The sequence below is a fragment of the Lycium ferocissimum genome, chromosome 4 (genome assembly GCF_029784015.1).
Source record: "Lycium ferocissimum isolate CSIRO_LF1 chromosome 4, AGI_CSIRO_Lferr_CH_V1, whole genome shotgun sequence".
Classification (NCBI taxonomy): Eukaryota; Viridiplantae; Streptophyta; class Magnoliopsida; order Solanales; family Solanaceae; genus Lycium; species Lycium ferocissimum.
In genome coordinates this window covers 14,607,335-14,678,621 of record NC_081345.1, presented here as the reverse complement: position 1 = coordinate 14,678,621, position 71,287 = coordinate 14,607,335, and the positions used below count along the sequence as shown (strand labels likewise).

Genomic DNA, 71,287 nt, shown 5'->3' with positions numbered 1-71,287 from the left:
ATGAAATCTTAATTTCTTGTCTATCGGGATGCGTTCGATTTACGAAATTTCGGTAAAAACATTTGAGGAGGTGTTGCTCCTTCAATGACCCCTCTTTGGGAAATTTATTTCATCCCACTTGATAGGTCTTCAGTCATAATTTTGGATTTACCAAAATTAGTTTCTATTAAAATAGTTTCATTTTTAAAATCCATGATCTTACACATAGGATTCATGGTATATAATGGTTTATAATAAATTCTATAACAGATGCATATTACCTCGGTACCTGGCATATAATCATAACCATGTAATTTGATACTTAATATTAAAGCATCTAGAGAATTATCATCTTGCAAGGATACCTGCAAGTTAGGATAAGCATTAAAATAAACTGGTCCATAAGCTAAACTTGTTTGGACTGTCCCTATGAGGGATTTCTTCCAGTTTCTGTTTCTTCCATCTCGTAGAGCTGCTATAAAGCTCTCGGTAAACCTCTTAAAGTTAAAGGTTTAAAAGCAACTTGAATTAACCCAATATGCATAAATCTATGGGTTACCTATAAGGGCAAGATCAACATCCAGATAATAGTCTAAATGTAGCATGATCATTATCTACAGTCATTGTTTCTTCAGTAGTTTTTACTACTTGCTTGAGACCTATTTTCTCAAAAGTACCCATTTGGTAAATTGTTCTGGGTTCAATTTTAGGAATCGTCCATTTATTAAGGAGATCCAGTTCTTGAGGAGTATCATATTCCTCCTTCTTACTGTTTTTAACAGTTCTTTTCCGATTTATAAAATTCATTTTATGAAATCGTTGAATTACATCACCTATTACTACTAAAACACCATGGCTCTGATACCATAATACATACATGCTTCTCAGTTGAGAAGCAAGTCTTGGATCCCCCAAGCACGAGCTCTCTACCACTCTCCTCTGTAAAAAACTTTCTCTAATAAATAAAAAGTTTGTTCAAATAAATCTTCTCCTGCTGAGCACAACCTCCATCTTTAAGGTATAAATTTTATTTTTTCTTTTATTTACTTTATTTTATAATTTAAGTTCATGTTTAGCCTTATAAAGCAAATCTTGATCGAATTACGTCACACTAGACTACTAAGATCATGGTAACAATGCTCTAATGCATCATGATCATGCCAAAACATGATGTTCAAGGTTAGGTGAGATTGACCTGTGCGGATTGTTCAAAACCAAAGCGGTGGTCCGTTTTAAAACTTAGCCGAGGGATGGCGTTTAAGGGCATGTTTGGACTTGTTCGGCAAGAACAACCCCAATGGTCAATAGCCTAGTAATGCAACATGCTTTTACCTAGATGGCATCATGTGGCGGCGCGATCCTTCGGGCCGGGACCACTACCTTCTCCTTCTTCCGTGTAACAACGGTGCCGGTAGTTCTTCTATAGAGTTATAGAGAGAGGGTGTCCCCCCAACGCCGGGTCAATAGCCTAGTAAAGCAACATGCTACCTAGATATATATGTGGCGGCGCGATATATATATATATATATATATATATATATATATGGTGTTTTATAGTAATAGGTGATGTAATTCAACGATTTCATAAAATGAATTTTATAAATCGGAAAAGAATCGTTAAAAACAGTAAAAAGGGGAATATGATACTCCTCAAGAACTGGATCTCCTTAATAAATGGACGATTCCTAAAATTGAACCCGAACAATATTTGCAAATGGGTACTTTTGAGAAAATAGGTCTCAAACAAGTAGTTAAAAACTACCGAAGAAACAATGACCGTAGATAATGATCATGCTACATTTAGACTATTATCCGACAAAGGATCTTGCCCTTCTTTATAGGGTAACCCATAGATTTATGCATATTGGGTTAATACAAGTTGCTTTTAAACCTTTAACTTTAAGAGGTTTACCGTAGAGAGCTTTATACGGCTCTAAGAGATGGAAGAAACGAACCGGAAAAATCCTCATAGGATTTGTCCAAACAAGTTTAGCTTATGGACCAGCTTTTATTTTAATGCTTATCCTAACTTGCAAGTATCCTTTCAAGATGATAATTCTCTAGATGCTTTAATATTAAGTATCAAATTACATGGTTATGATTATATGCCAGGTACAGAGGTAATATGCATCTGTTATAGAATTTATTATAAACCATTATATACCATGAATCCTATGTGTAAGATCATGGATTTTAAAAATGAAACTATTTTAATAGAAACTAATTTTGGTAAATCCAAAATTATGACTAGAAGACCTATCAAGTGGGATGAAATAAATTTCCCTAAAGAGTGGGTCATTGAAGGAGCAACACCTCCTCAAAATGTTTTTACTGAAATTTCAGAAATCGAACAGATCCCAGATGGGACAGTAAAATTAAGATTTCATGAACCGACACTTGCATTAGAAGAGGATGAACATAATAGCGTTCGTTCTAGTATACCTAGATCTTTATCTTCTAACAGATCTTATATATCTCCTGTGGATTATATTGTACAGACCCCATCAAGGGCATCTACATCACATGTAAGAGATGATGATTCTAATAGAATTGATAGATTAACTATTAACCGTGATAATATTGTAACTGGTATCAAAGACCCAGAATTAACTGAGTCAGACATGGATTTTCCTATATTTAATGGATCCAAGTCAGAAAATTGATTTTAGTCGGGGATCACCCGCAAGACTAGAAATCAGTAAAGAGTTTTATACTCCTAAATGGATAACATTTAGAAAATGGTTTTTTGATAATTTTAAACCAGAAGAAACAACTGTTTTCCAGGAAGAATTTTATAAAGATCTTTCTGCAGCAAATCAGATTATATCTTTTGTTCCTTGGTTTATGGCCAAATATTTTGCTAATTATATTTCTGTTATAGAAAGAGATTTTACTTTAACAAGTGGAGAAAAGGTCCAAAGTATTTATCCTCCACAGGCAAATTTTCGTATGGGAAAAGATTTACATTTCTACCTTTTCAAAATTAATTGAAAATGGTGCCTTGACTGTCATGACTAGTCATATTAATAATATGATAAGGCAACAAAATTATACTAATGTTTATATGAATATTTTGGGTGAACAAATATTTTCACTTCATGAAAAAGTTGATAAACTTTTAAGTAATTTTAATAAAGCCTCTACTTCTGATAAAGGGAAGCAGAAGGAAGTTGTTGCTACTCCAAGTATACAGCCTCCTCCTGAAATTCATGATTTCAAATTAAAATCTTTATCCGATTTAGAAAATCTTTTAGACGAAAAATTTAAAGGTTTAAAACTTACTCCTTTAATAGCAGAGGATGATAAATATTTATCTGATATTGATTATAAGGCTCGCATAGCATCTAATCTTAATAAAATTGATGAACATTATGCTGTCAAGCCTACCCAGAGGATGTACTACTATCCTCGACCAACTCCTCAAGATGTTTTATTAGAGGAACATGAACATGTTATTTCCAACAGTTATAGTGGTAAAGAAATATATGAATGGAATATTGACGGTTATAGTGAACGTCAAATTTATTGCACTATTCATAGAATGTTAATGTACAGCACTATCTAAGGTTCATAAAAATAGTGAAAGAGTTATTGCGGATATGATCATAGCCGGTTTCACCGGCCAATTAAAAGGTTGGTGGGATAATTATTTGACTAATGTGCGGCGACATGCAATTCTAAAGCGTTAAGCAAGAAGGTGAAGATGAAGCACCTGTTGCTAATATAGTTTATACACTTGTTATTAATATTGTCGAACATTTTTCAGGAAGATGGACGGATAACAATGAGTCTATTCGCACCATGCTTCAAAACCTTAGATGCAAGACCTAACCTCATTTAGGTGGTATAAAGATGTTTTTCTTTGCGGGGTCATGGAATTACCCGAGAGTAATGACTGACTCTGGAAGTCCAAATTCATAGATGGACTCCCTCCTCTTTTTGCAGAAAGGGTTAGAAAGGCCCTTAGGAAAGGGGAAAGAAGTATAGATTATAATAATTATACTTATGGTAAACTAATTGGTACTTGTATGCAGGAAGGATTAGCTTTATGTAATGAAATTCAGCTAAACCAGCAAATCAAGCGCCATGGTCTTAATGAAAGACAACAATTAGGAGAATTTTGTGGACAATTTGGTATGGATATTCCACAATCTTCTAAGAAGCCTCATAGGCATAAAAAGAAGCATAAGAGACTTCAACCAACAATGGAAGGAAAAGCGTCTACAAAAAGAATAGGCGCAAAAAGACCTTTAAGGAAAGAAAGGATTTTATCAAATCCAAAACCCAAAAGCTTGTTATAAGTGTGGCGAGTAGGTCATTTTTACAAAATTGTAAGGTTAAGGAAAAGATTAAAGCCCTTAACATAGACGATGACCTTAGAGAGTCTTTATATAAGATTTTATTAAATTCAGATCCAGAACCCGATGATGATTCTGGTAAAGAAAGTGATAGTTCTTCCAACCCCTCTTCTGATGAAGATATTAGGGTGTTAGACGAAGAGAGTTATATCTCAACCAGTTCAGATGATGAATGTCAACCATGCCGAATAGGGCAACCTTGTATCAAAACCAAGGAAGACGATGAGTTTTATAAACTTGTTTCCGGTTTAGTGAAAACAAAATTCGTGTCTTAGATGGAAATAACCTCGTTGACCTCCTTAAATATATTAAGGATCCAAATCTCGGGTCCCGTTATTATAGACCAAATAAGTTCAAAAAAGAAATGACCAAGAAGAACCAACTGCTGTAGAAATTAGAGAACCTACAGGACCTTACACGATGGCTGGAGTCAAAAAACTCCTCCAAGAACGCCGGAATATTATAAGTACCCCGGCCACCACCCAAGATTTAGAAAGAGAGGTTCATAACCTTAAGCAAGAAATTTCCACCCTTAGAAGACACCAGGTGACATTAGATCATAGGGTCTCGCAATTAGAAGGAAAAGGAAAACAAATCATAGAGACACCAGTTTATAACACTATAGAAGAACTACCAGTTAATAGCACCGTAGAGGCTGTTACTACGGAAGAAGGAGAAGGTAGTGGTCCCAGTTCCAATTTTTTAATAAAATTAGAAGCCATTACTTCTTTTAAATTTTTTATAAAAGTTACTCTTTTAATTGATTATAATTTCAAAAAAGAGTTCGATCGCTCTAGTTGATAGCGGGCTTGATTTAAGTTGTATCCAAGAAGGATTAATACCTTCAAAATATTTTGAAAAAACTACTCATAGTTTAAGGTCTGCTAGTGGTCAAAAAATGGGTATTACTTATAAACTACCCAAAGCTTATATTTGCCAATACAAGGTTTGTATTCCTGAAACATTTGTGTTGGTAAAAAATATTTCAAACCAAGTTATTTTGGGTACTCCATTTATCCATAAATTATTTCCTATTCAGTGGATGGATGATAAAGGTTTTATAGGAACCTATGATAATAAACCTATCAAATTCGAGTTTATAACTGAACCTTTTTCAAGGATTTTAAATGAAATCAAAGATAAGTCGATGAATAAACATCGAAGAAATCAATTCTTAAACAAGAAATCTATACACTTCAAATTGAAGATATTTTGCAAAATCCTAAATTACAGGATAAAATTGAGTTGATAAAAAATCAATTTTCTCTACAAATATGTAGTGATCATCCTAATGCTTTTTGGGATAGGAAAAGACATATTGTTACTCTTCCATATGAAGAATCTTTTTCTGAAAATAATATTCCTACCAAAGCAAAGTATATATAGTTATACACATATTTAGTATATATATTAAGTTTATATAGTATATATAGTATATATGTATATATATTAAGTTATACATATATTTAGTATATATATTAAGTTATACATATATATATATATATATATTAAGTTATACATATATATAAGTATATATAGTATATAAGTATATATATATTAAGTTATACATATATATAAGTATATATAAGTTATACATATATATGTATAACTTAATATATATACTATATATATATATATTAAGTTATACATATATTTAGTATATATATTAAGTATATATAGTATATATAGTATATATGTATATATAGTATATATATTAAGTTATACCTATATATAAGTATATATAGTATATATAGTACATATATATACATATATATAGTATATATATTAAGTTATCCACATATTTAGTATATATATTAAGTATATATAGTATATATGTATATATATTAAGTTATACATATATTTAGTATATATATTAAGTTATACATATATATAGTATATATATTAAGTTATACATATATATAAGTATATGTAGTATATAAGTATATATACTATATATATTAAGTTATACATATATATAAGTATATGTAAGTTATATATATATATGTATACGAAAACACTATTCTTTATATTCTTGACTTCTTTGTTAAAGGGGGTTATTAGTCGATAAATATTTAAACTTTAATTATAAAGTTGTATAACATATGTAAATATACCTACAATATACAAATAAATACTATAATATATATATATAATACAAAAAAAAAAAAAAAAAACATATTTTAAACACTCCAAACGGACCGTTCCGGTTTGGAGTTTCCTTGTAAACCGCAAACAAGTTAAACCGGAACCGGTTAAGCGGTTCGAGTTTTTAACCGGAACCGGCCGGTTCCTTAACCGGTTCCATAACCGGTTCCGGTTGGAACCGGTTGACACCTTTAGCCTTAGCCACTGTTTGTGAATTTCCACGTCTTTCCACTCAACGGGATCTAAATTTGAATTGTTTAGAACTAGCTAGGTCTATTAAGTGCATTTTTTCTTTTATGATTTACTTACTTGTTTAGAATAAATAAGTCCCAATTAATTAGATTTACGAAGATGAACTTTTCCACCACTCACAACAACTATCATTAGCTTTCACAATTATTATTTCCAGTTACTACTGTCATTCATTATCACCATTAACCTACATTGCACAACTACCACCACTAGTTACCACGATTAACGTCCTCTAATACCATTCATTATCACCATCAACCTACACTGCACAACTACCACCACTAGTTATCACCATTAGCGTCCTCTAATACCAGTCATGATCACCACTCGTCACCATAGCACAACAAACACGACACAATCGTTACAACTCTAGTCATCTTCTGAAACCACCACCACTGAACATTCACTACCATCGTAGCTTAGCACCACCAATCACCACCATAAACTGCTACTACACAACCGTCATTACTACACTAACTACCATCATTGTGGGGTAACCATCGCCGATAATTTTTGGAACAAACTTCATCAAATCAACAAACAACACCATATAATAAGATAGTTCTAGTATTTTACGGATGTAGTAAGTATTATTTATTTAAGTATGAAAGTTCACATATTCAGATATTGAAAATATAAATAATTTTAGTTATCTTAATCTTGAAAATATAAATGGAGTCTTATAATTATCCTTGTTAGGTTAATCTACCCTTAAGCCTGTTCGGTCAGTTTGTGACTGAAATTCGATGCCACTGAATTTTTTTGTTATCTAGTGCTTTTAGTTTTAAAAAATGATATTTTAATAATAATAATAATAATAATAATTAATATTTAATATTTAAATATTTTAATCCCGAAAAAGATAAAGTGGGCCGTAAAACTATAGTACCCACAGGCCACAGAAGACGAATATGAAGAAAAGGTCCCTCCATGTTATACTTCCGTTTTCAATCCTAGTCATTCCTAGTTTTGTGTGGCCAAGTGGTCCAACACGTTCAAATGAGAATTGAGAAGGACCTATCTATTTGTTAAAAGCACACATTGTTGTTGTGCTCGTTACACCACTCTTCTTCATTTTAATTTAAAAATAATTGAAGTGTTAGAAATCACTTTCTACCATGGAAGAGGCATTTGCATATATCAGAGTCGTACGTATTTTTTATTAAATAAGACATACTATGATTGTTCGTCATTTGTGCGGTGAGCTGTCCTCGCAATTTAGTACAGATATTTATGAAATAATATCCTTGCCCACCCACCAAGACATCAAATCGCACGTTATAACAATAGCGTGTGTTAGTTAATTAACTCATGATATATATCACGTTCTCCTTACGTCCATTACTCCATTTCACTACACAACAGCCAAACCCCCACTTTTCTTAGTAGTAATATAAGTTACGAGGCCTATTCTAGACCACTATATATATATATTCCTTTGCCCCACTCCTTTCTCCACTTGTTCTATACTTTTTCCGTTCCTAAAAATGTTTGGCTGAGCACGAAATATAAAAATAAAGGAGTTTTTTTTTTTTAAACTTGTGGTCTTAAGTAAGTCATAGAATATTGTATGGATGTGCTTTCCCTTTATGAAGTCTATCCCTGCCCCTTAGAAGATCTCAGGGCTTCCGTCCGTTTTTGGATCTTCAGAGCATAATGCGCTCGAAGGAGCCATCTTCATGAGACTATAAATCATCTTATTAAGGGTAAAATGAGAAGTTCAAAGCCAAATTTTTTACTCCCATTGTTTCAGTTTGTTTATCTTACTTTCTTTTCTATTTTGTTTAAAAAAATATCATTTTTCATATTTAGTAACTCGTTACGCTTAACATCCTGCATGACATATTTATTAAGACAGCAAAATTTAAAGGACAATTTGATACATTATACACATTTTTGGTCTAAAATCACAAGATTCAAAAGTCTTTGTGATTTTCTTAAACACCGTATTGAATCAAACTAAGACAAATAAATTAAAACTGAAGTAGTACTAAATATAGAAATATGTCGTTCTTATTGGGTCGGGACTGACTAAAAAATAAAAAGTGTCACATAAATTTGGATGGAGGGACTATATCTTTGTTAAGAATTCAGTGGCAAGTTGCCGACTCCCTCAATTTCGTATTCCCGTCGCTTTCGATATTCCTTTTTAGTATGTAGACCTATGTGTGTGCAGAGATTTGTTTAATTTTTTGTGGGGTGGGGGGCCGCGGATATTGTGTATCATGTATTTCTATTTCTACTATAGAAGAGTGAGTTAGATCATCGTCCACCCACTCTTCTAATATAGTTAAAATTAAAAAAAAAATAAGGTGAGGTTCACGTAAATAATTAGAAGACAATTGTAAAAAATTATAAAAAATAAGGTGGGGTTCACGTGAAGAAGTAGGAGACAATTGCAAAAAAATAATAATTAAGGTGTGATCCACGTGAAGAAGTAGGAGACAATCGTAAAAAAAAAAAGGGAAAAAAAAGACATTTTAATGATAATAAGTTTAGAAAATGGTAAAGGTACGCTTAGAGAAAATTTAAAGAAGAGAAATTCAAGAAAAAAAAATAACAAAAACCGCTAAAGAAGTCATAAAACCAAAAGATTTAAAACTTATACCTTTGGGTATCGGTTTAGACACATACGTCTCACACAAATAATGAGGAATAACATCAAGAAGACGAAATATAAACGGTCAAGAAGCGTATACACATATTTTCTTAAAATGATGAAGATGATCTATACTTAAAAATTTAAGACTACAGCATATGTTAACACATGAAAGCGCTTTTCAGTGTTGTTGAGTAGAAAGAGATGATGGCATGAAATTCGGTAGGAGATGGTATATTTCAATTCTTTCAATTGCAGAACCAAACCAGGAAAGTCATATATGGAGAAACGGACTAAGTAAAATAATTTATTGATATTTTCAATTAATTGAATTATAATACTTTCCATAATAAAAATTCCATAATTATATTACCAAAAGTTACTCTCTCTGTCCTAATTTATGTGACATAGTTTGACTAGGCACGAAGTTTAAAAAAGAAAGAAAAGATCTTTAAAACTTGTGGTCTAAAACAAGTCATAGATATTTGCGTGGATTTAAATCATTTTATTAAAGGTAAAAGGGGAAGTTTCAAGTTAAATGATTTCTAAACATAAAAATATATCATTCTTTTTAAGACAAACTAAAAACAAATGTGCTACTATTTTTTGTGTAGCACTGACTTTCATCATCTAGTGTGTATATATATTACTACTATATAGAAGCATGGGTTTAAACCCATGCTTCGTCGTCCGTAGTCCCAAAAAAAAAAAAAAAAAAAAAGTGGACCCCATACTAAACAACACCAAACAATAAAAAAAATAATAAAAAAAGTGGAACCCACCACCTTCAAACTCACGGGAAAAAAAAAGTGAACCCCATATTAACAAAATCAAGTAATATATATAAAAAAAAAAAAAGTGAATCCCATATTAAAAAAATAAATAATGTCAAAAAAAAAAAAGTGCAGACTTTGTATTCATAGCAAATACTAATATAATAAAGTTTTAGATACGGAGCACAAACTACAATGTTATATTAATCGTGTTTAGAACATAGTATATATATATATATATATATATATATATATATATGCAAAAAAAAAACGGTAAAACTAATAATGTCAACAAAAAAAAAAAGTGCACCCCATATTAAAAAATCAAACAATATTCATGTAATTTCCAAAGTATCTCATTAAGTCAATAATGATGGATTCATTACCACATGCGTATCAATCCATTAGTGGGAGCAAATGAAATTATTGTACAACAAAAATCATGGATCCCGTATTATTGCTTTTCTTCAAAAGGTTAAGTAGCCAAACCATACAATTTTTTTTTTTTTTATATATATTAGCCTGAGATCTAATCTAGATCCGACCGTTGTATTTCTTTATTCCGCCATGTCATTTATTTGTTATGTTTACTAAAATAAATATACTTAAAACATTTATATTTTAAAATAAGATAGAATGTAATTACTTTTTCATTTTTATTCTTACTCTAATAAATGTGAAAAGAGATTAATGTCGTAAAAAAAAAAAATCAAATGGAGATCAAATAATGAATAAGGTAAATTAGTCAAATTATAATTCTAATCGACGTTTTCTTAAAAAATCATGCAAAAGATAACATGACAAGTAAAATGAGCTAAACCGAGAATATTTACCAAAAATAAAAAAATAGTATTTCTTCGTTTAAATAGAAAATCAATTTCTACTTTGTTTCGTTTTAAACATGTAAAATTAATTTAATAATTTGAATTAGAATTATCCAAATGAAAATTTGATAAAAAATAATAAGTATTTTACATCTTTAAATTAATCGAATTAAAATTGAAAGTATCAACTGACGCTTAAATATTGCCATTGTTTTATCTCAAAGAGAGGAAAATAGTTTCCTTTTAAACAAGTCTTCTCTTTTAAAAAATATTAATAAATATTTGCACATTTTGTATTCGTAGCAAACACTAATATAATAAAGTTTTATATACGGAGCACAAACTACAATGTTATATTAATCGTGTTTTGAACATATATATATATATATATATATATATATATATATTATCACTATTCAAACACAACTACATACACATAGATACACTATAATCTAAAGTGTTGGGCCCGTGCGCAGTACGGGCATAGGCCGTCTAGCGTATAATATAAGCTAAGCTAGGGTCTTTCTTAGTTGCAATTTGTTTCATCATCGTACTCCCCATATTGGAATAGTCAGAAATCTTGAAATAAACAGTAAAGTGAATAAGCAGCAACATCATGAAATCTCCACAAGATTGGCCAGAACCTATAGTCCGCGTCCAATCTTTATCTGATAGTGGCATCTCTACAATTCCCAACAAATATATCAAGCCGCCAATAGAGAGACCATCGTTGAGTAATTCCTTCAACAACGATATTAACATCCCCACCATTGATTTCCTGGGACTTTTTACTAGTGATGGAAACAATTATGCAAATAAATCTATTATTTATGAACAAATTTCAGAGGCTTGTAGAAACTGGGGATTCTTTCAGGTTGTGAATCATGGTGTTCCTCCGGAGCTAATGGATGAAGCTCGAGAAGTTTGGAGGGAATTCTTTCACCATCCCATGGATGTTAAGCAAACATATGCTAATACGCCTAAGACTTATGAGGGCTATGGGAGCCGTCTTGGAGTTGAGAAAGGTGCCATTCTTGATTGGAGTGATTATTATTTTCTTCACTATCTTCCTTGTTCTTTGAAGGTCCATAACAAGTGGCCTGCCCTCCCGCTTTCCCTCAGGTACGTACAAGTTACAACTAATTATATACACTGATACTGTAATGATTTTAATGAATATTGGCTGGCAAGTGTATGTTAGTTACCGTTTAGATAGGTTACCAATTGATGTTTATTGTTTGATATTTACATGTAGTTATCTTATAAGACTTACTTTATAATTTTACTACTATATATAAGGGAGGATCTCAAGTTTTTGTACTCCTCACACTATTCTTTGAGTAATGAAGTTACTACATGTGGTTGTTGCTTTTTGTTTACATATTTTCATTTTTCTTATGATCATTTCCACTTGGGACTTTGTAATTGGACTAGATTGACACCAAATATAGTAACTTTTTGTGGATATCTTCTTGTTCCTTATTGGATTACTCCCTTTGTTTCTTTTCACTTGTTCCTTATACTAAAAATAATTTTTTTATTTATCTATTTTAGCAAATCACAAAAGATTTATTAATTTCTTCCTATACTACTCTTATCATTAAGTAACTACATAAGTATTATTACTTCGGTGTCAAATTATCTGTCGGGGTTACTAAAAATAGTTATCTCAAATTATTTATCGTTTTAGAAGTTCAAGGCACAATTAATTATTTTTCCTCATTTTACACTTAGTAGAATTTTATCATTAATAAAGATGACACATTAATAGATAAACATTCAATGGAGAGAGATTATAACTTAGACATAGCTAAGGGTAAAGTAGTCAAATACCCCTCCTACTTATAATTTCTTAAGGGGCTTGTAAAGCAAAAAAAAGACAGATAATTTAAGACAGAGGGAGTATATAACTTAGACATAACTAAGGGTAAAGTAGTTAAATACCTCTCCTAATTATAATTTCTTAAGGGTCTTGTACAACAAAAAAGCGACAGATAATTTGAAAGAGAGGGAGTAGTAGTCAAACTTAATTACCTCAACTTATCTGAATAATTGAGGTAGAAAAATTGAACAACTGATAGCTGACGTGTGTTTTGTTAAATAGTTGGTGATAGTTCAGGTAGGAAACTCGCACACCTCATAGTTCATGTAGAAAGCTCACAAAAACAGTGATAGTTCAGGTGTGTTTTTTTACCATTATATCTAATTATTATACATTTCGATAAAATTCATGTAAAGTTGGAGTCACAATTTCATTTCCAATTAGAACATTTATTAGGTCCTACTAATTAGTACCCCCAATTATTCTCTTTGGGTGTGTTCGTATGAAGGAAATATTTTTCACGAAAATTATTGTTTTAAAAATATTTTTCAGGAAAACAAGTGTGTTGCTTACTTAATTTCTTATCTTCGGTATGTAAGCAAAAATATTGTGCTAAAATTATTTGTCTATAGCCTAGACAAGTACAATGGGAGGTGGGGTTGGGGTTGGGGATGTGGGGTGGTGGTTGGTGCGGATGGGAACTACAATGGTGGGAGTGAACATAAGTTGTATTGGAAGGACGTCGGGAGGGAACAATGAATGTGAAAACCAATTGTGGAACTTGATTTTCCTACTTCTACTAGCGAAGTCATTTTCCTCATTTTAAGAAACTTATTTTGCTAGAGGAAATGTTTTTAAAAAAATTTGACCAACCAAACATGAAAAATTGAAAAACATTTTTTGAAAAATATTTCCCTTCATACCGAACAAACCCTTTATTTATTTAAACCTCCAATGTTTTGCTTCTTTAGTGAATATTGAATCTTGTGTCCCTTTGTATTTGCTAATTGTCCTTCCAAACGTCCTTCATCATAAATAATTTATTCTTTAAAATTATTCAATTATGTGACTAATTTTTTTGATAATTATGAAGACTTACCAACAAAACATGATTAACGTGTTGCTAGATTAAATTAATTAGGCAATAAAAAAATATGACATAAATTGGAGTATTTTTAAATGTAATTTATTACGTTCGTAGCATGAGTTTAGCTGATTTCAAGAGTGCACGCAACTAGTATCAATGTATAGACCCTAAACTCCTTTTTTAATACCTCACACCATCATAGAAGCTTATGACGCTGTTTTTTCTCCATTGGAATAGCGTACCTACATTTTTTACTATAGTATGATATATAATCTTTTTTTGAATAATGAAGTTGTACTCTAGTAATGTTCCATTGCAATACTTTTTTCTCGCCCTTTTTTGTTTCATTTTGCTTTGTGAGGGAGATGGGCTAGCTAGTTGGTTATTTGCTGTCATTATAAGATATGGTTGTTAGACTTTGATGGAAATTAAGACATAACAAATGCAGGAAAGTGATTGAAGAATATTCAAAACAAGTGGTGAAGTTTTGTGGGCGTTTAATGAAGATATTATCATCAAATCTTGGATTAAAAGAGGATGTTTTGCAGAATGCATTTGGAGGAGACAAAGATATAGGAGCATGTCTAAGGGTGAACTTTTATCCAAAATGTCCACAGCCAGACTTGACCTTAGGCCTTTCACCACATTCTGATCCTGGTGGCATGACCATTCTCCTCCCTGACCAGCACGTTGCTGGCCTTCAGGTCCGGCGAGACAGCCATTGGATCACTGTAAAGCCAGCTTCACATGCTTTCATTGTCAATATAGGTGATCAGATTCAGGTGAATACATATTACTCCCTCCGTCTCAAAATGTTTGTCTCTTTCCTTTTTTGGCAACATACTCTTTAATTTCAAGAGTCCACATGGCATGTTTAATGCCACAAGACTAAAGAACGTTTTGGTACATCATATATATCTTTAATTTAAGACCACAAGATTCAAAAATCTTCTCTACTTTCTTAAACGTCGTGTCAAGAAAACCCCGACAACATCTTGAAACGGAGAGAGTATCTTACTTCTCGTCTTTCACTGTTTTTGTTTAGTAGTAGGTATAGTTTGTTCATCTTTAAATGTGTTTTAGTACGATGGCAAATATTTTTCTGGAAAATATATTTTGTGTTCAATTAAAATATTAACAAATCAAATACTGGGAGTGGTATTTTATGAAAGTTTCTTAATAGGAGTAGTAAAGATTGATATAATGTCTAAGTGTTAATTAGATTAAATAATATGAAGTTAAAGTTAAAAGTTAACAGAATTATAAGTAAACTGACTTCTACCTATAAGTGATTGGTAGTCACTTTATCCCCCTTAATTTAATGAAAAACGCGAGAAAATTATAACTTCTCATACAAAATATCTTTTCTAAAAATGACTCCTCATAGAAAAAAAAAATCTTTTCTAAAAATGGCTTCTAGCTATTATACTACCAAACACAACTTGATGTTTATTTTTTGTTTAGTAGTAGCAGTAGTAGTTCGTATTTGTAAATTATCTTTAAAGAGAGTGTTTGGCTGGAAATTGACCAAAAATAGTCACATGGGAGGGAGTGAAAACAGCGTCCCCGCGTCCGCTTTGCTTTGTTTAAACACAACGAAAGTTTAAGAAGCAAAATTATAAAGAATTATACGTCAATTTGGTTTTCTATAGACTATCAAGTTTTTGCCTAGTACATGCATTATTCTGCATATAGAAATGTTTTGGAAAATTATAACTTCTACAAAGTTAGAATTAGCAAGTTACCACCTTCTAAAGAAAAGGGCTTTAGCACATGCTACACTATACCAAAACCAAATTGACTTACAATCTCTAATCATTCCTTTATAATGACATAAATGTTTAATGTTTTCACAATTTTACTTAACTTTTTCAGAGAAATATTGTGACTTTGACACGTATACTTTTCTAAAGACTCTTGATTTACGCATATTGTTTGAGAATGTCTCTGAAAACAATTAACACCGTAGTTGTTACAACCTGTTCAGTACTACTACTCCTATCATTAATAGTTTAATACCAATGTTCCAAAAAGGCGAACGTGTAATAAAACATGTGGTATTTAATGGTATGTTTGGTACGATGGAAATTGGCTTTCGGGAAGATATTTTTCATGAGGTAGTCATCTTCTTGTGTTTGGTATAATGAAGTCATTTTCCATGAAAATTATTATTCATTAAAAGGAGAAGAATGGCTTCCCTAACTTATGAACGGAAGTTATTTTTTATATTACTTGCTTCAACTAACATTTAGACATTATTATTAATTTTTAGTTCTCAAAATTTTCTCCAATTTATTAATATTATTATCTTTAATATATAATTTTAAAAAAAATACTTTTCACACACCATCGAATGTCAGAAAAATATTTTTTAAAAAAATTATTTTTCGTAGAAAATAACTTCCTCCGTCGTACCAAACACACCCAAATCTTTTTCATTTGGCAAAATGAAATGAAATGTATCAACCTAATATTTCTTTACTACATTTGTCCTTTTAATCACTCATTTCGCAGACCCCATATTTGGTAAATATAAACACCTTATCCTATTACATGAACCTCACATCTGAAGATAAAGTACGACATGAAATGTTACGTTGGACCAACCTACCAAAATTGTACCTGAATTTCAAATCAAAAGTTACAACCCAGTATCGTTCTTGCTTTTCATTTTCTCTCTTTTTTTTTCTTTTTTTTTTTCCCGATTGCGATGGTATCTCACCTATTGAATATTCTATAACAAAAAAATTGAATATTTCAGATGACTGAGATGCTTTTATTTTCTTATTTCATTTTGAAAATGATAGAATCAATGTTTTCTATCATACTGTTTTATTTTGTAAATTGCTTTTTAGGGGTAAGGGTGCTTCAAATTAAATATTGGATGCCTCAAATGACTGAGATCTAATTACTTCAGTTTATTATTAATCGATTTTCCAAAATATAGCCTTTGATCATTGAAAGAAGAACAAGTGCGTTACCACGTAAGACTTGAAGATTGAAAATTGCATAATTAGTACATTGAACTCAACAATTAATTAACTTGTCTGTTATTTATGTAGGTATTAAGCAATGCCATATACAAGAGTGTTGAGCATAGAGTGATCGTGAATTCAGCAGAAGAGCGTGTTTCCCTTGCATTTTTCTACAATCCTAAAAGTGATTTGCTGATAGAACCAGTAAAGGAGCTAGTTACCAAGCAAAATCCTCCATTGTATCCACCAAGGACCTTTGATGAGTATAGACTCTACATGAGGACTAAAGGACCTCAGGGAAAGTCTCAGTTAGGAGAATCAGACAAATCCCAAGATGAAAAATAAATTAATGTCTTTTTTCTTTTAAAAACATATGATAATAGTACCATCAGGTTAGCTCGCATGAATTCGATTATTTTACTGAATTCTTGCTATCAAAGGTTAGGTAGATAAAGATAAATCACCTGCTATTTTTGTCCTAGTTAATAAATGAACCTTAATCTCCGATGATTTTTTCCCTATGACCCCATGCTTATATCTGCAGGGCTGGCTTTGGTTCAAAATTTTGTCCAGTTCAATTTGATTTGGGTTTGACTGGGTCACCTAGACTCTATATATGAATAGAAGATCATTCATATATATATATATATGCCCCATTTATAATTATATTAAAATCATTTGTTTTCACTGCAAATTTAATTTTACAAGTGACACGAAAAATATGACTTGTTTTCTTTTATTTTGTATTTTGCTACAAAACTAAAAGTGATGGTGGAACCATTTTACTCAATATAATAAAATGAGCATTTAAATCTTGCACGCTGAAGTGTAAAAGAATTTCTACACTGTTATATCACCTGAAAGATAAGTAAAGGTTATCGCGTGCCCACAATAAATAAATTAAAATACGGTAGGTAACTCTATAAAACAGATTGACATACAGTAAAAAATAACTAAATTATACAGTGCGTATATATTATTGGAATAATTGAGTTTAACTAATTTTTCGAGGAGTTCCACAAATCATTTTTGGAAAGAAAGAGGAAGAATATAGGCAGGTCTCTCTTTTTGACTTTTGAAATTTGTGAGTGCCTTTCAACTACTTCTCCACCTTTAAGTTTATTTTAAATTGATACTAAACATGTTTTGCATGGGATAAAGCTTATGTAACAACGAGTTATCCAATTGATTAGTAATATCAAAATCACTCGTTTGAATTATTCATCCAGTTTTATCTTTGATGAACCAAAAGTAAGGTGAAATACTCTTTAACACATCGATATATGTAATCCTGGAGGCTGGAGTTTCGTGAAAAGCTTTTGAACGCAAGACATCAATATATACTAAAACTAGTTACATTGCATTCCATCTATATACAATAAATAATATACATATGGTTAAACTTAATTTCACTTGTATTTATAGAGATTTGTTTCGTGAAAACAATAGTTAACTTAAGATCTACTCATATATTTTCCTTTGAATATCCTCGTACTCCTCCGTCCCATATTACTTGTCTACTTTTCCTTTTATACTCCTTTTAAGAACTCATAAATAAAAGTGTATTTTTACTATATTACCCTTATTTCTCTCCAATTAATTGCCCTCTAATCAATAGTTTGCTTCAAAAAACAGTTAATGTTAAGAGCAAAGTAGGAAAAACTTAATTAATTTTATATTGATTTGGTAAATGGATCAAGTGTTTTGGGACACATATTTATAGTAATGTGGACAACTAATATCGGACAGAGGGAGTAACTTATGTTTGTATCTATGTTTTGAATTCGCCGCCTCTTTTTTACTCCCTTTGTCTCAAAATATTTGTCATCCTTTCTAAATATACTTGTCTCAAAATATTTGTCGTTTTATTTAATCAAAATAAAATTAAGTAGTTTTTTCCTATTTTACCCTTGTATTAATTAACAATATTTAAGAGGTTCTCATCATTGATAGAGTAAACATTTCTTGAGGAGAGATTATATGATGAAACATGTTAAGGGTATAATAGTCAAAATACTACCCATATAAATGTTTTCTTAATGGGCGTGTAAATGAAAAATGCGATAAATATTTTGAGATGGAGGGAGTACCATCTTTTTTTTTTTTGGTTTCAAACACCTCTTCATGATATATCAAATCAAACCACTTGAAATAATAAATAATACTAGCTCAATATGTCATGAAATTTATATAGTTACCTGTAATAATTACGATAATTTGGATGGTGCAATTCATGGTGGAGATCATGCTTAGAAAATTCTTACTACATAAATCATTTGCTACCTTCATCAGACTATATTCAATTATCATGGAAGTAATTCTAGCGTAGACTTTCGAAATTTAGTATTCATCCAACAATAATTGAAATGACACAAAGCATCATATGGTGGTTAGTTTCTATTCAAGAAGGAAAAGTGAGTACAGTGGTCCTTCAACTCTTTCCATCAACAACAATTTTTAAATGCCCTCGCTAGTTGTTTGAAGGAACTAAGCAAATCTGCCTTTGTTTTAATGAGTTTGAGTTAATTTAATACACTTATAGTGTAATAAATATTTACATGTGATCATATCATTTAGGTAATTGAAAGTAATTTTATTTGATAACAATTAATTAGTTGCCTAGAATAAATAGTAAGTACTCCGTCCATCCACTTTTACTTATCTACTTTACTAAAAAAAAAATATTCACTTTATTTGTCCACTTTCGCATACTAAGCAAAAGACAATTTTTGTGCTTGTTTTACCCTTAATATTAACTACCCTTAATTTTTGTGTTTTCTCTTGAGCCGAGGGTCTTTCGGAAATAGCCTCTCTATCTTCCGAGATAGGGGTAAAATCACTGACACTTTATCCTCCCCGTCTCCCACATTGTGGGATTTCACTGGGTATGTTGTTGTTGTTGTTGTTGTTGTATTAACTACTCATTCCCCAAATCATTATCCAAGTCTATTAAGATTATATACCAATTAATATGAGTATTATAGTAAATTATACACTTCATTTATTAATTTTTAAAGGGAGTGCAAATTAAATCCATTCTGGACAAGTACTAAAACTCTAGAAGTGAACTGAGGGTGTAACATGTTATAATCCCTCCGATTAAAAAGAGTGTTCACTTATCAAATCAAGAAAGAATCAATCTTATTTTTTCAGATTTGCCCCTATGAAGTGTTATGTGATCAAGTCCCAATACCTATTTAATTAGGGCAGTTTAGTTAAATTACCTATTTTTTTCTTTCTAAGAGCTAGTATTTTCTTAAGGGGTGTGCAAATGGCTAAGTCGACACTCGGAGGGAGTAACAAATTCAATTACGCTGAATTTCTACACTTTATACGACATAAATCCCTCTTCTCTATGGGTAACTTTTTCTTGATTGATATCACTGGCAATGGCCACACGTTGAAATCAATCAAAGATTACCACAATTATGCATTTGTGGATCCGCTCATTTCTGTTAGGAATTATTTTCAGGGAGTCGTAGGTAAAGACTACAACTTACAAATCGCCAATTTTAATTCAAAATTAAGCTAAGATAAATAGCTCAGGGAAGTCTAATGAGTCTCATGCTATCTAAGCTTTCTTTAGTACCACTTGGATGTGAATATTTGTTCCACCATGACCCTGTTTCAGGATTAACATGCATCCTTCTTGTCGACATGATAAAGAAATACTTATATGTAATCGACCATGGAAGTCAGAGGAAGAGTGTTCATTTCACATTTGACAACCAATTATAAAATATGTAAAAGCAATAAAGTATTCAAATACAAGTTATTATACATTCCGTCTAAAATAATGTGTGTATATATATATATATATATATATATATATATATATATATATATATATATATATGTAGAAGGATTTTGCAAAAGGCTATTGTTTGTGTATTACATTGATCATCTTTAACTACATAAGGATGAGCAGAGTTTGCTCAATAACATTGTCACACCGCACTGAGGGGTATGACGGGCTCCGACCCATAGGCCGGGACCACCTAACTTAATAGTTACTTTGAGCATCATATACCCTAATTCAAAGAACACCTGCACGCAGAAAAGGCCCAACATAGAAATATCCAATAATCCAACATATATATTCATATGCGAACCGACAAGGTCGCTACAACATCACGAGTATCACAAAGCTGGCTAGGCTATCAGAAAAGTATCAAGAGCTTAAAATAAGGCCGACAAGGCCATACATAATATTTACATACCCCACTATGTCTATGAGCCTCTAAGAGTGTACATAAGAACATGTATTACACTAGCAGAAAAGTACCAAAAGATAGCAAGTCCGGAGTAGTGGCACTTTGCCGACACCGAAGCCGAGAGTCCCATCGGTTGCTCTCCAATAACTCTATCGGGGCTGCAAAGACGAAATGCGGCGTCCGTGCAAGGGACGTCAGTACGGATAAAAGTGCTGAGTATGTAAGGCGGGATGCAATAGCATGAGTAAGGTGGAAGTACAAAGAAAATAAAAGTAACCTGTCATCAGAGAACGTGCGTTATGGAATGCATGCATATTCTAGAATCATATGTAAATGAGGACATATATATATATATATAATTGTTAGTGTTGCGGAACGTGCAACTCGATCCATAAAGTTAGTGTTGTGGAGCGTACAACCCGATCCATAAATATAGTATATTGTAGTATATTGCTGCGGAACGTGCAGCCCGATCCATATATGTTAGTGCCGAGGAACGCACGGCCTGATCCATAATCATCATATGTTAGTGCCGAGGGACGTACGACCCGATCCATAATCATCATATGTTGGTGCCGAGGAACGTACGGCCCGATCCATAATCATCATATGTATAAATACATAATATAACTAGCATGCGCGAGAGCCCATTAGAAGCCATTACTCAGTCGGAGTGACATAAGGTCGGTGACCTCCGAATAAATTATGGAAATTCGTATCGAATCCAAAGAAGTAACTTAATGACGATAAACATGATAACATACCAAGAATCATCAAATAACTAAGACATTAAGATTTAAGCTACATGACACAGGAATGGAGTGATTCATTATGGAACGTTCGTGTCCATGCTCTAGTTGGATTCGTGCCAAGGGAAGGGAGAGAAATTAACAACTTACATACCTTATTCGTCAAGCCACCACTTAAGGGATCCTTTATTCCAATGTTCGCTCTTCACTTGAACCTATATGGCGAGAAGTACTTCTTTAATCATACTTTCATTATACTTTCCATTAACTCACTCGTACTAGCTATCAAATACTAGTTTGGGTCACGAAAATTTGGACAGCATCTCCCCTATATTATCTACTTCCTTCAAATACCAAAACAACTCCCAAACAATACCAACAACATCAACAATAATATTATCAAGATTCTACGAGATAAATATGTAGAATTACATCCAAACTATCTTCAAATCTCAATCCATACACCAACAACGCCAACACAACAATCTATAACCCTTATTCTCCTAATTATTCCTAAATCAGTCTTAAGAAAGAGAGATTCATACCTTATCCTTGCTAGAATGAGAGGATCTTCAATATTTACTTTGTTTCCAAGCCAACTCCAACACAAAACGAAACTATAATCGCGACTACACAGTGTCCGGACCTCGATTAATCCGTAACTTGAAATTTACTCAAAATCCTCACTTTTATGCGATATATGAGCTCTCATATGCTTGCTGAACTTTCTAGAGGTTTTTATGGAATTATTATGGAGAAAAATGGGGGTTTTAACCCTTATATAGTGGGTTGAACTCGGTGGCACTGTAGCACTGTAGCAGTGCAGGACACTGTATGTCCGCATAGTTCAGTCCCATGTTATACCCGCCTAACTTGTAATGTCCATAATTCTCTACCCCGAGATCGTATCGACGAGCGGTTTATTGCGTTGGAAACTAGACTTCCTGAACTTCAATTTAGGCTCTTGTTTTGCTTCAAAACTCCTCATCTACTAAAAGATATTCTTCCTCCAAGTTGGGCCAAAATTACCCCCTCATATTTTCTTCAAAGTTCCAACAAATTTAATTTCCTTGATTCACTTGCCTTTCAATTCTTCCATAGCTTATTATATGAACTCAAACCCTCATAATCATAAGATTGGCGCATATAATCTCATATATTCTTGAAGGTAACTCTAGCGTCTATACTTAAAACAAGCAACACTCAATAATCTCAACGTACAAAACTACGGGTTATAACATTAACATAAAGGAAACTAAATCAAAGAATCAGAAGATTATATAAAGTAAGGGATATTAACAGGAAAGTGGCACCAAGGTTGTCACAACAAATTGTTGGAGTGTTTGGAATGGAGAAGTGGAGTTCTTTGAGGAGATTGACAATCCAGATTGGTTCAGCAGCAGCATTGGCAATGGCTCTGTACTCGGCTTCGGTGGAGGAGCGACCCACTGCGCGTTGCTTCTTAGATGACCAACTGATAGGAGAGCCACCAACCAAGACAACATATGCACCAGTAGAGCATAGATCATTAGGATTTTCACCCCAATCAGAATTTGAATAAGTGATTAGATTCAATGGTGCAACTTGTCGAATGAGTAAGCAAAAGTGATTGATAGCTTTCGGATACCGCAACTTCCCTTTTGCAGCTTGCAAATGCTGATAGGAGGGCTTGTGCATGAATTGAGATAAACGGTGGACAACAAAAGCAATGTCGGGCCGTGTGATAGGTAGATATTGAAGAGAACCAATGAGTGTCCTATAAATTTTACAATCTGTAGGCGGAGATCCATCATCTAATGTCAAAATGGCCGAGGAATCAAGGGGAGTATGGACTCCTTTGGCCTCCATCACGTTGAAACGCTAGAGAAGATCGGTGATATATTTTTTCTGAGAGAGATACAGACTTGTGGATCGACGACAAACCTCAACACCGAGAAAGTATGTCAAAGAAGATAAGTCCTTGAGTGAAAAATGGCGATCCAATGCATTAATAACATGGAAAATCTTGGATTTTGAAGATCCTATGAGTATGATATCATCCACATATAGGAGAAGAAATACCACAAAGTCTGTGCCATGGAAAATGAACAGAGAAGGATCTGATTTTGAGCATACAAAACTAATAGAAGTAATAAAGTTCATGAACTCTGTGTACCAAGCACAGGGAGCTTGACAGAGTCCATAAATTGCTTTATGAAGTTTCCACACATGATCAGGAAGGCTTTTATCAATGAACCCAGGCGGTTGATCCATATAAACCTCTTTGGCTATAGTTCCTTGAAGAAAGCATTATTAACATATATAGAGCGGCCAGTTGAAGTACATAGCAAACCTCAATAGTAGACGAATTGTAGTTGCCTTGACCATCGGGCTGGAAGTAGAAGTAAAATCAACACCTGGATGCTGATGAAAACCTTGGCTGCCAATCTTCCTTTATATCTATCTATCTATCGAACCATCTTGTTTTTGCTTAATACGAAAAACCCACTTGCACCCAATTACATTATGTACTTGAGATTTAGGAACTAAAGTCCAAGTATTATTTTTAAGAAGAGCGACAATCTCCTCACACATTGCATCACGTCAAGGAGCATGTTTGTAAGTTCGGGGAACTACTGATGTGTCTATAGAAATAACTAAAGCATAATAGTCTATAGGCTTTTTGGGTTTACAAATATTATCTTTGAAAGTGAGTAGCAACACGAGTTGGTGGTTTGGGGGGGGGGGGGGGGAGGAGGTAGAACTTACCTGTTGCAAATGAGAGGTAGGAGCATCTTCACTCAAGGCAGGAACGGCCACAGAGGACGAGGGACTTGTCTCTTCATTATGGGAACCAAAAGGAGATGTGGAATGTGGAGGTGGTTGCAATGGGGATGAAGGAGATGATGACAGTGTGTTTTCTGTCGGTAAAACACGAGCTAGCATGGGCACTGATGGAATATCTGTTAGAGGCACGGGAGAAGAAACGAACTCAGGGTGACATGACTGATTGGTGGTTGACTTATCAAGCCAGGAATGTAATTCTTATGGTGTAATCTGAGGTAACCCGTGAGGAACAAAAGCAAAAGGAAAACTGTTTTCCTGGAATATTACACGACGAGATAGAAATATTTTGGAAGTAGATGGATCAAGGCATTGATAAAAGTGATGGGTGACAGAGTAACCAAGAAAGACACAAGGGCGAGACTTGGGTTTCAATTTATGGTTATTATAGGGTTTTAACCATGGATAACATAAGCAACCAAAGGTACGAAGAGAGGAATAATTGGGTTAACATCAAAGAGGGATTCAAATGGAGACCTGCCTTGAAGGATAGGTTTGGGCAAACGGTTGTAAACGGCAGTTTGACAGGCATAAGACCAGTATTGAAGAGGCATAAAGGCTTGATGCAACAAAGTTAAAGCTGTCTCCACTATATGCAAGTGACGACGTTCAACAGTACTACTCTGTGGGGTGTATGGAGGGGGGGAGGGGGGGGGGGGGTAAACAGATGTTGAATGCCCATGTTAGTCAGCCTCTTAGTTAGACCTTCATACTCACCACCGCCATCTGAATATACAATGAAAATTGTGGAGTTAAATTACTTCTCGACCAAGAGTTTGAAATTAATAAATATGGCAGTGACATTAGATTTGTGCTTGAGTGGGAAAAGCCATATATACTTTGTAAAATGATCAACAAATATGACATAAAAATGAGTACCTTATGAGAAGGAACTGGAGAAGGTCCCCAAAAATCAGTATATAAAAGTTCTAATGGACGAGAGCTAGTTAAGGTAGGTGTAGAAAATGGTAAACGATGGCTTTTATTGCAAAGACAAGAATTACCATTCTCTTGAGAGGAGCAAGTAACAGGTAACTTATAGTTGGAAACAATGGAATTAAGAACTTTAAGATGTTGGTAACAGGTAACTTATCGCTGGAAACAATGGAATTAAGAACTTTAAGATGTGGGTGACCAAGAAGATGATGCCAAAGTGTACGAGATGAACGATTTGCAGCAGTGATGAAGTAGATAGCTGGTGTCATGCCCTATTTTTAACGGATTAAAACTAGTTCACAACTTATGACTATGTTTCCTCTGATTTTGCAAATTTTCAGAGTCGACACCTAATTTTAGGAAATATTAGGAAACCATTTGTAAAAAAGTAAACTCCATTTTTTAGTCTTTGAAACCTGTGAGATTCTAGGTAAGAGTTTTATTTACCCCGAGGGGAAGGTGTTAAGCATCCCTCAGAGCCTATCCGAGACGATCGCCTTTAAACTTAGTTTAATTAACACTAGAGGGGGATTATTTAATTATTTCTTATTTATGATTACCTATTAAAGCATTACGAAAAAAAAAAAAAAAAAAAGGAAACTACTCTACTAAAACGATTTGTACAAAAAATAGATTTTAAGGTAATTATGGCTATGTGAGGAAATACGTATTTATAAAAAGTAGTTGATGAATGTATGCATGAGAAAAAATATATATGACGCATATTTTATATAAGGATAGTATGGGTAGTATAGAATAAGGAGATGTATATTTTTTTTTTTTAAGAAAATAATATACATATATATATATTATAGGTGAATACTTGACATGATAATACTATATATGTACATATAATGAAAAGATGACTGGAGAAATTAATGAAAAAAAAAAAAAAAGATAGCATATGTATGGTATGTGCTTATGAAGGTAGTATATAGCTATAATGATGGTAAGGTAAAGTAATTAATACAAGATGTAAAAATATATCTTAGGGATATGTATTATTTACAAAAGAGTACATATGCATTTTTTAGAAGATGAGGTACAATAAGATTGTTGCATACAATGTATACTTAGAGATAAGTGTTTATAATATAACGTACATACGCATGCATGTGATGAGAAAATGATTAAAGGTTTTTAAAGTAAGAATAGCATATATACATGTAAAATAAGATCTTTGTATATAAAGCAGAGTATATACCATGTAGTTCTCATAAAATCGCTTGACCACTATACTTGAACCCTAATATGGAGTTCTTATATTTGACTTAAATAATAAGGCCTACTCATGTTAGTTAAAATAAATGCTGAAAATGTTTTTGGCCTTGAGATATACCCTGTTTTTAGAGTGATCGCGCTAAAGCTCAGATATGATTTCCCATTTTTATACATATTATGCCCCAAAACGCTCTGCCGCTTTTCTTTTTGTTTCTAAACCAGACTGTTTTTCTGGTCTCTTTTTTTTTTTTTTTTTTTTTTTTTTTTACCTAACAGACCTAAAAATATGTGATTGACGACAATGCCCCTTTTTACACAAAAAAAAAAAATCTGGTCTTTGCCTCTTTCTGAAAACCAATTGTGACCTGAAAATTTGTTAGGAAATCTTTAAAAGAAAAAAAAAATCTCAAAAGGTTATGCTAAATCTATTATCAAAAGAGGTGGAAGATAAGGACTAAACTCGTTGTTATGCTCAGCCATTTTTCCACGGGTTCATTCACGAGCAAGAAACAAATATGCCACAAATACAATCCAATCAAAGTGTTAGTCAAAAAATGTAAACATGTATGCTAACGCAAAGACATAAATTTTGAAGAGGAGGAGGAGAACGGGGACGCTTCACATGAACAAAGAACGCTGGACACGAGCAAAGGGGGCTGCTGCTGTTTACTCCAAATCTGGGCAGAGGTTGGAGTTATGTCATAACTCCAAATGCACTCCCATGTGTTCATATAAAAGAATAGAAAGAAAAAAGATTAGTAACTATTCTCAATCAAGAAGAAATAAAGTGAACAAGAAAATGGATCTATTAATTTGTTTAAATGGTCTTCCCAGGAACCTATCTCTAGATTAGCTCAAACTTCAAATATATACATCACTTCTAGGAGGCATACTTTATATTCACAAGGCTCTATAAAAGAAAAGAAAAACCCAGAAAACCAACCCATGCGAAACATTAAAAGGCTAGAAAGAGAAACTAATATTTCTAACCCAAACAGGACTGAAACCAAAACTAAGTTACATGAACTCAAATGCGCAGGACTAAAAACAAAAGGGACGTTATTAAACTAATGATTTGGTTCATCTTACTACTTGAAATGAACTGAAAACATAAATGGAATTGGCGCTCGAAAAAATCGGACTAAAACAACAGCGTAGCTAAACTTAATCAGGACTAAAGCAACAGAAAAACTCCATTTATCTTTCAGTTTTGCCACTCTTGACCAGAATAAGGAGACAACCAAACTTGAACACATATTAACCAGAAAAATGAATCATAAATAGCCTCTAAGAGACCTCAAGGAAGTCGAAACTGAGTAGTAATTCAAAAAACTATTGCTTTAACAGAAGGTGATCATCCCTTTAGCTAGAGACTCGGCAATGGACACAAAAACCATCTATTAATAATTCTATTAACAGCCAACAAACAAAAAAAGAAAACAACCCCTTCTTTGAAACAAATAAACTGGAAACTAGACATTCAACATAGTATAAGCTAACCAGCATAACAGTTTTTAAAGTATTTTAGTAACTGTTCAAATGTGTATGACTTATAATTACTTGTTGCGACTTACGACTTAAAATGCTAATACTTAATGAGCGAGAACAAATGCATGCGCAAAACCACATTTGATTAGTCATTTTCCCTGGGTTTAGTTTCCAGAATAAGAACATAGAATAAAGTCAAAGACAAGCTTCCACAACAAACAAGGGAACTAAGGAAGAACCAAGATATCTCACACCCTGTACACTTCAAAATCAACTCGGTTGGGCACTAAGCTCCATTTCATTTAGTTAAACTAAATCCTTTATGCATTTTTTTTAAATGTACGAAGTGGAACAAATGCATTTTTCTTACATTAGAAAAGAAAGGCTAAACATGACTCCCCATAACATACAACCTTTTATCCATGAAATACTCCACATCCTGATTTGAATGGGATAAAAGAGACGACTCACAAACTCGTTTCTTAATACATGAACACATGACAATTTCATCAATATAGTTCAAGACCAGATTTTTATTTACTAAAGAGACATTGTTTAGAGAAACGGAACTGGAGGAAACTTGGTGAACTTACACGATTCACATCTTGAGTTTCGAGACTATTCATGATCATTATAAACTGGCATATACTATATTTTTTTTTTCTCAAGTGAAAAATAACCTTCTGGACATTTAGCTTGAACACGCAAAGGGTAGAAGCAAGAAAACTACAAACCAATATGATTATACAAACAATATTCTGGTTTTAGGATGAAGGATCCCATACCAAAGTAAAGCGATGACAGTCCTCAAAAATATTTTTAGAACACTGGATCCAAGCACATGTTCCCCGAAGTATTAAGTTATACTGAAATGTGCTTCATGCTTATACAGAAGACTAAAAGAAGAGAAACAAAAAAAAAAAAAAAAAAAAAATTTTGGGCAGGATCTTTAACACAAGCTTCAAATAATCTCCAACCAGACTAAAGATAGAGTTTTAGCAAAGAAATACTTTAGAGATGGAAATATAGTTTTAGTGAAACTTCAATCCCCAAGTCAAATCCTTTTAGTATAAGTATACAGTAGAGCACACAACAAAGGACCAAAAACTGAACCAACTGATTTTTTTTTTCTTCATTTAAACGACATGAGATAACGTTCCTGGAGCCAATGATCTTTAATCCCCTTTTTCTTAGTAACACAAACAAAAGTATATATATATATATATTTTTTTTTCCAGACAACAATCAGTGGGAGGATAAATTATGCTAACAATTTGGTAAACCGAGTGCATTTTTTGGTTCCAAAGGAAACAGGTCATATTCCAAGTCATGCTAAAGTATAACTCACGAAACAAAATGAAAGTACACTTCGTTATATATGCATAAACCATTCAGTTTGAATTCCAAATCATCATGTAGCGAATCTGTACTTCTAGAACACATGTTAGACTAGTAGTTTTCATTAAAAACACCAAACAAGCACATCCTTTAACCTGCACAAACTCATGATCTGAACTATATGAAGTGGACAACTTTCTAGGCATGATAATGATTATGCAGAGAGTAGGAATAAACAACCATTTAAACTTGTCGCTTATTTGCCTTTTTATTTTTATTTCTTTATTTTTAACGAATGAATGGCTTTCCTCTAAGCTCCTCAGTGCATTCACCATTTTAAACAAAAGAGGTAAAACAAATTCGGCTAAACACGTCAAATAGAGATATACACAAAACATTTTTTTTTGATGGATTAACTACTAATTCTAATAAGTGCGATTAGTCGTTTTACACCAGCTCGCAACAAATGAAGAACGAACTCATTCCAGCCAGCCAAACCATACAACCCACGGGAAATACTTGGACGACTACATCTCTACTTCTTACAAAATGAAAGACGAAGAGAGGACGAGTATGTTTACCTTCTTTAGGACAGCGAAAAAGGGGTCCTAAATCTCACCTTTTCAGAGGCGATTTGAAGGAGAAAGAGCCGTTTGGGGTAGCAATATTGCTGATTTCCGATTTGTATCCATCGGATTGAGAGATGGGCTGATGGATCTTCGCTCTTCCCCGTTCTCCGAGGTCTCAATCGACCTTTTATGAGTTGTCGAGCTCCATTTTTCAGAAAAAGGGAGAAAAGGCGACTGACGAGGACAGTGGCGTCGCTGACCACTTTAATCCAGCGGTCCGACGGCGGTGAAGTGACGAAAGTGAGGTGATGGTAACGGCTAGGTTTCTTTTTGGGAGAGAAAGGGCTGGTTTGGTTAGCTCATTTTTAGTTGAAGATGAAGTAGAGACTTTAGGGGCTGTTTGGTTTAGAGTTTTGGGCCGGGTCGGGTTAGTGGGCTGCGGCAGGTTAGGAATATTTTTGGGCCACAGATTTTTGTATAGGATTTGGCCCAAATTTTAGGTAGATGAATTAATTTCTAATCCCCCTCTATTTCAATCAATTAATTAAAATATGCTTCTTCGTCTTGATTAATTCCCACAAAAATCATACCTATATAAATTATGACATAAGTAATTTAATATACACATTTAGTTTCAAAATAGAGTAAAAGATGATTAATACGGTAATAAGTAGGATTAAAGGGAAAATGCCAATGCCAATGTTGATATACGAATATCAACATTATTTTTTTTTTCGAATGCTTTTAATTATACATAAAAAAAAAATGATGTTTAGTCATTTTTAAGAACCAATAAAATGTCCTTAACTTTAGAGAGATATATCTCGAAAAACAGCGTAATAATTAGTGCAAATATTCCTAACTCGTTTGGGGGATTTTTCAGGACTAAAAGCATAGCAAAATTAATTAAACGAAAAGGGAGGGCCAAAATTGGGTGTCAACAGCTGGAGTTGGAGAAAAGCCAGTACACTCATAAATACGCGTCCTATTCCGGACTTGAGCCAGAGGTGCTCCCGTTCTGAAATCCTTCACAACAAATAAAGTAGGAAAAAATTCAGTAGATGTTTTGTTTTGCTCACAAAACTGAGGAACAAAAATAAGATTGCAATAAAAATTTGGAGCACATAAACATCTTTAGGACAAAACTACGAGGGAGTGGGAAGAGTAGTATGTCCTATGTGCTTTATTTTAATACCTTTATCATCACCAACTATGACATCATCCGTCCCTTTTACTCCGAGTAAGCTTGCAAATTCTGAGTATTTGAGGTAATGTGATGTGATGCACCAGTATCCATAACCCAATTTGGATTGACGGATGCAGTAGTGGATGAGAAATTAACTTGTGGTTCATCCTTATTGTGATTCCGAGAGTGGCAAACACGAGCAATATGTCCGTACTTGTCACACAATTGGCACTGAACACGGGTTCTATTGTTGAAGTTTCGAGAGCGCCAATTGTTTTTAGAATTTCAATGGGACTTTTGGTTGGTATTGTTGTTTCTGTCCGAATAGGGGTCGTTTTGAGGACCTGACCAATTACTACCAGATTGGTTGTTTCGATAATTGTTCTGGTGTTGCCGATTAACTTATGTCGAACATTGATTAAACTGAGCAGTAAGAGGTGGCATCTCAAGCTTGGGTGTGTGAAGAAGGAACAATCCTCGGCTGCTGAGTTTTTTAAAAAGCTCTTCATAGGTGATGGGGTTTTCACGAGCACAGATGGTAGAGCTAATGGCATCAAATTCTGGTCCAAGGCCACTAAGCACTTTTATTACAAGTTTCATTGTTAATGGGAGAGCCAGCAATGGCAAGTTCTTGTAGATAGCACGATCTCATTGAGATATTGAGCAACGGACTTTGGGCGGCTGAGAGAGTTACAAAGACTTATAATACGAGTTTGACTTTTGTTGGCATACTGTTGCGCTAGTTTTATCCATGCGATGTGCGCAGAAGCTGCTGATGTAATCAAAGGGGCTATGGTAGGATTGACAGACGTCATAAGAGCATGACGAAGAAGGTTGTCTTGTCGCCTCCATGTTTGATAATTTAGATCAATTGGAGATGGAGAGGGAAGGGTAACATCAATGTAGGAAAGCAGATCATAGCCAAGGCAGAGAGTATCAAATTGAGCCTTCCAAGTAACGTAATTGGTGCTACCAGCAAGCCGTATAGGCAGCTAGGTGGGTTGATTGATCGAAACAAGTTGACCTCCTTGACTTAACGAATTCATGATTGTTTGAGAGGGGGAGTTTGCATAGCCGTAGTGTTGTCGTTCAAGTTGTTGGACATGATGGGCTAACAAAAAAGAATAGGATCAAAAACTCGTTCGAGCGTAAGGAGCTCCGATACCATAAATAGGCAGAAGGATTTTGCAAAAGGCTATTGTTTGTGCATTACATTAATCATCTTTAAGTACATAAGGATGAGTAGAGATTGCTCAATAACATAAAGGAACTAAATCAAAGAATCAGAAGATTACATAAAATAAGGGATATTAACAAGACATGGAAGATCTGGATTACAAGATCGGAGAGAATAATCGGAAGAGATCCTAGGGATTATCTTTCCTTTTTATATTCTCCCTCTGTCCCAATTTATATAAGGGGGTTCGAAGTACGAAGGTCAAAGTATTTAATCTTTGACTCGATTTTAAACATAGATTCTTAGGAGGCGTTTGGACATGCGATTTGAAATCATGATTATTTTTTGATTTCAAATCAGCATAGTGTTTCTGAACTTGGCAGGGATAAGACACTGTTACCCCTCTGAACTTTGGCTAAAGTTTCTGTGACACACCTTACCATTTCAAGGGTCCTATTACCCCACTGAATTTTTTTTAAAAAAGGGAATAGTTACCACCCTAAGCGCTGACGTGGCAAGGAGAGTGGAAAATATTAAAGTTTTTTCCAAACTGATTTTTTTTAAAAAAAAATGCGGAAAACTTAATTTTTTTTTATTAAAAAATTTATATTTTCTTAAAATACGAAAAACTGAATTATTTTTAAAAAATATAAAAAATTCATTTTTTTAGAAAATAATTCTGGAAAACTGATTTTTTTTAAAGAAAAATGTGGAAAACTGGTTATTTTTTTCTATATATAAAAAAAAAAAATCTAGTTTGCCAGATTTAGTTTAAAGAAACCGGTTTTCCACATTTTAATAATAATAATTAGTTTCTCCATTATTTTTTTTATAAAATTCAGTTTTTTCACATTTTGACTAGAAAAAACAGTTTTTCCAGATTTTATTTGAAAAATAAAAGTGTCCTAAAAAATGAAATCATAAAAATCTAGATTTTTTAAGACATTTTAAAAAAAATCTAATTTTTCATATTTTACAAAAAAATCCCTTTTTTCAGTTTTTTTTATTTATTTATAAAAACGGATTTTAAAACAATCAAAATTTTCAGTTTTTTTTTAAATGTCCATTTTTCATTCTTTTTAAAGAAAATTTAGTTTTTCAATTTTTTTTAAAAAAATTGCCACATAAGTGAAAAGAATTTTAAAAAAATAGAAAATAAATATATATACATGTGGTAAGGAGAGTGTATGTCACTCTCCCATAAGAGAGTAGATATCAGTGGTTAGGGTGGTAATTATTTCGTATTAAAAAAGTTTAGGGGGGTAATAGGACCCCTGAAAAGGTTAGGTGTGTCGTAGCAACTTCGGCCAAAGTTCAGGGGGTAATAGTGCCTTATTCCGAATTTGCACAAAATTTCAACTTCAACTTTATATCATGATTTCAAATTTCAAATTCACCAAAAAGTAGAATTTGGGATTCCAAATCATAATTTCAAAATTTCAAAATGTAAAAATTGACCCATAGGTTTATATTTTGTAAAAAAAGACTCATGTTGGACGTAAATTTTTTTATCTATACCATATGGAAGGATTATATTGAAGAATAGCTAGTTACTACTATTGTTGATTCTTTTGACCAATGAATTTTTGTCAAATTATGTGTATTTGAAAGTTTGTAATAGCATGCAATTGCAAGCATTTTTATAAAAGGAATATGGAGATATGTAATTTATTAATGCGGTGCCTTAGGAATTCTGATATCTTGTATATGAACTATTGTTTGTTCATTTGGTAATATGGTATAAGAGTTGGTGAAGTTCCGATAGTTTTTACAAATTGTGGGGTTTTCATGTTTATGAGAAAAATATGACATAAGAAATCCAAATTACATGTCCAAACAAAATTTCAACTTCAAATCAACGTGATTTCAAATCATGATTTGAAATCATGTCCAAAGTAGCCCATAGTTTAATACTAGAAATCAACCAATGCCTTAGTTTTTTTAGTATCCCATTCAATGTCCAATACCTGCACTGGAGTCCGACTAATTCAGATTCGTCCCGCGTAGGGCCCATTTGGGGTAAGCGCTCCCTACCAAGGAACTACTGCCTTAGTTATGCAGTGATACATCAGTAATATATAGTTCTATGTGGAAAACCAAATATTGAATAAGAAATGCATAGCTTTATACCGAAACTGATTTCTTTATCCCTCAAACCAACTATCCTGAGTGATTGTTTTTATTTTCATGTATTCATATTGTCTAACAGGTCATTTGATTCTTAGTTATCTGAGATTTTAATATAGTGATTGTTATATGGTAAAGGTATAGAGATTGTTATGTGGTAAATAATAATTTGACTTGTTAATAGTGAATGCGATCATAGGAATTGTCATGCAGTAATTGCTTAATTTAGCAACAGAGAACTCTATGCTGCAAATTGACTAGTATCTTATGAGGAACTTGATGTAGGAAATATTTTTCTGGCTACGGATTTATGGAACCTCACTTACTAGTTTGAAGTTGAAAAATCGATTTCATGCAAATTGTACACTGAGCTATTTTCAAGTATTAAATAGTTTATGAGAAATGCCTAGAAAATTGAAATGATTAACCTAAAATCTATGTACAATTCTGAGTGTATCCCTTTAGAGAGTTTTCACCTGGCTGGTTAGCTCATTCTACTTTAAAGAGTTAAAGTACATATCCTTGGTGTTATTAAACACAGTCCATACAAATTTTAAAAGGACAAGTACTCAATCAACAACTTCATCCTTGAAGTTTTCTTTCCTTTGCTAATAAACTTCACATCCATTATACAAAAAGAGAAGTGGATGTGCAAGAATCACACGAAGGATATACAAGAAAAACAATCGAATTGAGCTTTTGTTTTTGACAAAAAATCCAACCAAGAAAAAGAACAAAATTTTTGCAGCTCAGACAAATCGAAATTGCATAAGCAGTCTAACATGATTAAGCTTTTCACCCTTCTTGTCATAGAGAGGGACTGCTCGTATCCCAGGTCTCAACTCTGAGACAGGCAAACATGTCTGGCCTCCAAAATCATCCTTATCTGACATGTCATATTCTCGTACTTCAATCCGAAGCAAAGCCAGCTCTGGCACTGTCAAGGGGAATTTAAACTCTTCACCCCATATGGGACCCCAATCATCCTCTATTATCCTCGTCTTTCTCTTTGCAGCATCTACTGGAACTCCTATTATATATAGCTGCCATTCACATTCATCCAATGGTCAATAAAGCTTTCGAGAATTTCCTGAACTACATTAAGCATTAAGCAGAAAGACGAACTCATTTTCACATAGAGCAAAGTTGAGAAGAGAGTAAGAATACAAGCCGGCTATACACCAAGAGAGAAGGATGATCAGAAGAGGCGACAAGATCAGGCATATATATTAACCAATTTCTCTTCAGATCACCTCTTGAGAATTAACTACAGGACTGCTACCTAAATCACTTCAGTCATGACTATTATGTTGGCCTCAAACCAACAACTAATACAATGGCCACTGCTTATTGCGAAATGCGTTGTCTTCCAAATTTTAAGTAAAAAGTTGTTCTTGCTTTTACTTAAGTGATAAGCACATTTGTTTTTTCCTTTTAAAGTAAAAACTAGTAATATGTCATTTACCGGACGCGTTCTTAGATCTTGATAAGTTGGTAATGTGCTACATTTTTCTAGTTAATATTAAGTAAGGTAGCAACTATCCAATTCAACGAACTATTGATTAAGGCCACAACTCCCACATTTCATGACAACATTACTTGATTTTTACCAACATATCACTTCAAGAAGCTCAAGGAAAGATCTGGTTTGATCTAACCAGCATCTGACCGTCCAAAACATGGTCTGCCATGATGTGTACTTAATTAGGCAATAAGATGAATCACACCAAATAGAGCCATCAACATAGCCTCGCTAACCTTTGTGTAGAAGTCTGGGGGAGAAAACGCATCAAAGTGTGTGTGGCTGAAATCCATGCGCCATCCATCTCCCAAGTATACTCTCACCTGAAAAGAAGATCATACTCCTTAGGAATTATCATCAGATAAACTTGAATGTGTGCTATAATCTCCACATCACATATTTCAATTACCCGTAAAGTTTTCTTCACCGGCAATGTCACTTTGGGATCAAATACTTCATTACGTGGTGCTTTGTCCATGAGAAAACCAGGCTTTCTTACATAACCACAGCCCCCATTAGACCTAAACATCCCATGCATAATCCAGAGTGATTTTCCATATCCCTATTATATGCAGTTAAAATAGCAATTAGACAGAATATAAGGAATCAAATTGATCTATAAATTATTAACAGGAATCAACATGGGCAGAATTATCTTTTACATCATATTCCAATTCATTGTTTTCTATTTCTTTTTGAAGTTTGATCAATGGGCTGCAGAGAAATGGAGAATAATCAGAAAGGTCAAATAAGGCATGAATGCATTTAAATGTAATGTTTGTCACATTGGATCAAATTGCCTGAGCTAGAGAATCAATCCAGAATATTTTTGTGTTAAAGGTCATTTGCAGAGTCAAAGGCCGTTGGTCAGATCAAAATGTATTTTCTCAATTTGATGCCAATTTTGTGATGATCCATGATAGACCAGCCTGTCTAATAACAGCCAACAGAGACACATACTGATCCCTGATATTTGTGCATATGAAAATATGTCCATGTAATCCTTGTCTGTATGAAGACTTCCTCATTTAACCCTATGTATTTGATTTATCATCTTATGGTTTGAGTAAATTTGTTTAAAAAAGTAACCAGAAACAAACTTCCAAAAGAGAGAATAAGGGAAGAAAAGATAGAAAATGCCAAAAGTTGTAGAAGAGAAGAAAATGATAACATGGATTATTTAACATTTTGGTACAAGGTAGAGTGAATGATGGCACTGGGATTCCTAAATATTGTGGCACAAGGAGATATACAGATGATGAAAGGAAAAAAAATGATCACACTCAAGGGCAGAAATAAATTCCGGGAGAAGAACATGGATGTACTAGTTACCTGCATGTTAAATGCAACCATCTGAGCTCCATGCATCCAGCCAGTCATAGGCTTAAAATTTGAGGAGGTAACTCGTGTTCCCTTGGGAAAAACCCTCAGGATATTCCTTTGAGTAAACCTAGAAAATGGAAGAAGAAGAGGAAAACACAAATAAGGAATAGGGTAGACCGATAGAGTAATTTCGTCAATGGTTGAATTTTATTTGGTTAGAACTAAATACCTGACCAAATCCTTTCCATGATTCGTCGCAGCTTTTTCAAGTGCTTGTTCATCCAAACTTAGACGATTGAATTTAATAATCTCATCTGTTAGTGCTCGCTTCACCCCATGTTTTGCCTTCCCGGCATGAATTGCTATCAAACGCTTGTACTGAGGTGCTGCTAGCTGGGATGATTGGTTGTTGGAGGTATCATTATCTTCATCGTCTTGATCAGTATCACTCTGAAAAATTCCAGGAAAAAAGATTAGCATTCCAAAAGAAAGCTATTGGAGAGAGACTGTTCCAATGCTGTTTTACCCTACATCAGTTTCATGTCCTTCTGCTATGATTTCTGAATTCTCCTTGACCAGAAAGTCTTGAAGTGAACCTTTCCTCGCTGAAGACTCACTTTCTCTATGTCTGTGGGTCTTAAGGTCTTGAGGTGTTGGTGGATGCCTCAAGCTACATTCTGCCTTCCCAGCATTAATTGCTACCATGCGCTTGTACTGAGGTGCTCCTTGATGGGATGACCGGCAGTTAGAGGGATCACTTCCTAGGTCATCTTGATCTGTATCACTCTGAAAAATACCAGACATAAGAAGATTAGATTACTAAAAAAAGATATCAGAGAAAGTTTCGAGTTGTTTAATTTACCCTCTCATGAGCTTCATGTTTTGCTTTAATTTCTGAAGTCTCCTTGACCACAAGGTCCTTTCCAACTGAATCTTTTCTCACCGGAGATGCACTTTCTCTGTCTCTCTGATGCTTTGACTCAATATATTCATTGGGCGGCTTGGGAGAAAGAGGATTCCCATTCTTAAGCTCTTCAGGTATTTGCGCATGTTTCCCCTTTCCAGCATGCATTGCTACCATGCGCTTGTACTGAGGTCCTCCTAGCTGGGGGAATCGATGGTTTGAGGGATCAGTATCTTTGTTATCTTGATCCATAACTTTCTGGAAATGCCATAAAAATGTAGATTAGCATTCCAAAAGAAAGACACTGACGAAACAGTTTTAACATTGTTTTATGACTTTTACCCTCTCATCAGCTTCATGTTCTTCGACTGTAATTTCTGAAGTATCCTTGGCCACAAGGTTCTTTTCAAGTGAATATTTCTTCACTGGAGTTGCATTTTCTTTGTCTCTGGCATGCTTCAGATCTTCTCTGGGAGATTTGATAGCATGAACCGTTTGATGCTTAAGCTCTTCTGTTATTAGTTCATGCTTCAATTCACATTTGGCCTTACCAGCATGAATTGCTGTCAGACGCTTGTAATGAGGTGCTCCTTGCTGGGATGATTGGTAGTTGGAGTTATCACCATCTTCATCATCTTGATCAGTATCACTCTGAAAATATGTCAGTGAAGAAAAGGAGATTATCCTGCTGAAAGAAAGAGACTAAAAGACAGTTTTTTTTTTTCGAAAGAAAGAGACTGAGAGACAATTTTAACATTGTTTTACCCTGAAATCAGCTTCATGTCCTTCTGTTGTAACTTCTGAAGTCTCCTTGACCAAAATGTCACCTTCAACTGAATCTTTCTTCGCAGGAGATGCACTTTCTATGTCTTGGTGATGCTTCGATTCAAGATATTCTTTGGGTGGTTTGGTAGAAAGAATAATCCGATGCTTAAGCTCTTCAGGTGAAGGAAATTCCTCTAAGCATTCTGACCGAGGATAATATAGCATCTCCCCAAACACTTGGATAACCAACTAGAGGAAGAAAATGGGGTGCATGAGTGGGAAAGAGTTAATAGAAGAGTAAACATTATGCATAAATCTCAAAAAAGGGCAACTAACTCTAACCTCTGCAACTTTTGCTTGAAGAACTGGTGTCAAGTGGTCTTCCAACGTAATTATGACAGGATAAGGAGATTTAATAAATGCATGGTCCCTAATGGACTTTAAGCATGTAAAGAGCGGCACAGGCGTGGTCAGGGTCCTGGAAATGATCATAATTGGAATTTTCAGCACAAACTCATTAAGAAGTCGTAAAGTTTCAAGTGTTATTCAGACATCATATCCTATATTAATACTCTAATGACAACAGGTGATCATGGACGAATTACTCTTAACATTAATAAGTACTTCAAAGGATTTGGTATTGGACAAATCTATATATTTGCTTTTCATCTGTGGTAAGATGACTTTGACGAACTTAATAATCGATAGACGAAATCTTGTCGGGCAGAAACATATATAAAGAAGATAAACTGTTCCATCCACATTCATCTGATTGATAATTAACTTCCCCTCATCTTAAACCTTTTATTCTATGTAGGTCACAATTAAGTTGAGGCAAATGGATCACACTAATATCTAGACTTAAGGATTTGTGGAAGAGCATGAAGATCTCCACAGGTTTTACCACACTTTTTTCTCCTATAAAGTCATAAATCTCTTGATTAATATTAAAAATTAGTGAAGAATCCAGTATAAATCCAGGAGCATATTTTACCTTCCATGAAGAACATGCACGTTATCTTTTGCTGAATTTGGCCATAAATCCAGCTCTATTCCCCGCACACCTCTTTCGAGAGCTCTAATAATTGGAATTTCACTACAATCGCTGCTCAGTTGATTTCCAGTAAGGTAGGAATTGTGACCTGTATAAATGAAATAATGTTGCAATGGAGCATTCATATCATGGTGTACCTGGAATGACATAAGTTGTCAAAGTAAATCTAGATGTCTCTACATGTAATTTTCTAGTCATTTCCAAGCAACAAATATACATGGCACAAAGAATTCAAAACTTGAATCACTAACCCCAATGATTTATAAGTTAAAGAGAAGGGTGTTAATAAGGTTCATGTGCAATACTGCAAAATTTGTACACCTTTAATTTCAATCCCTTTCAGGTTCATCTATGTGTGATTACTCATATGGTTCCCAAACATGAGGTGAATTACCGATTTTACTCTTGGAGTGAGTCAACATAATGTTTCCACTAAAGGTTTTTGATTAGAAATAAGACAAAAAAACAAAAGAAAGGATTATAATGGATCTATTATTGGTCCTCGTCGGGATAGTCCTCTCGAATTAAGACCTTGATCCATGTAGAGAAAGAAACTTAAGCCAGGAGATCTATGCAGGGCTAGGTCTGCAAAGAGTCCTAAAATAATAAGTGTCTAAGGTGTTCTGCAATTTCTCCCAAAAGTACGTAGAAATGCCCTTGCTTTCCCTTCGGTAATACCGCCTATGAACTTACCTCACTAATTGTTTATATTTTTTTCTCAAGATATGGTTTCTGTTGTTTCAATAATTGTATTCCCTCTTGTCCCCTTGAAAAAGGAAATGGCCTCAACCTCTGGGACTGGTGTCAAAGTCCAATCCTCTTATCAATCTCTTACTTACTCTCTCCTAAGATTAACTCTCAAGCCACAGTATGTGGACAGGTAAAAACAGAATGACCAACGAAGTATTGAATGCAAGCATCTATCCCTTTGATCAAGTGGAGAAAAACACGAGAATGACAAGTACTTCCATTACTCTCTATTCATTATTTGACCATCAACCACACCTAACCTAGGACAACCATGTCGCTTGGGGTAAGTAGGGACAATAAGCACAATCGAGCAGAGAGGGGGGATATATTGGAGAGCCATTCTGTAAAGCTTTCAAGTTACATTTTCTGATTCTATTCTACCGAGTAATGCTAAAGTATCAGAATTTGATCACCGCCCGTGCAAGAATCTTCCTCTTGACCGAGCCTGAGAGCAGCTCCTTGAGCAGTTGCTTTGACCACTTGATACAATTGAGCTAAGCAAATACCAGCATTTCGTCCATTGGGAGACTCATTTGTCTGGCATTGCACTTCAACACTCCCTTGTAAGGGGACTGGAATCTTTCATGGCATTACTAAGTGATGAACATCTCAAATCATTAGCCCTTCTCTTTTAGAGTCTAAGTTCCCCCATTTTCTGGAAGAAAGGCACATTCTTCATTAAATTATCACACAGGAGTTGAATTATTAGTACAATTTTACCTGCCTAAATGGAATCACTACATAACTCAAGCAAAGCATCTTTTTCACCACAAAAAAAAAAATGGAATTAACTATGAACTTTGATGTTAATCCGTCGCTAAATTACTCGTAGCTAACATATTTTTTTGATAATCTGTTGCTAATGCGACGCTAAATGAGATTACAGATGGATTTTGCTGTTTAGCTATAGAATATTTCCGCGCTAATTCCTACTCCCTCTATCCTGTTTTATGTGATACAGTTCAGATTTCGAGAGCCAAACAAGAATATCTTTGACCGCGATTTATTCGTATGCCTTTAAATATTTTAAATTGTTATTTATTGTGACTTATAGTACTTTTTTACGTAGTTACTAATTATGTAAATAATTTTTCAAAAGTTGTATGTCCGAAGTCAAAATAAAGAAGTCTGATTCTCAAAATCCAAACTATATCACATAAATTGGGACAAAGCGTGTAGTTTCTTTAGTAGTGTTTTAAGCCGCAATGGATTTTCATCAATTAAAGAAGACAAAATTAAAAATTAAGAAGGAAGAGGAGAAACCTGAGATTTGATAGGGCCATTGAGATCATCCTGAAACAAGTAATAGAAGAAATCATCTAGTTCAAGAGAATGTGCATTCCTAGTATACTTTGTAAGATGATGCCTTCTATTCACAACTTCCTGTATAATTCCTTCAGCATCATTAATATTGCATCCTTTTTCACCCTGATACTCTACCAAGAACCTAGCCAATTGATCTGCAGTCATGTGGGTCCCTTTTTGTGTGTACAAGGAAAATGCATCATTAACGTCCCGTGGTGGGCCCGTTTCGCTAATCTTAAACTTCCTGTTAAAACAACCCAACACTTTGTAATAATTGTAACTCCCCATTTCATTAAAATGAGAGTGGTTAATTAGTGAGGATTGATATGTTTGGTTTTTAATGTAATGTGGTTGAATTATTGTTGGAAGTTTCTGTTCTTGATCATATTTGTTCGTGTCTTTTCTGAGGAGAGAGCAGCAAAAGAATTTTTTTTTTTTAACAATTACAAGAAAAAAGGAGGAAGACTTTGAAGGAGTGTTGGAGCAAAAATTGAGGAGTATAGGAAGGTGATGTGTTGAAGACAACGTTTATAATATAAAGAAAAAATAAGAAAATAAATAAATTTAAAAAGAAGACAACAGCGGTTCTAACGCCTGCATGCAATGCTCCCAACTCCCTTGTCCATCCCGCCATTCTAAATGTTCAAAGTTTTATTTTATTATTATTTTTTATTTTTGGTAGCAATAATTTTTTTTATTTTTATTTTAGTCCTATGGGACTATTTTCTATTAATTGAAATAAAGGTACAGCCGAAAATTAAATACACGGAAATAAAAAGCAAAAGGACTAAAATGTGAAAGTAACTAAAACTTGTCCAAGCCCTAATTTGTCGGTCATTTCCTTTTTTTGTTGGCTTGCTTGGTTCAGGTGACCATCAATGGAGCACTGGTGTTGACGATCCCATGCGTAGCTCTATCTCTGGCGTCCTCTTCCTCCTCCATGTAAGTTCTTCCATCTTCCTCTCTCTTTTGTGCGCATTCCATATGTTGAAATTTGATCTTGTTTATCTCTTTCATCTATGAGCTTTTTGTGAGAACTTTCAACCATGTGCTCTTCAACTATTTCACATATGAATAACTTTATAAGCAAAGACTTAGGTGAAATAAACCACCTAATAGTATTTTTGGCTTTGTCAGTCTATTATGATCACTTTCATCCCTCTTCATTGATCATCAGATCACACTCTTAATCTATTTATCTTTTATTATAAAGAAAATGAACTACTAATGTATATAGTAGTAATTCAGATCGTAGAAGTTTGTATTAGGTTTCTTGAATTTTGATTTGATGAGTTTGTATTGCATGAAACTAAAACAGAAAAACTTTAAGGCATATCTCACTGACTGAATTACAATAAAGACTGAAAGTATGAAAATGCCTCGAGGGAACTGGGGCTCACCAACCAGCTGATACAAGCAATGTCCTAACGAGCTGACCTGTCGTCCTGTAAATCAATACCTGCATCGTGAAATGCAGGCCCCCGGACAATAAAAGGGGACGTCATTACATTTGAATTGTACTGGTGTGTAAAGCAACTGAATGAAATAAACATGACACATGAAATAATAAAATTGAAACTGAAACTGAAACTGTAAGCTGAATGTGAACTTGAGCATCATCTGACATGAATATATATATATATATATATATATATATATATATATATATATATATATAACATGAGTAAAACATTTTAAGTGGGAGAGCCTTGGTATAACTGACATGCAACCACCATGTGAGTACGTGGCGTCTGATCTCTGCCCGACCAGCTAAGCCATCTCATACCTTGTCGGGGTTCGAGACAAGAACATGACATGAATGGATCCAATAACCCGCAATGGGTAACATGAAGGAATCGTCCTAATTGGGCAGATCGATCCTTACCCTGCGCTTGTATACATATGTTCATGGTCACTTGAGAAGCAGATTCCATATTTACATATTGGAGACCCTTGTTGTAACATAAAGCAAGTTCTTGGGCTAAAGTCATTACTGTAACAGTTCGCATTTCGCGGGCGGGGTTAGCACTCGGAAAGCTACTACGAACTTGTTGGTGCTCTTTTGGACTTTGTTTTAAAAGAGTCGCCACCTAAGTTTTAGGAAATTTGGAAAACCAATTTTGAAGGGTTTATTCATACACTGTGAAAAATCCTTTATAATCCAAAGTTCTAGGTAAGGGTTCTGGTGATTCCCTAGGGAAGGTGTTAGGCACCCTAGTATTAAGGATCCGTACTATACGGTTGACTTTCGAATTCCAATGTATGAGTATTTGCATGAACTGTTTATTTATTGTTGATTCCTGCGTTTATGAAATCTGTCATTTGCATATCATTTTTTTGAAAGTGAATTGAATATATCCCCTTTATATATATGGTATTTAGATTCGGACTTATAATATCCGGCTATAAATAGTTTCCTTTTATATATAAGGATAATGGATTGTAAAAGATATGAAGAGTTTTTTATATTTAAGTGTGGAATATAAATATGTTTCGTTCATGCTTGACTCATACGTGGCTCGGGTCAATCCCTTTAATACATTTTACAAAATCCTATCTAAAATTTTCATATTTTTATGAATGATCTACACGGGTTTTAACTTGTATATACATGTGAAAGGTTTTGCTTTTATTATAAATATACATAAAAACTGATCTTTTCTTTGTCCTTGAATTTAAACTTAAGGCCCAATACTTGTAATAAAAGAGGTTGCATTTTTTCACGTGGCTTGGCCCAAATTTTCATTTATTTCTCGTTTCTGAAAATTAATTAAGTGCAGTCTTGGAAGATGTGTTGGTTTTTCAGTTGGGCCTCAGCCCCAAAGTTTTTGCTTTTTGCTACTGGGCTCGGCCTAAAACAGTCATTTTTTTTTCCTGAAAATTTGTTAAGTTTAGTTCAAAAAGATGTGGTTTTAGTTGGGCCTTAGCCCAAAATCCTCGTTTTTCCAATTGGGCTCGGTCCGAAAATTTTGTTTTAGGAAAAAACTGAGTTTAAAGGAAATGTTCTTTTGGTTTGGAACGTTAATCTGGTTTATTCAAGAAAACTGTGATAATGATGTAATCCCTTTTTATCCTCTTTATTTAACTTGTATGATTTATTTACTTAGCCATTGTTCCTTTCAGAAATAATTTATACTAAGTTCGAGTCTGAAAATCGTGTGGGGACCTAAAGTCAAACTAAACGGCGTAGGCACGGTTGTCCTAAGACGACTAGTTCATAATCATAATGATTCCAATAATATACATGAGTTTTTTTTTTTTTTTTTTAAATTTTATTTTATAGATTTTTACAAGTATAAATACAACAGCTTTACAATTAAAAGTAAGTAAAGGAACGAACATCCGGGCAGCGGCCGTCATCGTGCTCACCTTGGAATGACTCTACAACAGCCTCGCCAATCAACCACGAGGGAAAAGAGTGGAACCTGTCTAATACTCTGCATCCATAAAAGAATGCAGCAAGCATAAGTCAGTACAAAACAACGGTACTGGCAGGTATCATCGGCCGACTAAGTATAAATAACATAATTCAGACAATAAAGCAGGATAGGCAGATAAATCAACAAGTATCAGTCAAAACACAATCAAAATCAAGTATCCGTCATCACCTAGGTCGAAGCATCTAAACCCAAGTATGTCAAGTCTCAGTATATATACAATTCGAAAATCAAATAACAGAAGAACAACACTAAATCATCACAATATAAGCCAAAGGCAATGCAATGCAATGCGATAATGTAAGAATGTAATGCAATGTCATGCAAATGCTGTGTACACATGTACTCCGGACGGAAATGTCGACGTCTCAGTAGCACAACCCAAGGTGACTCGCAAAGTCTAAGTGGCACTCGTCCCGGATCTTTGCCCAACAGACATACGAGATCCCGGATCTTTGCCCATAGGGGGGTTCTCACCGGCACTACACTGGGGGACCCGCGGAGTCTATGCACTCACTCAATCCACGATTCCGGGATGAACATCGGATATTGGACTCTCACGTCAGTCAAGTAAAAAGAGTTTTCACCAAGTATCAATTCACTCAATCCACGATTCCAGGACGAACATCAGATATCGAACTCTCACATCACTCAAGTAAAAACCGAGCCCAACTCATCACAGTGTTTCATCAAGTATCATCAAGGTATCAACGATTATGTATCATGAATGGATGAGAATGCGTGTAATGCATGTGTCAACATCAATAATCTGATCAATATCACAAGTACCAACATGGGTACGCCAACAACATATCAATGTCACAAGTACCAACATAGGTACGCCAAGAATATATCAATGTCACAAGTACCAGCGTGGGTACGCCAACAACATGTAGGACTCACAAATACCACGGTGGATACGCTAACAATATGTAGAACTCACAAGTACCACGGTGGGTACACCAACAATATCACAATCAAGATGGAACAACAGGTTCCAATAACTACTAACATCACGTGGCATCAAACCAACATAATAACAATCAAGTCATAACACAACGGGGTGGCTAGCTGCAATCACGCAACAGGGCCCAACCTAAGACAATATCCAACCCAACTTCATACCCGAAGGTTGATATGCTTTCTCCGACGATATAATCTAAACATATGCTTCGCTATACGATGTCTCACCAAGGGTCATAACCTACCTGGATGGCCGAACATCAAACACCAACAATCACTCCTTCGCTTTCCCCTTCCGTTGAGACTCAAGACCAAAGAAGTCTAGGCATATTTGAAATCTAGATTAGGAATCATGAAGATCGATACTAATATCGCTATCATTCAATTTAGGTCAAATCTCGCCCTATAAGTTGGGAAAACGGGGCTCACAAGATCAAAACGGGAAATTCAGGAGTAAAATGTCAAACTAAGCACTAGGCGATCATAACCCAACAACTAATTGCTAATTTAACTCATGGATTCCCCTAATTTCGAAATCAAAGCAAAACCCCCAATTTTGGGTATAAACCCTAACTCTTTGATGCATGAATTCAACTCTAATAATGGAAGATAAACGATTAACAATCTTAGATTCATCAAAATCTAGCATAAACTCCATCAATTTCAACATTAATAAGCCTAGATAGAACATTCATCAAAACCCACTTTTAATCTTGCATAACTAAAGAATTGATAAGGGAAGAGGAATCCTAAGATGATTAGGATTAATGAACTAGCACAAGGATTAGGAGAACTTACCACCAAGAACCTCATCTAAGAATCCTCTAGACATGCTCCCAATATGAACCACCTTCGGAATAACAATGAATGAAAAGACTTGGGGTTTTATATCATTTAAATATCCTAGTCACTGCCCGATCACCGCTTCCGCGGTCACTCAGACCGCTTCAGCGGCGCATCCCCAGAGGTTCTTTGACCGCTACAGCGGTCAAGCCCAGTTGGCTTGGACCGCTCTAGCAGCAGGGTGACCGCTCTAGCAGTATAGCTGCCGTGGTGCTGGTGACGCCAAAGCGGGCACCAGACACCAGAACTCCACCCAAGTTTCACAATTCAATCTGATTTTTCGACTAATTTCCGAGGTTATCTGCTTACACACCACACACATAGACACATATAAAAACACGCTACGAACGCGCTCGTGGCCTCAGAATTCCTAACGGGGGTCTCGTTGACCGAGTCAACCCCCTATACCTTAATTTCAATTTTCCAACCTAAGTCCCAAAATGCATCCAAGTGCATTGGGAACCGAATCAAATATGCACATAAGTTCCAACGATCATCTGAACCTCTCATAATTGGCAGATTTTCGAAAAGGTTCGTTTACCCAAAAGTCAACTTTGAGTTAACTATTTTTGGCTTTAAGCCCAATTTTCACAAAAAGTCACCTGAATCAAATCTAAACACCTCGAGAAGCATGCCAACTGTTCCCTCGAGTCAAAAGTGAGCTAACAAAGCTCGGAAAAGGGCAAAAATGCTGGAAAGACTATAACGACCAAACAGGTCGTTACATCATATACCAATTGAATCGTCGCTCGTCCTCGAGCAAAGAAGAGAAAGAAGCAGGAAATATCTGAATCAGTAAACAACTGGGGATATCGGCTAAGCATGTCGGACTTCTCCTTACACGAAAGATTCTAATCGAACAAAACTGAATCCCAACGAATGATACAGAAACCACCAGAACAGTACTTCTCCAACACAGAAACATAGGAAACCGGACGAGCATTCGACAGATCTGGTGGAAAACTAACTCATAGAACAAGGGTCCACAACGGGTAGTCTCAAGCTGCCCAAGAACCTCAACTCACTTACCAGTCACAACTCTCTAAACTAAGCTCAAGCTCTAATTCTCATATCTCTATATTCGGATTTCCTTCTCAACTGATCCTCGAATGAACGAATCGCCTTACTCGAATTCTCTGATTTGATAACACCGCAACTCTGAATGCAATCACAAAGCCCCACAACTACTTCCCCAATCAATGCAATCCTCTAACATATGCCATCTGAACCGATGAAATACTTTGATTTCGCAAATCTTTCCTTCGCACTTGCTAGAGTCATTTTCTCGCACCGCAATTCCTTAGAACATAAGAGCGCACATACCAAAATTCTGAACCCATAGCTTACTCTTACTGGAAAGAATCCTTGATTCCTCTGTGATCTTTACACAATTCCATCAAAAGCTAGTCTTACTGACAGCCAACTTGGCTACTTCCAAGTCTTCCAAACCTTCAAATCACAATACAGGAACTATACCGTTGAATATCTCGCCAAGCAAGTCGTCGGAACTCAACTGGTCACTATAAAGACCTCTCGAACAACAGTTCCTTCTTAGATCTGTACTAGGCTCATTGTATACCATTATTCTGTCCAAGTAACTGTTCTCAGAAAATATCATCAATTCCACTAGGAAATCCTAACAAAGCTTAGTAAGTCTATCTTACCTCGAATATGAGCCGAAACGCATCAAATCTTTAAATATCTACCTGGAAATATAACCGTAGACTGTTAAGCTTAACTCGAACCATGCTGACCCTGAATGAATGCACAACTCTCGAAAACCACCAATAATCGTTAGAACCGACTCCGAGTTTCAAAAATAATCACAGTCATACCACGCATAACAAATCATGTCCATCACTTTCGACTCCACAAGTAGAGTTCTATCCCAGTTATCAATTTAGTAACGAAGAACTATACCTTACAAATTCAAACTTCATATTTCTCAACCTTTACCTGAGACGCAAATCCGATATATACCCGAACTTTCGACGCAAAACCTGAAGCCTAATATAGTAATTATATAACTATCGAACCTCTAATAGTATCACCTCGATATGCCCGTAGATTCTCTAAAAGTATCCAATCTTACACTGGCGCTCGAAATCTCACGCAATTACGCCCAAGTCTTTAATAACCAAAAGCTCTTACCCAAACTGTCCAGTCAATATTACTTGCAATCACACTGTATTACCACGAGCAAGATTCTAAAATCCTTTCTCTTAAAGCACACTGACTCATTCACTGTAGAAGGTTACGAACTTTTCCAACGGTGTATCACCACGACACTTCTTATAAATCTCAACATGTTGGTTCACTGAATATGCTTATTACTAGTCACTGATCACGAATCTCACGGAACTCTGTCTTACCATATAGTTCATTCCTGTAGATTTCCTTCTTAAGCTCACGCAACAATCACATCTTAACTAGAATATGCAGAAAACGACACCACAATACATACTGACCCAAGAAATCCCCAAGATGTACCTTTTTCTTATCGGTTCACAATCATCTATACCTTTTCTCGACTCGTCAATTCCCAATTTTCTAATCACTTCACGATCATCGATACCGTAATCAATCCTCGAATCCAATTCATCGAAGACCACATAATCATAAATCTTGCAAACTAGCCGAATTAATCCTAGAGATAGGATCGTACCACACACTCTGCACATTAGCGTTTCCTTAACGCTTACCACTCTGAACTAAATGCTCTCTAAATTCGACGTATCACACAACAGTATCACTAATATCCTTATGTATCCCACTGAATTGTCCTTTCCCGAATTGCCTTACTCAATTTCCGAATTGTATACTGAACTTAACTCAGTTAACCCATTATCGATTACCACTTAAGTATCCACATTCACTAATCCCTTAACGTTACTAGTCCTCAAAGAATCACCTCTTAGCTCAGTTATCGAATCTGAATACCTCTAACCACTTACACGACTATCCCTTTTTCTTCAATCACCCAAGCCGAGTGATAACACACTAGTAGAGGGATTTATCCAAAAACACAATGAATATAAGGTTCCCAACCTTAGTCGCCCACTAATCTCTATTAGTCTATGACATAACTGAACACACAACCCCTCTATAAACTCTTAAGCCCACTCTACACTGTACACTGCAACTAAACTCCCACATCTCTAACTCTTGCTTCAACGATTTCCTTACTGCCCTTAACCTCGTGGACACCCATCAACCTCATCGGTCACACCCCTTACTGTACATCATGATATAATGTTCCTGCAATCCAACACGGCTCAAGTACCCATATTTCTCACCTCAAGTCTTACGAGCCTTAATCCCCTGAATCCGATAGTAGGGTGTCTCATTGTAATCCTTCAATTCTCGTATTTTGTTCAAATCACTTTTATCACTATCCACCCACAAACGCTCAAATCCACTCGATTCTCTAAATTAATCACCATTTAAGCCCGACGAACCATAAAACAAAATCAATGCTTCTCCTCCCGTCTAAGTGAGCACCACGTAACTCCTCAAGTTATTAACTTATCGCATACGCCCATATTTGAAATCATTTTCATTAGTCGTTCACTAGCCTCTCAAAAGCCTACAGCCCAGTAAAATTTACCAACCAAACGATGTGACCATAGCATTCACTTACTAACGAAGTAGTCCTTTAATATCAACTAACTCATATCAAGAATAACCTATAGCACCAGTGGCAACCTTATCCTGACAACCATGCCATATACCATTTTTTCCCTTCCCAATCTCTCAAAAGTACCCATATCCAAGATATTCTATGAAGTCTCACCTTGCTATGCGCTTTCCACTAAAGCCTTCTTTCATGTCCTTATTGTCAACTTCCTTTCTCTATTACACGCGATCATAATACGTTGTCCACATTCATTGGTCATCACCAGTGTCACGCACACCATCATAAGGCCCTGACAAAGCTAAAGTCAAACCGATCATACCATCGAGCAACCCACTATTGTTAAGCCATAATTGCACTTTGTCACTCCCCAGCAACCAAACACTGAAACATAAAGACCCTGTAACCCTCTGAACTATCTTCCCATTTCTCATGAACTCTCACAATAAACGAGTTTAATCGCGACTCCACCCAGCAACGGAGTCTAATAGCGACTCCACACAATCGAAAACTCAGGCCATAACTAGAGACTGAACTTGACCACCTTCCCGAATCAGAATAACACATCTCGCACCCAGCCACCACACGTCATAGATCAACCATTCGCATAAAAATTTAAGAACGAGTGTCCACCTTTCGCGGGTGATTAAGATAAGAAAATTCAGATACTAATTGGAATCGACTAGATACCAAATTGAATAAAGTCGCATGAGAGAATGAAAGAATTTAAAGTTTCCTAAATGTCTTATAGCCTCTCGCAGATAAGTACGGAGCTTATCGTACCGATCCACAAGACTCTACTAGACACACTCTTGTATTATAGACCAGATAACCTAGGGCTCTGATACTAACTTGTCACGACTGACGTGCGGGCACCTATCATTCCCACCGCGATACGCGAACCCTTAACCCAATATAACCAATTTAAGTAAAGGCAAAAGAAATAAATATACAATAAATCTCAAATCATCCATATAAGATAAAATGCAAAAATACTAGATACAACCCTATAGATCTAGTATAATTCATACAAGAGCAGTAATTAAATACTACAAATCTGAAAGATGATAAAGTCTCGTAATACAACTATCTCGAAATAAGAGTAAGACAAGTAAGTAAAGGAAACAACATCCGAGCAGCACCGTTATCATGCTCACCGTGGAATGACTCTACAGCAGCCTCGCCAATCAACCACGAGGGAAAAGAGTAGAACCTGTCTAATACTCTGCATCCAAAAAAGAATGCAGCAAACGTAAGTCAGTACAAAACAACAATACTGGTAGGTATCATCGGCTGACTAAGTATAAATAACATAATTCAGACAATAAAGCAGGATAAGCAGATAAATCAACCAGTATCAGTCAAAACAGAATCAAAATCAAGTATCCGTCATCACCTACATCGAAGCATCTAAACCCAAGTATGTCAAGTCTCAGTATATATATAATCCGAAAATCAAATAACAGAAGAACAACACTAAATCATCACAATATAAGCCAAAGGCAATGCAATGCAATGCCATGCAAATTCTGTGTAAACATGTACTCCAGACGAAAATATTGACATCTCGATAGCACAACCCAAAGTGACTCGCGAAGTCTAAGTGACACTCATCCCGGATCTTTGCCCAACAGACAGACGAGACCCCGGATCTTTGCCAACGGGAGGTTCTAACGGGCACCACCCTGGGGGACCCGCGGAGTCCATGTACTCACTCAATTAATGATTCTGGAATGAAAATCAGATATCGGACTCTCACGTCACTCAAGTAAAAAGAGTTTTCACCAAGTATCAATTCACTCAATCCACGATTCCGGGACGAACATCAGTTATCGAACTCTCACATCACTCAAGTAATAATCGATCCCAGCTCATCACCGTGTTTCATCAAGTATCATCAAGGTATCAATAGTGTATTATGAATTGATGAGAATACGTGCAATGCATGTGCCAACATCAATAATCTAATCAATATCACAAGTACCAACATGGGTATGCCAACAATATATCAATATTACAAGTACCAACATGGGTACACCAAGAATATATCAGTGTCACAAGTACTAACATGGGTACACCAACAACATGTAGAACTCACAAGTACTATGGTGGGTACGCCAACAATATGCAGAACTCACAAGTACCACGGTGAGTACGCGAACAATGTCACAATCAATATGGAACAACAGGTTCTAATAACTACTAACATCACGTGGCATCAAACCAACATAATAACAATCAAGTCATAACACAACGGGGTGGCTAGCCGTAATCACGCAACAGGGCCCAACCTAAGATAATATCCAACCCAACTTCATACCCGAAGGTTTACATGCTTTCTCTGACGATATAATCTAAATATATGCTTCGCTATATAATGTCGCACCAAGGGTAAGCCATAACCTACCTGGATGGCTGAACATCAAACACCAACAATCACTCCTTCGCTTTCCCCTTCTGTTGTGCCTCAAGATCAAAGAAGTCTAGGCATATTTGAAATTTAGATTAGAAATCATGAAGATCGATACAAATATCGCTATCATTCAATTTAGGTCAAATCTCGCGCTAGAATTTGGGAAAACGGGGCCCACAAGGTTAAAACGGAAAATTCGAGAGTAAAATGTCAAATTAAGCACTAGATGATCATAACCCAACAAGTAATTGCTAATTTAACTCATGGATTCCCCTAATTTTGAAATTAAAGCAAAACCCCCAATTTTGGGTATAAACCCTAACTCTTTGATTCAAGAATTCAACTCTAATAATGAAAGATAAATGATTAATAACCTTCGATTCATCAAAATGTAGCATAAACTCCATCAATTTCATTATTAATAAGCCTATATAGAAGATTCATCAAAACCCACTTTTAATCTTTCATAACTAAGGAATTGATAAGGGAAGAGGAATCGTAAGATGATTAGGATTAATGAAATAGCACAAGGATTAGGAGAACTTACCACCAAGAACCTCCTCTACGAATCCTTTAGAAATGCTCCCAATATGAACCACCTTCAGAACAACAATGAATGAAAAGACTTGGGGTTTTATATCATTTAAATATCTTAGTTACTGCCCGATCACCGCTTCTGCGGTCACTCAGACCGCTTCAGCGGTGCCGCCCCAGAGGTTCCTTGACCGCTAAAACAGGACCACTCCAGCGGTACCGCTGCCGCGGTGCTGGTGCCGCCAAAGTGGGCACCAGACACCAGAATTCCACCCAAATTTCACAATTCAATCTGATTTTTTGACTAATTTTTGAGGTCATCTGCTCACACATAGACACACATAAAAATACGCTACGAACGCGCCCGTGGCCTCAGAATTCCTAATGGAGGTCTCGTTGACCGAGTCAACCCCCTATACCTTAATTCCAATTTTCCAACTCAAGTCCCAAAATGCATCCGAGTGCACTTTGAACCGAACTAAATATGCACATAAGTTCCAGCGACCATTCGAATCTCTCAGAATTGGCAATTTTTGAAAAGGTCCGTTTACCCATAAGTCAACTTTGAGTAACCTATTTTTCGCTTTAAGCTCAATTTTCACATAAAGTCACCTGAATCAAATCTAAACATCTCGAAAAGTGTGAAAACTATTTTCTCAAGCCAAAAGTGAGCTAACCAAGCTCGAATAAGGACAAAAATGCCAGAAAGACTATAACGACCAAACGGGTCGTTACATAGATCGAGGCTTTTCATTAATTCAAGAACAATTGAATGCAGCTGTGGTCATGGTTCGGAACAACGTTAGACCATTTCCATTTTTAAACATTATGAAGTAATTTAGAAAAGGCGATCATTCAGGCCTCAGCCGATGTCACTGCTTTTATCAAAAGGTTTTAAGGAAAATCCATCTCTCTACCGAGGAGCCAAGAGAGGGGTGGATGTCCAATTGCTCAGGCGCTCTCCTGGCCTCAGACTACGTATGTTGGGTGTCTCCTGATTTTCTTTAATGAGCACGTAGCACCCCTCTCCTTGGAACAGCGACTCGAGACTCCCATAAGTTTCTTCTTCGTTCAGCATCGGCATCTTTCTGGGGAATGACTGGTACAAACCCGGAATTGGATGAAACAAGTTCCTTGTTCTAGGCTCTCTCTTTATCGCCCTTGTGAGCACTTCTTCGCTAGAAGTATACCCTAGACTGATGTGGTAATTTTCCTTTGGGATTGAGACAGGCTCTGTTATCCCTCCGAGGTCTCTTCGTAGACCTTCTCCTATTTCAAAACCATTCCTCAGCATGGTGGAGGCAATCATTCTGTAGACTGCTAGCATAGGCTTACTAATCTCTTCTTCCACATGAGTGGCCCAAACGTATTCCACTACATGAAAGTTTGGTAAGTGAGGACTCCCTTCTATCACAGGAATGATGTTGTAAGGATACTTCTGAATATCCTTCTCAGCTGCCACCACAATTTCCCATCCTTCCTATTCAAATTTCATGGCTTGGTGCAGAGCTGACTTGATTGCACCGGCGGAGTGTATCCAGAGTCTTCCCAAGAACATATTATAGTTGGCGGTCATTGCCATGACCTGGAATTCTGTTATGAAAGTGGCAGGCCCAACCCGGATCTGTAGGTCTATCTCCCCAAGGGAATCACTTAGAGATCCATCAAATCCTCTGACATTTGTTCCACTTTGGCGAATCTTGCCTATGTCGCAGCCAAGCTGGTTTAATGTGGTAACAGGGCAAATATTAAGGCTTGATCCATTGTCCACCAGCACCCTCCCTATTGCTTTACCATGGCATTCCACGGTGATGTTAAGGGCTCTATTGTGGGAAGTTCCTTCTGCTGGCAAATCCTCTTTTGAGAAACAGATTTTGTGTTCTCCGATGATATAGGTTACCAGTCCAGCTAGATCCTCGCTACTTATACTAGCTTGTACGTGCACATCATCTAACACTCTCATGAGGGCTTGCCTGTGTGATAGGAAGCTGGCTAGTAAGGACAACACCGATATTTATGCCAATGTTTTCTTCAAATGCTCAATGATGGAGTAGTCTTTTGGCTGCATGCGCCGCCAGAAATCCTCAGCTTCTCCTTCAGTTATTGCCCTCTTTTGGGTGCTTTCTTTTCTTATAGCATTCTGAGCTTACTCTTCGAGAGTGTAACACCTCCCTGAGCGGGTCATGCCCTGAGTCATGGCTGCTTGTGCAGTGACTGGCTTGTTGGGCGTAATTTGTTGTGCCACCTGGCTACCCTGGGTGCTGGAGTCAAGGTTTTAAATCTCGATGTTGCTTTTGTGGCTCCTGGTGCTGGGACCAGAACCTTGAAATTTGGATTCTTCTAGAGTATGAGAGAGGCTACTGTGTGTTCCAGGGATTTGACTGCTCTGGGGATCAATGCTCTGCAAGCTTTCCAGTCCTCATTCCTCTCAATCATGTGGACTCCATAGTTTCCATGGTTAGGCAATGGGTTTGTGTTCACATTGGGAGCTGCAGTTTCCAAAATGATTTCCCTTTTGTCAATCAGATCTTGAATTTTGTGCTTGAGATTTATGCAGTCCTCTGTGATGTGCCTATTTCCTCCTGAATAATAGGCACAAGTCTGATCAGCCCTGTAAAATCTATTTCCCGATTGTACTGGTTTTCGCCGGACCTTCTAAATCAACCCTGCAGCCAATAGCCTTTCAAAGAGCCAAGCCCTAGGCTCGAGGAGCGTGGTGAATTCCTTTACTGGCCTTTTCTCGAATCAGGACGTGAAGTATTGTATGTTGGGGGGCGGCGATTGATTTTGGTAATTCTGGGGTAGCTGATATACTTGTGGTAGGTTATTTGGGCTGTAATTTTGTTGGGGTGATGCTTGGTAAGTGGGAACAGACACACGGATACTAGACAGAGCTGTGTAAGCTGGTACAGTGGTGCTAAAGCTTGGTTGTGCATAATACACCGGTGTTGGATAATTTATGAGGGGTGTAGTTATGTGGGTGGATTGTGGTTCTTTTGGGCTTGGGTTTGGAATGTGGGATATGCTTGCCACGTCCTCTTTCTTCTTGCGGAAGATTCCTGCAGTAGCTTGTCCAGATGCCTTGTTAAAGACACTACCTATTTTTCTGGATTTGAGACCATTTCTATAGCCTCTCCCATTTTGACCAACTCAGCAAACGGTCTTCCAGCCATAGATAGCATCCTATCGTAAAAATCAGGCTCCTGGGATCTGATGAACACAGAGACTAGTTCTCTTTCACACATTGGTGGCTTCACGCGGGCTGCTTCGGCCCTCCACCTACTGGTAAACTTCATGTAGTTTGGTACTATTTTGACATTAAAGCGGGAATCTTTCCATGAAGGACTCTGTCATGTCTTCTCAGGTGTGCCATTGACGCATATCTTGAGTTGCGAACCATTCAGCGGCTTCTCCGGTCAGGCTACGACTGAATAATCGCATGATTAGAGGTTCATTTTTCTTTACTTCGACCAATTGGTCACAGTAGGATCGGAGGTGTGCCTTGCGATTCCCTACTCTATTGAACATCTCAAATTTTGGGATCTTGAACCCTTCAGGTAGGTCCAGATACGGATGCATGCACAGGTCATCATATCTCAGGCCTGTAGCCTTTATTGCAAACCTGTTGGATTTCTCCAGTTATTCCTCCATCTTTTTCTCCATATCTCTTTCCAGCTTATCCTGTTCGGCTCTTTAGGCCCTTTCCATTTCTTTATAATGGTCTAGTTCCTTATGCCTCAGATAGCATTCGCTGGGGGCGTTAGGAGTGAAGAACGAGACTTGGTGGGTGGTATGGTTGAGCGGGGCAGTGGTGGTTTGCCCAGCTGGTGGAGCTGGACCACGAAATTGGCTTGCCGAGTTTGTGATAACGGGATGAGGAACCTGGTAAGAAAGAACTGAGTAAGTGGTCCCTGGGATTTAAGTGTACTTTATTGGAGGAGGAGTGTAGTAAAAGGGACCAACGTGGATTGGGTTGGTGGAGCTTAAAGGAGGTGGGATGGTTCCTGGTGGGTATATAGGAAAGTGATAGGGCATTGGTGAGATCAGGGAAGGGAATGGATGGGGAGGCCTTCTTTCCTATGTCGAGGCATCCTTGCCCATATTCGTTGCCTTATTCCTGGCTACCTTTTCTTATAGAGCCATAACGGCAGTCAGTAGTGTCGCAATCACATCTTCTTGAGATGATACCTCTTGTGGGTCTTGGGCATCTCCATCACGGAGAGCGAGCTCAGTTCTGTTCTCGGGGGTACCGGTCATCTTCTCTTTGCCTTTGTCTGCTAGGGATGCTAACGAGACTTTGGATCTTGTGAAGTATGCTAGCTTTCAGTACTGCGCTAATCGGCCTCGTTCTATAAGACAAGAATAACTCAACGGTAGACAAAGTTAGTTACTTGACATAAAGTATAAAAACAAGATATCACATATTGATATTCAAAGCTCATATAGCACATAAAGTCATATATTAAGCTTGAACACTCTTGATCCTTTGTTCTAAAGGTTCAGGTGTTTATGAGCTTTTGATGTTTGGGTAAATATTGGTTCAATGGGCTTTATGGCTAACTTACTCTGGTAAACCCTTCCTTGTTAACCAAATGGGGGGAAATTGTGATTTATATTATGTAGGGGCCGAGTCTTACATAGATTGCCTACGTATCCCACCAGAAGAAATCAGGCCCTATCGTAGTTCGTTTAACAAAAGAAGGACATATATCTTTCCTAAATATCCTTTAAGCTAAACCTAGCTAAAGACATCCCCAGACCAGGCTCGGCTAGGGCTTCCCGCGTATCCCCCCATAGGGATATCATGTCGGTGCGGTTCCTTACAATATTTATGGGGAGAGGGGGTAACTTTTTATATACAAAAATGGGGACACCTATTATCTACCCAAAAATGTAGTTCTGCGAGTCGCTGTCCTTACGAACTCGCTCTCTCTCGTTCTCCTTCCTTCTGTGTACTGTGGTGGTAAGGTGACCAAGATCTCTCATGTACTGATCTTGTGTTCAAGTTTGAGCTTGAATGTGTGGCACTCTTCTATGTCGTGCCCCATTGCTCCTGTATGATACAGGTAAAATTTGTTTCTGTTGGGCTCTAATGGCGCGGGCTCGTGGGCTGGTTCCATAGGTCTAATCTTCCTCAGACTAAACAGAGTTGAGAATATGTGGGCGCATGATTCCTTGAAGATCGTGAAATCATATCGCCAGATCTGAGTACCAGCTATGACTCCTTCTCCAAGGATAATAGGGTCATGAACTAGTAAGGTGTGCAGCCCCCATAAAGTCCCAATGATTCTATCATCAATTAGACTATAAATTCTTCTCCGTAACCCTAGACACTCGTTCAGGGTATGACCAGCCTAGTTGCGGTGGAACGGAAACCTTTTGTATGTGTACACCAACTCGGGCAGTAGAAACCTAGCCCTAGTGGTGCAAGGCACTCTTGTGGCAGCCATCCTCTTATATACCTCCTTACAGGTGACAGGCCGTGGGGCCACTCTGAATGGGGAAGAATGGGCTTTGAAGGCTATTCCCCACCAAGCAGGTTTAGAAGGACCTACCCTTTCGAAAATCGCTGATGCCATGGTGGAGGTGGCAGGTACTAACATGGGTGAGGGTGCATAGAAGTCAAATCCCTCGTTAGTTGGGGCATAACAATCAAATTCCTCATTGGCATCATTCTCCTCCTCTGCAAACTCAGGGAACATCCCAAATGGTTCTTCTTCCCCCTCAGCCTCTATTTCAATAGGCTCCATTTCCTCTTCCTCCATATTCTGAGGTTCTTCCTCTCCCTCTTCTGGTTCCTCCTCCTCAATGGATTCAGAGCTTCCTGTTGGGGCTCTGACTCCTCTTGGGGGTCCGACTCTATTACCGAATGATCTGATCTGGCTCCTTGGCTTTCATTCCTTCCTCCTGGAGTCCCTTCTCTAGGAGTCATGGGCCTCCTCTCTAAAGGTATATAGTTCAGCACTAAATTCCTTGTTCCTTCTCAGACATTCCCATAGTATTGTTCCTGGGGTATGCCCTTTGGCGGGTTTCCAACCATCTCCAACAATCGGTCTACTTCCTCAATTTTCTTCCCTATCTCTTGGAGGTGCTTCTCCATTTGTAGTACTTTGTCTCTCAATATTTTCGCTGTCTTTCCCAGAGTCCGCGTCTCTTGTTCTCCTTGGTTTGCCATTGTAAGTCAACCTTTTATGGAGATAAATTTGGGTAAGTTTTAAGCTTTTGGTTTTTCTTTTGGTATGTGGCTTTAGATCATCGGATCAAATGTATTCAGGCCTTAATATACGATAACATACACAACAAGTAGGCATGTGAAACACGTAGCAAGCATTCATATAGTTCAGCTGATATTTATACTATTCGCATTCCCAAAACCTTTTCAGTTAAGGCTCTTCTAATCGATTGAAGCATGCAAGTGCCATTTGTGAGAGCGAACCATTACCCCAAAAAATCATCATTAGTTAATAAATAAAAATATCTTCCCTGAAGGGATTACAAAGATGATGAAGCGACAAGGGGCTCAATATAAAGCAGTAAATCAGCAGGGTTCTCCTCCAGCGGCTGTTGTCGAGGCCTGGCTTGTATTGGCCTTCTTGACCCTCCGAAGGGTGGTCTAAATCCGAAGTCGTGGTTGGTACATTTCAATCCTGACTATTACTGGATCTGTTTCTTCTAAATTATGGGTCAGGTGCTCATCCGTGCTTTCCAGACATTCCTTCAGACGCTCCTCTTCTTGGGCGTCGTGAGAAGGTGTAGGCCTTAGGATAGATGCATGGGCCAGGTGCCCCAGTAGCCATTCATGATACCCTGGGTCGCACCCTGCTTCGAACCTATCTGAAGCTAAAGTATCTGGACCCCAACTCACGCGGCCATTCCATTATCTGAGGATCACCTCGGCGTTCTTAATCTTCTGCCCTGTGTGCTCAATGATGAATTGCTCAGGATTCCCTACCTGTAGTATCACTTGCCTCCTGCCAAATTGCCTTAAAACCCGAGATGGATAATAAGGACGGATTCCTCGAACTCCGGCTAATGGCACAAAAGGACAATTCTTGCCCCGAACCACCACATTATATGATGAAGTTAAGAAACATCCATTGGATTCTACCTTCAATCAATTCCTCAAAGAAGCTGGCTCACGATCCTTTGGACATGTAACCAAGGTTCGGGCAATAATTTGTAAGGCGGTCTATTGGGTGTGGTTGCTCAGATACTGGACTTCCTTAGCCATGTTGAGTGTTTGATAATCAACTATTGTAACAACATGCTACATCCTTGGAAGTATCAGAAACCATTCCGGCATTTGTCCAAAGCCCGAAAAATATCTGCCAGGATAATGGGTGCTAAGTCAAAGTACCTCGTTTCTTGGTCCTTAGTTATACCATAGAAGATAGCATGGGCTAAGTAGATCACTCGGGTGTCTATGGCCATCGAGTCCCCCTATAGAAACACTATAATGCCTAGCAAGGCTATGGCGAACGCCAAGGGTCTAACAGCTTCCCACTCCTCTCTACTCTTGAACTCTATCTGATATAGAGTATATCCGGTGGCATCTCCCATACAGATCTCTAAAGGCTACGGTGGGCCCTCGCGCCCAGGGTGCTTCAGTCAGTGCAAGGAACTTCCTGATCTGGCCGACTGTGGGCCTTTGTGGAAATGACAGGTGGTGATCTGGTTTGTGTCATCTCCTTAGATAGGTTCCATTCTTTGTCTATGGCATCCCTAATCTCCACTAAGGTCGGAGTAATCTCAATTTCGCCGAAGCGGAACAATATTTCCTTATCGTCCCAATGTCTGGCTAACACCTCTATTAGTTCTGGGCAACCTTTCATCGTCATGATAGCTGGCAAGTGATCTAGAGTGCAACTAATTGTCTTCTTGTAAGGATCCCCTAACCATGCCCACCAAACCCTCAAAAAATCCGGAGCTTTGACGATTATGTCAAAGCGGATGCGGCCTTCCATCTACAAAATAGAACACCGTTAGGATTCCCCCATCCCCACATGGTCAACGGTTCATCACATAGGCACTAAACATGCTTCCACATAGCATACAAATGAGATGCGGTGTTCTTCGGGTCATAGTCTGTCCGAGCACAAGGTGGTCTCTCTTAATGAGCTTTAGGTGGGGCCGAGATACCTAAAGCGCGTCTAGGTATGAATGCTCTAGTTCAGTAGGGATTTGACTTAGGTCTATCCTTGTTTTACTAGAATGGGTTTTTCACAAAAGACCGAGAACCCGAGTGGACAACTGGGGCTGAACCGTTAGGGTTGTTGGACAACCACGAACCAACCCCACCTCATAACGGTTCCAAAAGGAGTATTTTGGTTTTTTAGTGAAGGTACGACCGCGTGCTCCATGAAATCACCTTTGGAACAAAATGTAAAATAAATGCCAGGAGTGGCGGAGTTATGATATGCATGCAATGACAGTTGATAATTGCGGGCGGGTTTAGCACTCGAAAAATCTACTTCGAAATCGTTGGTGCTCTTTCGGACTTTGTTTTAAAAAAGTCGCCACCTAATCTTAGGAGGTTCCCAAATGAAAAGATAAGGAATTAATGCCATGTATGCATACTTAGGCAAACATTTAAACAGACCATCGAATTAAAATAGAATGAGCCCAAAACCAATATAAAATTTGAACAACTTCAAGCTTTAAACCAGAACAGAGAACGGGATATACCAATGTATATCTATGGCATACATAGTAATACACACCTATAAAGATTTTCAAATGGTCAATTATAGGAAAGCTTTTACCCCTATATTCCCGATGTTGCACAAGATCCAAGGGGCTTCTTTGAACCTCAAGCATGGCGAACACCGGGGAGGGCTTAAGTTTGATCCTAAATGACCACTTAAACCTCCCTAATAATGTGTTAGATGGGAGTGTATATATATATATATATATATATATATATATGCCAAAACTGCCTTGGTTAAATTCCAGGAAAAAAGGTACTTAAACTTGCAATGTAAAAACAGTAGACAAAGATCAAGTAATGCATATGAGACTAACATATAAAGACAACTTAACACCTTGCTATTTCGTTATTTCACATTACCTAAACAGGGGACAAAAATGACCCTTCAATAGGTTGTCACAAGAACAGTGTAGGAAAGGAATGTAAGTTGTGTTACATAAATGTAGGCGTGGTTTTTAACAAAGAGAAAGACAGTAACCAAACAGTTAGCATGGTGTTTAGACACACTGAAGCTACATTCCCTACACTAAAATCACACATATTTAAGGACTAAAGCATAAATTCCAACTTTGACACAGGTCATGCCCTTTATAGAATCAACTAAGACCAACCCTTGCATTAATCAAGCTTAATTACAAATAGGATCTGACTATGCCACCCCTATATTACCCTCTAGAGTTTAAACAATAGCACACATGATGGCCAACCATAATCAAAATAAAACAACATCTAAATGACATATCTAGACGGAGTTCAACACGTATAACAACAAAAACATACCTAGTGAAATCCCACAGTGTCGGGAAATCTCACAGGTTCAACACATAATGATCTTATTTTAAGTTGATTTCCCTACTAACAACTAAGAAAACTTCTCATTAGGTCTCCTATGTCACTTATGATTCAAGATTAATGCAACAGAACAGGTTGTAGCCATATCTAGAGCTATCAGAACACATCAAGCTTATGACCAAACACACTCTCCATAGCTAAGTTAATATGTCTAACTCATCCTTGCTAATCACCCCCACCCCCCCCCAAAAAAAAAGCAAGATCGAGTCTCTATTCAATCATGGACTAAATTAATGGGCATATCCACTCAAAAAAAAAAAAAAAAAAACATGTCAACCACAAATTAGACAGGCATAGGATGATATAGATGATATTTAAATGTCATTTTTAACAAATATCTCATAAACTAGATCACAACACATGGTGTGCCTATTATGGACAAACCGGACTGACACAAGGACTATACTAACATGACTTGTGTATTTGACTGATCATGAGAGTAACAACACACACTGATCAACAAACAACGCACTTTATATAATAAAACTTAATCATTCAGCAGATTAAAGCAGAAAACAGCATAACTGAGATAGAACATCTTAACACTACATAAACAATAAACTGAATTATCATAAAGAACACATAGCACAGGATAAATATAAAGAAATAAAGAGAAATACGAAATTACCCTTTTGAGGCACAGCCTTGAAGAGATTGGACCTGGAATCAACTCCAAATGTTCCAAACCAACCAGAACACCCAAGAAAAAGATTTAAAAACTTTAAACTCACTGAAAAAATTTAAAGGTCTCAGGAAGAAGCTAGAACCACAGGTATTTTCAGTGTTTACAAGCTAAAAAAAAAATTCTAGATTGCCCGATGCCTTTTTAATGAGAAAACGAGACCCTATTTATAGAATTTCCTAAACCCTTAAAACCCTAAATAATCCGATGTGGGACAATCCTCCAAGTTGGGATTTTTCCTCACAATTTGGTGTTGAAGGGCCAAGATCGAGTCAAACTATACATCAAGGGTCAAGATTCGACTAACAAAAACTCAATCTGAAAAGTTCATCATGAACCAATAGGATCTCAAAATTCAAAATCGCAAACAAATAAGAATCATTAAAAGATTACAGTGTTAGACCGTTTAAAAAATGCAATAATAATACGAAAAATCAAATAAATAAGATCGTTAGCACCCCGTTTGGTCGATTCATGGTGGTAACGGGTGAAAGTTGACTAACTAATTGATTATTTCAATTGTAGCCATAATTAAACATATAATAAGAAATTTATAAATATAACCATAATTAATCATTTAAATTAAATATAATTAATTTGAGAATTGCTCATATAAATGGAGTATGAAGAAATAAAATCTTGGGGGGTAAAAATGATTATTTATTTCAATCAAATCAATTTCCTTGAATTAAAATGGGGTAAATATTTGCTGATTAATTTTTGATAATTGCACAATTAAATAAATAGCTATTTTACACTATTTTCTGGTTGAAATTAGTAAAATGCATCATTAATTGCTGTGAAATAATTTCCAAATGATTTATTATAGAAATTATTTTACCAAACAATAAAGGTAAAATATTATATGCATAGTTTATAAAATCATCCTGATTTTTTCTAAAAAAAAAAATATTCCCCCATTTAATATTCAAGCATTTTGAGCAATTAAAATAAATTATGGGAGGTCAAAAATTAGGTGTCAACAACTGCCCCTTCGGTGTTCGGGGATGGCGGGACCATTCCCGAGCAACGAAATTTGACTAACCCTGATTTTTGACTGACCCAAGTCATATTGCCCCTCATTTTTATGCAATTTTCAAAATATATGGCCGGACCCTGGTTTTTGGGTTTCCTACATATCTCAGGTTTCATGAGAATTCAGGCCATTTGTAGTTCGACTCGATTATGACTTCTAAATGCAAATTAAAGCAAATTCTTAGATTTCTCGGCTGTCAAGCTGGGAAGTCCGGTGTGATTGGTAGGAGTGTGACTGACTCTCTGGCATTGAGTCCGCCTACATATCCCTGTTCTTGGGAATCAAGTCACTTGTAGTTCGACTCGATCGGAGGAAAAGGATATCCCTTATGTGGGAATGCCTTTGTGTGTTCCGGTGTGTGTCCGACCGGTTGCGGAATAATAAAAACAAACAAAGCACATAAGCAAATAAACAATCTTGTGTGGCTGAGCATGGTGAGGAGTGATCTTCCAAGTCCTGGCCGGAGAGCTTGACTCTCATGGGCACCTTATCTCGACCGGTTGCGTAAGAAAAAGTTCCACGTTTGCTCCGCAATCTGTTTGGATTTGATTTGATCAACCTGCTCTTTGGCGGCTACAAATCTGCTTCCATCTGCTGAGTAACGTTGATTTTTGGATGACGAATACTGCGGTCATCTGACCGAATTTACATCGTCTTGCCTTTTGAGCGAATATTGCGGTCTCGTGACCGGTTTTACATCGCTTTGCTGTCTTGTTATATCCCATAATTTATATGCATGGTCTTCTCGGCAATTGAAATAAAATGCTCTCTTCGCATGTCTGTATGAATGGCCTTCTTGGCAATTTATATAAATGGCCCTCTTCATGTGTTTGAAATAAATGGCCCTCTTGGCATGTTTGAAAAAATGGCCCTCTTGGCGTGTTTGTATCAATGGCCCTCTGGCATGTTTGTATGAATGGCCCTCTTGGCAGTTGAAATGCAATGGCCCTCTTGGCATGTTTGTATGAATGGCCCTCTTGGCATGTTTGTATGAATGGCCCTCTTGGCATTGTATGAATGGCCCTCTGGCAAACAGAGAAAATAATATGCAATGGCAATAAATGTTTGTATGAATGGCCCTCTGTATGAATGGCCATCTTCTATGAAAGGAAAATAATATGCAATGGCCCTCTTGGAATGTTTGTATGAATGGCCCTCTCGGCAGCAAAAAATAAAGATATGCAATGGCCCTCTTGGCAAATAAGTATGAATGGCCCTCTCGGAAAATAAAGGAAAATAAAGATATGCAATGGCCCTCTTGGCAAATAAGAAGAAGTGATGCGAATAAAAAAGATATGGCCCTTGGAAAATAAGAAAAAGTGATGCGAATTGAATGGAATCGTCTTTCTTTCGTCCTTTATCCCAGCTGTGACCCTCTTGGTCGGATATGTCGTATTGTTTTACTATGACCTTTTTGGCCAAACATTTACCATTGTGGCAATTTCCAGGAATTTTGTAGCCATTGTGGCTTAATATTTTGCCCTTTTGGCATTCAAAATCTTTCATAGCCCTTGTGGCTTAATATTTTGCCCTAGTGGTATTCAGATCTTTCATAGCCCCCGTGGCTAGCTACTTTGCCCTTATGGCATTCAGATCTTTTATAGCCCTCGTGGCTAGATATTTGCCCTTATGGCCTTTGATCTTTTATAGCCCTCGTGGCTGGATACTTAACCCTCATGGTATTCTGATTTTTCTTAGCCTTTGTGGCTTTTGTCCTTGGTGGTAGTTAAAATCTTTCATAGCCCTCGTGGCTGGATATATATTCCGAAAGCCGGATCTCAACAGCGGTCTGGACCTTCTTTAGCGAAACGTTTCCTGCACATGAAGCAAGGTTAGAAAAAGGATCATCTTCCGATGTCCTGGGGACCTGCATCAGAAATGGGTTAGTTTTTTCCTATTTTAAGTTGATCCGTGTTGCCGGCGCTGTCGCATCTTCGGCTTTCTGGACCCGAAACCCCTTTAGCTCCGGTATTCGAAAGATAAACCTATTTTCATTATGCAGAAAAATCATTTTTGTAATGCTACCATAAGGGTATCTAATTTGTGGAAAAATTAAAGCATTATTAATTGTCATGACATGTGCTTTGAATGAGGGAGATCCTTTCTTCCGTGACTAGGGTTTTTGCTTCCTTACGCGGAATTTTTGAGACCTTTTCTCAAAAATTCTGCCCCAGTTTAAATTTCGATCTATCAATTCTTATGCCGAATCTTTCGGGAAATTTTGAGGTCTCCTCAAAATTTCTGCCCCAGTTTAGAGTCCTGGGTTAGCTGAATTTTGTAGTGGCTTGACGGCGCGAATTTTTGAGATCCTCTCAAAAATTCTGCCCCAGTCGGGCGTGCAGCAATCCTTGCTCCTTTGTGAAGTCTTATCTCTGAGGCTTCCTAGGGGTTTTCTTGGGTTTTTCTTTTGATGCGACCGAGCTCAAAGAGCGCCTACGTATCCTGTCGCAGCAGGAATTCAGGTCGAACGTAGTTCAGAAATAAAATAATGGACTTTTGGTTTTTACTAATAAAGCGATCGGGTCCCAAATGGACTGCCTACGTATCCCACTGTGGGGAAATCAGGTCATTGCGTAGTTCATATTACAAAAGATGTTTTGTTTTAGCCTATCTATTACAAAATGATTACAAGCAAAAGGAAATAACTAATACAAGCAAAATAGAATAACGATTACAAGCAAAGAGTACTATTACAAACTGAGAAACTCCTTCTTCATGCATAGTAGCGCTTGATTGCATCTGAGTTGATCGGCTTTGGCCACTCTTGTCCGTCCATTTCTGCCAATACTACCGCTCCTCCGGAGAGTACTTTGCGGACCACATAAGGACCTTGCCAGTTGGGAGCAAACTTCCCTTTGTATTCATCTTGATGTGGAAAAATCCTTTTGAGCACCATTTGCCCAATCTGAAAAAGTCTGGTTCTGACTCGCTTGTTGAAAGCTCTTGCCATCCTTTGTCGGTACAATTGACCGTGACATACGACAACCATCCTTTTCTCATCAATTAAAGCCAATTGCTCATATCGAGCTCGGACCCATTCAGCATTGTCTAATTCTGCTTCTTGAATGATTCTCAGGGAAGGTATCTCAACTTCAGCAGGTATGACTGCTTCGGTTCCATAGACCAGCAAGTATGGAGTTGCTCCTGTTGAAGTCCTGGCCGTAGTACGGTATCCCAATAAAGCATAAGGCAACTGCTCGTGCCAACCCTTATGATTATCAGTCATTTTCCTCAATATCCTCTTGATATTCTTGTTGGCTGCTTCTACGGCTCCGTTCATTTGCGGTCGGTAAGCTGTCGAGTTTCGATGGGTGATCTTGAATTGCTCACAGATATCCTTCATCAGGTGGCTATTCAGATTTGCTCCATTGTCTGTTATGATGGACTCGGGTACACCGAATCTGCATATGATGTGGTTTCGCACAAAGTCCGCCACCACTTTCTTTGTTACTGATTTGTGAGACGTTGCTTCCACCCACTTGGTGAAATAGTCAATGGCAACCAAAATGAACCGGTGGCCATTCGAGGTTGCGGGTTCAATGGGTCCAATAACATCCATGCCCCAAGCAACGAAAGGCCATGGTGAGCTCATAGCATTAAGCTCACTTGGAGGGACCTTGATTAGATCACCGTGGATCTGGCATTGATGGCACCTTTGCACATATTTGCAGCAATCACTCTCCATGGTCATCCAATAATATCCTGCTCGTAGAATCTTCTTTGCTAGTACGAATCCATTCATATGGGGTCCACATGTTCCCGCATGTACTTCTTCTAGAAGTTTGGTGGCTTCGCCGGCATCTACACATCTAAGTAGACCCAAATCCGGCGTCCGTTTGTATAACACTTCTTTGTTTAGGAAGAAACCATTTGCCATTCTTCGGATGGTCTTCTTTTGTCCATTTGTAATGCCTTCGGGGTATTCCCGTCCTTCCAGATACATTTTGATGTCGTTGTACCATGGCTTGCCATCTGGCTCAGCTTCCACATGGCAACAGTGGGCATGTTCTTCTTTCAGACTTATCCTTAGCGGGTCGATGTGACTGCTTTCAGGATGTTGGATCATTGATGCTATTGTGGCCAGTGCATCAACAAATTCATTCTGAGCCCTTGGCGTATGTCGAAACTCAATCTTTCTGAATTTCTTGCACAATCTTTGTGCCAAGTTCACATATGGTAAGATCTTTTCATTCTTAGTGGCCCATTCGCCTTGTACTTGATGAATCAGTAAGTCGGAATCTCCAATGACCAATAATTCATTGATGTCCATATCTAGTGCCATTCTGAGACCTAGGATGCAGGCTTCGTATTCAGCCATGTTGTTGGTACAGCGGAATTTGAGCTTGGCGGCCATGGGGTAGTGTTGCCCATTTTTTGATATCAAGACCGCTCCGATTTCGGAACCTTTGTAATTCACTGCTCCGTCAAAGAACAATTTCCAGCCAGTATAGGATTTTGTTGCTTCTTCTTCTATAGCCAACACCCCTTCGTCTGGGAAATGGGTACGAAGTGGTTCAAGCTCTTCATCCACCGGGCTTGCGGCTAGTAAGTCAGCCAAGGCCTGTCCTTTGACGGCTTTCTGGGCTATGTATACAATGTCAAATTCACTCAACAGCATCTGCCATTTGGCCAACTTCCCGATGGGCATGGGCTGACGGAATATGTACCTCAATGGATCCATCTTGGATATGAGGTGAGTGGTATATGAAGACAAATAATGCCTCAATTTCTGAGCTACCCAAGTTAGAGCACAACAAGTTTTTTCCACTAGCGTATATCTTGCCTCACAGGCTGTGAACTTTTTGCTCAGATAATAAATGGCACGCTCCTTTTTCCCTTCTTCATCGTGTTGTCCTAACACGCACCCGAAGGCCTTTTCAGCAACTGACAAGTATAGCAGCAAAGGACTCCCAGGCCTTGGTGGTACCAGGACTGGTGGGTTGGACAAGTATCTCTTGATAGTGTCGAATGCCTCTTGGCATTCCTCTGTCCATTTTGTAGGAGCGTCCTTTTTCAAAAGCTTGAGGATGGGCTCCACAATGATGGTGGATTGAGCTATGAACCGCCCAATGTAATTTAACCTTCCCAGGAAACTCATGACTTCTTTCTTAGTTTGGGGAGGAGGCAACTCTTGGATTGCTTTGATCTTTGTTGGGTCTAGCTCTATGCCTCTTCGGCTGACTATGAACCCCAGTAACTTTCCAGCCGGTACTCCGAACGCACATTTGGCCGGGTTCAATTTCAAATTAAACTTTCGGAGTCTGTCGAAGAATTTCCTCAAATGTGTGGTATGCTCCGAACTTTCCTTGACTTGATAATGACATCGTCCACATAGACTTCAATCTCTCTATGGATCATGTCGTGGAAAATGGTAGTCATTGCTCTCATGTATGTTGCGCCGGCGTTCTTGAGGCCGAAGGGCATTACCCTGTAATGGTACACTCCCCATGGGGTGATGAAGGCTATTTTCTCAGCATCCTCTCTATCCATTAAGATATGGTGGTAGCCGGCAAAACAATCCACAAATGATTGTAACTCGTGCTTGGCACAATTATCTATGAGTATATGGATGTTCGGGAGTGGAAAATTATCCTTTGGGCTAGCCTTGTTAAGATCTCGGTAATCCACGCAGATTCTTATCTTGCCATCTTTCTTGGGCACCGGGACTATATTGGCTAGCCATGTGGGGTATGATGTCACTTCCACCACTCCAGACTCAATTTGTTTCTCCACCTCGTCTTTGATTCGGATACTAAGATCCGGTTTGAATTGTCGGGTTTTCTGCTTTACTGGAGCAAAACCCTCATTGATGGGTAGCCTGTGAGACACTATGCTGGTACTTAGCCCTGGCATGTCGGCGTATGACCATGCGAAGATATCCACGTACTCCCTTAGCAAACTTATCAATTCTTCTTTGAGAG

General features: G+C 36.7%; 3 protein-coding genes across 3 annotated transcripts in view; 1 reads left to right on the top strand and 2 right to left on the bottom strand.

Moving 5' to 3' along the window:
* The first annotated feature begins 11,472 nt into the window (after window positions 1–11,472).
* On the top strand, window positions 11,473–17,321 carry LOC132051595 (jasmonate-induced oxygenase 2-like). The gene is made up of 3 exons (XM_059442735.1): window positions 11,473–12,052; window positions 14,288–14,621; window positions 16,902–17,321. Exons 1-3 carry the CDS (start codon window positions 11,547–11,549, stop codon window positions 17,157–17,159), a joined length of 1,098 nt encoding a protein of 365 aa, XP_059298718.1. The 5' UTR covers window positions 11,473–11,546; the 3' UTR covers window positions 17,160–17,321.
* Window positions 17,322–35,183: 17,862 nt separating this feature from the next.
* On the bottom strand, window positions 35,184–43,268 carry LOC132054382 (phosphoinositide phospholipase C 6-like). Its single transcript, XM_059446403.1, has 12 exons — window positions 42,224–43,268; window positions 40,151–40,347; window positions 39,499–39,634; window positions 39,157–39,405; window positions 38,734–39,042; window positions 38,350–38,649; window positions 38,019–38,273; window positions 37,717–37,937; window positions 37,497–37,614; window positions 36,574–36,726; window positions 36,401–36,487; window positions 35,184–35,685 (listed from the first exon to the last, which is right to left on the bottom strand). Exons 1-12 carry the CDS (start codon window positions 42,551–42,553, stop codon window positions 35,392–35,394), a joined length of 2,649 nt encoding a protein of 882 aa, XP_059302386.1. The 5' UTR covers window positions 42,554–43,268; the 3' UTR covers window positions 35,184–35,391.
* Window positions 43,269–68,077: 24,809 nt separating this feature from the next.
* Window positions 68,078–71,287, bottom strand: part of LOC132053763 (uncharacterized) — a 5,864-nt gene continuing 2,654 nt past the window's right edge. The window contains 5 exon segments of the mRNA XM_059445867.1: window positions 68,078–68,496; window positions 68,605–68,942; window positions 69,027–69,708; window positions 69,784–70,667; window positions 70,670–71,287. The exon segment at window positions 70,670–71,287 is cut by the window's right edge and continues 187 nt beyond it. Of these exon segments, the coding sequence (XP_059301850.1) occupies window positions 68,080–68,496; window positions 68,605–68,942; window positions 69,027–69,708; window positions 69,784–70,667; window positions 70,670–71,287 (2,939 nt within the window). The 3' untranslated portion in view covers window positions 68,078–68,079.

Bases quoted from the DNA above. Each gene is read 5' to 3' on its own strand.
- LOC132051595 (XM_059442735.1), top strand. From the start codon at position 11,547: ATGAAATCTCCACAAGATTGGCCAGAACCTATAGTCCGCGTCCAATCT. The intron at 12,053-14,287 runs GTACGTACAAGT...TAACAAATGCAG, and splicing joins GCCCTCCCGCTTTCCCTCAG to GAAAGTGATTGAAGAATATT. The intron at 14,622-16,901 runs GTGAATACATAT...TTATTTATGTAG, and splicing joins ATATAGGTGATCAGATTCAG to GTATTAAGCAATGCCATATA.
- LOC132054382 (XM_059446403.1), bottom strand. From the start codon at position 42,553: ATGGGGAGTTACAATTATTACAAAGTGTTGGGTTGTTTTAACAGGAAG. The intron at 39,406-39,498 runs GTTAGAGTTAGT...TTCTTCCTCTAG, and splicing joins TTCAAGCAAAAGTTGCAGAG to TTGGTTATCCAAGTGTTTGG. The intron at 37,938-38,018 runs GTAGGGTAAAAC...GGAATTTTTCAG, and splicing joins CAGAAGGACATGAAACTGAT to AGTGATACTGATCAAGACGA.